Here is a 52,718-nt window from a genome sequence, read left to right on the forward strand (position 1 = left end):
ATTTTTGAAGAACATAAACATTATTTCTTTCTTTTTAAATTTTTTTAATTTCTGTTGTTGCTGATTTTTTATCTGAATTTGTGATTGATGATTATTGAATTATTGTTTAATCTGAAATTTTTGTTGATTTATTTTGTGGACGTTGTTGTTGATTTATTTTGGGACTGTTGTTGTTGCTGAAAGAAATGTGTTGGGAGTAATGAGTGGGTGATAATAATTTAGGGTGATGAACGTGTAATAGAGAGAAAGAAGGTGTTTTGGTTATGATGGCAATATTGATGGTTATGGTGGTAGTGGTGATGGTGGTGAGGAAAGGGAGAGAGAGGAGATGCGAATGGATGATGATGATGTGAAGTTAATGGTGAAAGTGTGGAGATTTTTTTATTATTTTTGTTTAAGGGTAACATTGTCCAAAAAATATTGTTTATGGACAAAAGGACGATTTTATAATGTTTTGTAACGTTGAGGATGATTTTAATAACAAAAAAAGGTTGGAGACGATTTTGATTTTGACCTCAGATCTTAGAGACGAAAAAAGTACTTAACCCTTTATCATTATTATCTATACATAATTTTAAAAAAGTAAATTAATATGTTAATGTACTAGTTAGCATAACGATGTTAATTACATTCAAAATAGACACAAAATCAATTTTGAAATTTCGATTGTAATTCAACCATACACTGTATATTTTGATTCTCCAACATATTATTTCTGTTAAAAAAGAAAAAAATCAAGCTGGCACAGAAAATGCCAACAGAAGGAAGGGTTGATTTCATGTATTCAACAACTAGATTCAACAAAGCCTGTGTTCCTACATTGCCTACATAAAACGACGCATAACAAAATCAATTTAATTCATAAAGATCAGGAAAAATTTCTTAATAAAAAATTATAAATCTATAAAAACAAAAGAAAATTTGTTATTATAATTGTTATAAATATCATTTGTCCTAACAATTATCTAATAGTCACAAGAAGTTTAAGAAAGTCCAAGCACAATTTAGAGAAAAAGAGAATTGCATCACAAGATCAACGCACTTCGATCTAGGGTATATGGTATATGAAGTTGTAGAACAGGTTTCTAACTCAACATTCAACAAATTTGTAGTTACATACGATATGATATCAACTGAAGTTGAATGACAGTGCTTATTATTCGAGTTAAAAGGGATATTAACATATTGTGCCGTCATTCTCTGAGCGCGTTAAGTTTTGAGTGAGTAAATAAAGTGTCACCAAGATATATATTAGGACGATGGAGCAAGAACGTAAAGAAGAGGCACACACATATCAAGAACAGCCACAACGAGCCTCTGTTGGAGCCAAGAAGCAAGAGATTTGACGATTTGATATTTTGGTCACAAAATATTTGTGAATTTGCATCAGAATCTGAGGAGTTGAGTGTGATTCTACACCGCATTTATGATAATGCTATAGTTGAGATGCAAGAATACAAAGCCAAAAACAAAGGAAAATATTTGTTGTCTCACAAAGATACTTTCTTGGAAGATATTAATGAGTTTCAAAGCCCTCCACACATAAGAACAAGAGGACATTCCAAAAATAGACTGTGATAAAAAAATTTAATCTTTGTTGACTGAACTAAATTAATATATGACAAATAAAACAAAAAAATTTTACACAAATTTTTAAAAAAGCTCTTATTTGAAAAAAAAAATTATCATGCTAGGTTTACATCAAATTCAGCCACTAAAATACGCTATTAGAGTAAAATATATATTGAAATACAAAATACATATTAAAAATGAGTTAAACTATACATGTATTTATATATATAATACATATTTGTATACAAATATATAGCGACTGATTTTAGTAGTGAATTTTGGTGCGTAAATAGCATTTATAAAAAATATCTTCATACGAAAACAAGAGAAAATGATAAATTGATCCCTGACTTTTTGGTCTGTAGAAATTTAAGTCCCTGAGAATTTGAAAATACATTTAAGTCCCTCACTTCTTTAAAATCTAGACACATCGATCCCAGGATCTAATTGTCCCATTTTAAAAACTCTTCCACGTGGACATTCATATTGGCCAGGTCAGTATAATGAGAGTCAGGTTTGATTTTTTTGTTAGGTCTGAGAAACTCAAATAAATAGTAGGGATCAATGTGTCCAGATTTTGAGAAGGTTAAAGATTTAAATGTATTTTCAAATCCTCTGAGACTTAAATGTCTGCAGACTAAAAAGTCAAGGATCTCTTTGTCCTTTTCTCCAAAAATAATTACCGAAAATTTCAAAGACGTTCTCGTCACCTTCATTGCCTCTTCGTCTTCCTCAAGTTAGCATCATTGTGGCTCGTCTACTGTCCCCTCATTTGATTAACGAATCTCTTTGTCTCTGTCAATATCATCTGACTCAAACATTTGCTATGGTGAACAATAAAGGTTTAGATTTTTTTTGGCACTGTGATAGTGTTAGTTGGGTGATTATCCTGGTAAATTGTGATTCTGATACTTGCATTTAACTTTTCTGAATATTTTCTGTCATTCATTTTTTTTCGTGGTTGTGTTCTAGGATTTAGGATTTCTTTTATTACCATTGTACTAATTTCTTGTGGTGTTATTCTAGTTTGCAAAGTTAGATGCATGTGTTAGTGTAGTTAACTGTTAGTTAGTATGGCTGTAAATATGCATTTTTTTAAATAAGTGATTGTTTAACATTTTTGAAAATTGGAAATTACTGTAATGGTGAACTTTGGCATATTTTGTTGCATTTTTTCAGATAAGTGATCGACTGAGGCTCATTTTTCACCATGGAGGGAGGTTCGAGACCCAAGCTTCTAATAGCAGAGTTGTGTACACATCAAGCCGCACCGATGAATGGATGTTTTTGCCATAACTGGTTATTACAAAGAGTAGGGCTATGATAAAGCTGATGCTTGTTGGTACTTGGACCATAAAAAATTTTAGAGTATGGTTTGAGAAGGTTGAAGTTGGATTAGGATCTAAGGGACATGGTTAGTCTTTGCCACTAAAATGGTAATATCATCTATATCTATTTTGAACATGGTCCCTCTGTCCTTGAGTTTATAATATATGAAATTGTCTGATGATGATGACTATGTTGGTGGAGAAGGTGACAAGGATGGCAATGTCTCAGGTTTAGAGTAACACAATTGTGTTAAGAAAACTAACATAATTCTAAGCCAATTGTGTGATCCTATTGAGCAAGAGACTCCAACACCACCTAGTGAGCCAATTGTGCAACCGAATACCAACTTATATGGACCCACACCACAACCCACATTAAAGCTCACACTAAAGCCCACATTAAAACCCATTATCAGCATGCCCTTATCACAGCCAAATCCCATTGCTCCCAAAAAAAATCCCATCACCCCCAAGCCATTATCTTAACCAAATCCGATTACACCTACTCTCCCATCTCAGAAAAAAACCAACACAAAAATAACACAAAATGTTAAGAGAAATTACACAACGAAAACAAAAAAAAAATTGGTGACTTCAAGTTTAAAACTTCTGAAGGTTTTCTATGGCCTAGAGAATGTGGTAGGTTGAATCTATGGCTACTTTTAAATTTGAGCTCTTTCATTTCAAACTTGATTTTTTTTAATGTTGTTGTTGAGTCTGCAATGTTGATTATACAAGAGATAATTTTGTTTTGTCTCTTAACAATTAAATAAGAATAGAGCAAACACATTACTTGTGAGTATACTGAGATGTTGTGACTTCTGCTGGATTGATTATGCAGGAGGCAATTTCATTTTGTCTCTCATCGAATAAAACAAAAAACAAAAAAGAGAAGAGAAAATGACACAGCCATATAATCTGGTTCAACCACCTTGTGCAATGTAGCCTACATCTAGTTTTCACCATAAACGTGGTAAAATTTTCACTATCTTTCACAAGGATTACAAACACCAATTTTTCTTGGATTCTATCCAATCCTATCTGGGACAAACCAAACTTCTACCCAATCTTGATTTGGCTAAGTTCACTTCCTAAACTTTCAACCACTAAGTGCTCACCCATATGAATACAAAACAGAAATACAAACAAAAGAGTTTGAAATAATTTAGTGGCTTTTATTAAGATTGCTCTCTTTGCCTTTTCTCTCAATGGCTTTTACTGATACCTCATTGATAAATCGACATTTTATGGTATTTATCTGCTTTAAATGAGTGAAACTCTTCGACCTTTTTCATGTTTATTCATTGAAACAGTATAGTTTTGTGAATTTCACCTAATTATGCTTAATGATTAAAAACATGTTTTTTATGTTCTTAAATGGCTAATTTTAATTCACTTTAATTCCATTCGATGCCTTGATGTGTTTGTTGAGTGATTTCAGGCTTAGGAGGCAAGGATGACTTGAAGAAGTAAAGAAAAAACATGCAAAAGTGGAGAATTCATGAAGAAATGAAGTTTGAAGTTCCTTATGGTCATGCGTACACATGAATCCCAAGTTGCACGTACGCATCTTTTGCATGAATCTCAAGTTGTGCATACGCATGGTAGATATATACGCATGACTGTCACCACGTGATTTTCTTAAGTAAACATGTGGATTGCAATTTCAGGATTTTTTTGGGCCTAAACCAACTCATTTTTGAAGCATTTGATGCTGAATTCAAGGAAGATCAAAAGCGGGGTTCATTAGTATAGTTTAGAGCATGTTTTAGGTTAGATTTCTAGAGAGAGAAACTCTCTTTTCTCTCTAGAATTTAGGATTTTAAGTTTAATTTTCCCCTTAGTTTAGGTTTTAATTCTTGTTTTAGGATAGATTTACTTACATTTTCTTAATTTTCCTAGTTTTGCTTGTTAGTTTCTCTAATTTTGGTTAATTTTGATTTATGAACTCTCTTGTTAATTTGATTTTCTTTAATACAATTTGATCTTTTATGTTTTATTGATGCTTGTTTGAGTTATTGTTATTATTTTCTTACATTTGGTAGTTTTAGATTTTATTATTCTTGCAATTTATTATGCTTTTCTTTCATGCACACCAAGTATTTGATAAAATAATTAGTATAGTTTTAGAGTAGAATATTAGCACCCTTGGCTTGGAATTAGAAAATTAGGCGACCTTGAGTCATTAATGTCAAATTTGGATTGATAATCTAGAGTTGTTAGTTAATCTTATCTCCATTGATTCTAATCGCTTGCTAATTTAATTAGTAAATTGATTAGGACTTATGGATTAGGGTTAACTATGCCTATTTGACTTTCTCCCAATGTTGGAGATCACAAATTAGGATTACTCTTGATAATTGTTATGTTATGATTAACGACAAGGATAGAAAATCTTGATTCTCAATCCTAGCCAAGATGTCTTTTTAGCATTTATATTTCTTTGATTGCTTTTATACTTTCTTGTCATTTAATTTCTTGTCATTGTTTTCAAACCCCTTTTTCTCATAACCGATAATACGCACACCTAACTCAATTCCTTTTGAAAGACGACTCGAGATTTAATACTCTCGGTTTTTATTGGTTTATATTCGTGACAAATAAATTAAACTTTAATAGGGTTATTTGTCGGTTTGGAACTACGCTTGCAACGAGATTCGAGTTTTGTAAATTGTGAATTTCTAAACCAGTATCTAGCCTTCCATCAAGTTTTTGGCACCATTGTCGGGAAAATGCAATGTATGCTTGTTATTGGTTATTGTTCATATGTGAATATTGTGAATAGTTTGCTTTCTTGTGGTTGTTTGCTTGTTTCTTTTTAGGAGTTCTTTTTCTTTGTTTTCTTATTAGCTTTTGTTTTCATTTTTTTTCACTATGAATTCTCATTCTTTTGGTTTCAAATTTGGTTGTAATTATGTTGCAAGAGATGCAAACTTCCATGATGGTTCACACTATAGGATTGGAAATCAATCTAGGGAAGAGCCGCATTCTTGTGGACGATCTTCATGGTATCCATATCAACTTCCTCCGTCGTACAATAATGGCAATCTACACCATAATGCACACTAATCCAATGGTTATGATGAGCCCTCTTAAGATTTTCAACCTCAACCACCATACATCCATGAACCACATCCTAAACATTGTTCTTAAACACCTTACTCACAAGCCCCATCATACCACCAAATATCTCCATATGATCCAAATTCCTATCCACCGCCATATCACCAACCATATGCACCTCAAGAACAACCATATGAGCCATATAACCCATACTTAGAATCAACACCATTCCAACACCAATACTCCCAAGAACTACGACTCCATATACACCACCTCAATATTCTCACCAATATGAACTACCTTCCAATTATGAAACCTTTCTTCCAAACAATGAATCCTCTTTTCCACCACAATCCTCAATGGACAAAGCTCTCCAACCCTTAATTCAAGAGCAACAAGAGCTTCGATCTTTTCTCCTAAAGCAAGAGGGATGTTTTAAGAGGCCAAAAGACTATATGGCAATCATCGTCGAAGCCGTGAACTTCTTAGTTTCATTGCATTCATGCAATCAAAGTACTCCCGTTGACGAATATGGAGAATCAATCGAAGAGCGTAGTGTAGAAGCGAACATGGAGCCTCAAGGGAAAGAAGAAGAATTAAAGCATGAATTGCAATGAAAGGAGGAAGTCGAGATAAATGAACTGGAAGAAGTGGTTGAAGAGTCAAAAGAAGTTGAGCAAGAGATATGTCCCATTGTTGACAATGATTTCACACCAAATAATGATCTCTTTGAGTTTGATGAACTTTCTTCCATTGAATCTGAAGTTTATGTTAAGGTAGATTTTACGCTACCTCTGATATATGACTTAAGTGATGGAAAAGAGTTAGAAAAAGTTGGTGAGGAAGAAATTGAATTTGAAGAATATTGTCGAGATGTGGAAATTAAAGACGCTCGTCAAGAGGTGGAGGTACTTAAAGAGGAGCACAAGAGAGTGGAAATTGCAAGGCCGTTGGAAGTATCTCTTCCTAATAAGTCACCATCCAACACAACATTTGAGTGGGTAAAACTATTATCCTTAAGCTTTATTGTCCCACTTGAATATGGTTTACTTGAGACGGTTGACCAACTTAGAGCTCTTTGTGGATTAAAGAGCAAGAGAGGGAGGTGTAGTAGTTGGAAACATAATTCAAGGATCATTAAGGTTAAATCTTTAAAGTTTGAATTCCATGGTTGGCGAAATGCTAAATTGAATGGATTTTGGGGGGTGTTTTGGTGTTCAAATGAGAATTCTGAGGTGAGATCACCTGAATAGAATCAAAAGGATTAACAAGAAGACATGTTCATAAACAAGGTTTGGGATCCCGATATACATCATGCAGATTAATTTTGGGAGCTCTCAACTTGTTTGAAACTTCATCAGAGTTTAGTGCACTTGGTTGGAAATTATGGCGATCACTTGAAGTACAAGCATTGATGAAAGTTTCAAGATGAGTTTAAGCATAAACCACCATGACAAAGAGCTCACTAAAATGTTCAACTTAAGGACTTTAACTAAAAATGGTAGGTGGAAGACACTCCACCATAGTAATATCTTTTCATTTTATCTTTTGTATATATTGGTAAATAATTTAGATCTCCTTTGTAGATAGTTTTGTTAGGATTGTTTGATAGATTAGGTTGCTTAATAATGTTTGGTGTTGTTTTGGTAGCTTGTTGGGTGTTTAAAAGGCTCAATTTTGGTGGAAACATTTTGAAAAATAGAGTATCATTGTGCGTACGCATGACATCTTCAAAAAACCTGATTTGTGCGAGTACCATGCGCACGCACACACAAAAGAAATTTTCAAACTTACGTACGAGACAAACATCTGCGTATGAGACATCATCTCACAGTGGCAGTAGCCCGCGTCGCGTATATCTTCTCGCGTACGCACATGCTTAAAAAAAATAATCATCATGCGTACGCAAGATACATGCATACGCACACCCCCATTTTGCCCTAGTCATGCGTAAGCTTAAGGGATGCGTACGCATGAATTCAAAATGCCACCCCTTTTGTGAGAGCTCTAACTCACATATGCAACCTCTCCCTTATTTTCTTATCTATTTCCTCATTCTCCTCTTCCTTTCTTTCAGCCCCCATAACCTCCATAACCACCAAACTCCATCCCCAAGCACCATCGTAGCCACCGTCTCCCCTGTTAACAACCACCACCATCAACCACTACCCTTCTCCTCCTTCCATTTCTCTTTCTTTCTCCGCCCTTGTTTGTGTTACCACTAGCCCAAGTTCTTCTCCCATTCCGGCGACCTCGTTGCTGTCGGTGCCAACCTAAGCCATTGCCGCAGTGTCCAATTTCCTTTCCTTTCTCTCCGTTTAGTTCCATGTTCCAAGATTTTACCATTTTTTTATTTTCTATTAGTCTAATTTTGTTAATTAGTTTGATTTTTTGGATTAGAATTAGTTAGACTAATTAGTTAGTGGATTTTAAGTTGTTAGGTAAGGTGAACGTAGTATGTAGTGGATTTTTAGGTCTGGTTAATTTTTGCTGTGAATGTTTTTTACTTTTATGAACTTAATTAAATGTTGGTGGTTTTACTGTTTCTGTGTGTACTGCTAAATATTGCCGTTTTACTCAGTTGCACTTATTTGTTTGATTTCTTGTTAATTGAGAATTGAATTGATTTTGAACTCATGAGAAAATTTGTTGATTGAGTAAACTGTTTCACTATATAACTGAGTAGCTGCTAAAATTTTTGTGCTGGGCTCAATTGATTTACTATTTGTTGTTGTGCGTTGAGATTTCATACTGTTCTGTTTCATTGAATTGCATGTTGTGAATTGGTAATGCAAGGTCTCATTGATGAAATTCTGTGTCAATATAACCTTGCATACCATATGTTGTAACAATGCCTCAAAAGTTTTTTTTGAACAAATATTTGGTCAACTTCTTTTTATCTCAATGTGTGTTTTCATTCTAGTTTACTTAATTGCATTGAGATCCATGTTTAAACCTCTAAGTGACCAGAAATTGTTGAATTTTGCATATTTGAGGCCGTCCATCTATAATTGGAAGTTTGATCCATTTACCATATGTAACCTCCTGTGATTCACCTTTGTCCTTAAATGGTTTGAGTTACTTTAGGCTTGAAATTTCAATTCTTTTGATATCAATCTTGCAATTTTAGTGTCTGAATGTGTTGATGTACGAGTATGCTTCATTTTATAGTTATTTTTATTTGATTCATCATCAATTGCTCATGCTTATGCCTAATGATGTGTGAACCTTATTTGTTGAATATGTGCTATACACATACATAGAATCACTCATCTTTGGCATAACACATATTTTATGAAGTTGAATGTGAGCTTGTCTATTTTACGCTTTTTGAAAACTCTTCGAAGTTAAAGATCACCCTTGTTATGTACATAATAACTAACTTTTCTTTTTATAACTAACTCTTTTCTTTTTTCTAAGTGTATAGCAACTATATTTTCTTACTTCTTTTTGGTTGAATAGGCAAGGTAACTAACCTTGATTGATCAAAAAGTGATTTCTGATTGATTTTGCTTTGTAATTTCACTTATACTTCCAATCAATTCTATTTTCACCTTCAGCTTCCCAAATACTTAATTTTTTACCTTAGTTTCTTACTTTTGCCTGCTTGCTTATATCATTTTGCTTTGTATACCTTTAGAATGTATTTCATATACCCGTTTCCTTTGTTCCTTTTTAGGACGACTAATAGAAAAGGAAAGGGTAAGGCCACAGGGTCAGAAAAAAGAAAGAGAATCCAATAGGCCGTTGAATCAGTAAATGAGCTGCAAACTGAAAGAGCCATCAGTAGAAGAGATAAGGAGAATAAGAGTTTGCCTCCTACTGATGAGTTTAAGTTCTCTAATATTTACTTAGATTTAAAGTTCCTAGACTTTCGAAAACACAATCTACATATTGAGTGGAAGCTCCAAATCCCCGATGAGCTGAACCAATATACTAAGGTTCGGATTACTTAGTGGGGATGGGTATTATTAGACTGGGAACTGGTGACTGTGAATGCATCATGGGTCTATGAGTTGTATGCCAATTACTATACAGGCCCTTGATGTAATTCACCTACGGAGGAAGAAGATCTCGATTACTGAGGAGGCAACAGAGAGAATCCTCCACTTTCTGCCTAAGACTATTGACAAGGATGCTTATGAAGAGGCAGAAAGTGAGAGGATGTTATTGACATTTAATTGGGATAAGGTAATGGAGGTCATCGCCATGCCTGGGACTACATAGATTTATGGAGCAAGCAAGACAACTCCCAGGATAACTCAGTTCACGTCCTGACTATAGAGGCTCAGATATGGCAGCAAATTATGTCCTATTACATGATGCCCAGCACACACAAGATTGACATTACTGCTGACATGGCGGTCTTGATCTGGTGTGTCTTCGAGGGTTAAAAACTATACCTTCCAAAGCTCATCAGAAAGCATATGGGGTGGGCTCACTACATTGGTAACTTGGCCCTCCCCTGTTTGATCATGCAGTTAGCTACGGAGGCCGAAGTTTGCCTCGCCACTTATGAGAGACCGACAGTCACTGAGAACAAGACTGTCATATCAGTTGACCACCAGACGCAGAGGCTGCAGTCAGCCAGTAGCCACATCAGAGGCCGGTACCTCAGCAGCAGCATCAGAGCTACCAGTAGCACCACCATCATCATCACAGCCAATCTATCATCTGTTCCATCGGCTCTTTGAGGAGATAGCTCGCGTGGAGCGCCACTTCAAGCGTCGTTATGAGAATATTAAGAGATATAATCGGGACTAGGACAAGATGATTGAGGAATTGGACACCCTATCTGAGGACAACGAGGAGGAGGAGCAGGATCTACCAGCTGGAGGAGGAGATAATGAGGATTCCTTCTATTCCATGTGAGCATAGAGGACGATGCTTAATTTTAAGTGTGGAGAGATCGTCTGACCAAATCGGCAAATTTTTTTTGGTGAAAATGCTTCTATTCTGAACACTTCTATTTCAATTTTTAGTATGCTTTTTGGATATTTGTATATATTTTACTATCTTAAACGCTTTTCTAGCTTCTACACTTTATTACTTTGATTTGTATATATTTTTACTACATTCTAGTTTACTTTAGTTTATTGTATCTTCTTGATTATGGTGTGTATGTATATAATTTTAATTGTAGTTGATTAGCTATGATTGGATAATGTGGATAATTGAACCCAGTTTATCGTCCTATATGTATGTAATGATTTGAATCCTTTTGAGAATAGAAAATGAACTTAAGAATTTTGATTTTCATCCAATCACATTACCTATACATATATATACATATAATAAGCTTAGTCAATTAATGAAATTTTCAAGACAATTACCTTTTATACAGGGCATCCAAATTGATTTGAGTTGACCAATTTCCAAGACATTACATGCAATTTCGGGTAACCTTTTTTTTCTATTGAGGTTCAGATGAAAAATAAATCTTGAAAATACAGTGGGATTTATGGGAGTCCTCAATTTCATCATAGAATTTTTCTTTTGGACGGCCTTCTCTCCTAGGCTTTGACTTTTCAGGGGCCTTGGCTCCTCCTAGGTGATTTTAATGAAGTCCTTTACTCTTATGAGGTTAAGGGTTGCCATTTATCTAGTTAGAGAGCATATACTTTTGCTTTAACTCTTGTTGACTCTGAGTTATTTGATCTTTAGATGGTTAGTAGGAGATTTTTCTAGTATCGACATGTTCAAAATTCTTTTGAAGTTGCTAAAAAATTGGATTGAGTTGTCATCAATAGTGCTTGACTGTCTTTATTTCCAGAGGCATATACTTAAATCCTTAATAAATTATAGTAAGATCACTAACCAAGTCCTTGTCAGGTGCAAAGGTCATTCACAACATAAAGGTAATATGCTGTTTAGGTTCCAAGCCACTTGGTCAACATAACCTGCATATAAGAATGTGGTAAATCATTCTTGGGAGATAGTAAGTAATGGGATCCATAATAAGTAAGTTGAGGAGCAGAAGGATTCTCTAGAATTTAATTCCAAGGTGTTTGGAAACATTGTTGTGAAGAAGAGTAAGTTAGAGCGGCAAATTAGCGATGTCCAAAAGCATTTAGAAGGAGTAGATACTTTAGCCCTAATAATTAAAAAGAGGGAGCTGATCGAGGACTACAATAACATTCTAGTGCTTTGTGATTCCGAAATTCTAGGGAACAATGGGTAAGGTTTAGAAACAGGAACACAAGGTTCTTTCATCTTCAAATGTTAGTTGCAAAAAACATAACAAGATTTGTGGGATTTTTATGGATGATGGGATTTTGGAAACTGGTTTGGAAGCTTTAATCAAAGAGGCTGATAATTACCATAAACTCTTGTTCTACTCAACTGAGGATATAGAGCTAGACAACTTTGGTAATGTTCTTACCCCCTCTCTTAATGATGATGCTTATAACAACTTAACTGCCCCTGTGATTTTGGAGAAAGTTAAAGTGACTGTCTTTAGTATGATTTCTTTTAAGATTCTAGGATTTCATGGTTTTGAAGCCTATTTCTTAAAAGAATATTAGGAGATTATTGGAATTAATATTTGGAATGTGGTTTGACATGTTTTATTGGGTAGTCCTATTAGCCCTAATATTACAAAGACTTGAATTATTTTTATTCCTAAGGCGGATGTGCCATCTTCAACGAAGGACTTCAAGCCTTTCAGTCTTTGCGATATAGTCTATAAAATTATTATGAAGGTTCTTGTCAACAGACTTCACCCTTTTTCTTACTGATATTGTTAGGCCTCTTCAGGGTGGATTTATTCTGGGAAGAAGAACTCCAAATAATATCATCATTGTACAAAAGGTACTCTACTTCATGAAGCACACGAAGTCAAGAAAATATACTTTAACTTTTAAAATAGATATTAAAAAAACTTATGACAGAGTTGAGTGGAGATTTTTTGAACATACTCTCCTTTGTTTTGGGTTTCGTAAAGCTACTATTAGGTATTTAGGTTGATTGTGAATTGCATGACAACTTCATTTTTATCTATCCTTTGGAATGGTAGCAAATTGGATAGTTTTTCTCTAAGGCGTGGGCTTAAATAAGGTGATCCAATGTCATCATACCTTTTCATTTTATGTATGAAACACCTAGCTTTCTATATCAATTATCTAGTAAATGAGGGTAATTAGGATCCGGTTGTTGTGTCCAGAGTGGATCCTAAAATATCGCACTTAGTGTTTGCTGATGATTTATTGCTTTTTTTTTTGTAAAGTGGGGAACAAGTGTAGCTGGTTATGGAGGTTATGAACAATTTTTGCAAGGTTTAAGGAGAATCCAAGGCTCTTTGCTCTAAAAATATTTCAGCCAGAAAAAAGAAATATTTTTACAGATGTTTCTTCCATCTGTCTTGTTCAAGACTTAGGCAAATATCTCGGGATGAATATGAGCATTCTTAAGTAATTAGAACATCTTTTCATGACATCCTTGATAAAATTCGGGGAAGATTAGCCTGTTGGAAGGGTAGGATGCTTAACAAGTTAAGTAGACTCTATTTAATTAATTCAGCAGTGGCATCAATACCTACATACCACATGTAAGCCTCTATTTTTCCGAAGGTGACAACTGACAAATATGTTCTATGATGTGAAATATTTTTTGAAAAGGACAAGCAGAAAACAAGGAACTAAATCTTATTAGTCGGAAGAGTCTGGTTACTCCAAAAAAAAATGGCGGCCTTCGTATCAAAGAATTAGCATGTGTCAATATCTCCTTGATGGAAAAACTAGTGTGACAATTTATCAAGCATCCAAATAAAATTTAGGTCAAAATTTTGGCAGCGAAATATCTTCCTTATCAAAGTAATAGATATTGTTTTACTCGTGGTAATCCCTCTCATATTTAGAAAAGCTTGTGTAAGACTTTTGATTATTTGGGAAAAGGTTTTAAGTGGTGCATTAGTCCTCTTGATTAAAATTTTTGGTTCGATAATTGGAGGAAAGAAGGAGCTTTAGCAGAAGAGTTGGATTACAGCCACATCTCTAACTCAGATATTTGCATTTTCGACTTGTGGCTCAACGGGTAATGGCATCTCAACGGCCAATATTCTTTCTTATAATCCGGAGGCTCAATTCAAATCTAGGTAGGATGGTTTTGGTTCGAGACAGCTTTTAAGCCAAAGCTAATTATGTGTGCAACCCTGTTAACGTGTTGGCTTAGCATGTTGCATCATGCATGAGCTAATTGAATCGAGCTGAAATCTTGTACAATCTTTATTAATTGGTGATCTCTGACTTTAAAGCTTGTTTATGAAAATAAATTTGATAGTTTTTATAATTATGAGTGAATCCTACTTTATATAATTAGTTTTAATTTAAAATTTAGTTAAATTATTTGAATCTTTTCTTGTACATGTAGCAATTTATTAGTATGTTAGATTAGGAGAAACTGTAAAAAACTAAAAGAAAAATTAGTTAAACTTATTTAATTTTTTTATAAAAGAATTTAGTTAACATATTTTAAAAGATATTTTAAATTTATCTAAAAATAATATTTTACTGGATATTTCTGTCTTTAATAATTTTTATTATCAAATTAATTCTTATATTAGATTATTTATTTTTATATTTTTATTAAAATATTAATTGAGATTAATTTTTAACAAAATCATTTATTAAAAATTGATCAAATAACTAAAATTTATTAAAATTAAAATATCTGAGTAAAAATAATGATTTGAAGTATGGTTGTAAAATCACTTATTTTGAGGGATTAAGCGTTTGTTTGGGCACCATTAAATCAATAAAAAAAAATTTTTAATAAAAAATATCTTTTTTATTTTTTAATGTGTTTGGCAAATTTTATTAGTAAAAATAAAAATACTAGAAAAATAAAAAAAAATATTTTTTTTGAGAAGCTACAATTTACGGAATTGTTTGGGCACCATTTTTGAAAAAGATTTTTTTAAATGATATTTTTTTAAAAGATTTTTTTTATCTATCAATTATGTTTGGGTAAAATAAGATAAAAGTATTTTTTTGTTCATTTATTATATGAAAAATATCTTTTTTAAGAAAAAATATGTAAATTATAATTTCTCAAAAAAAGATATTTTTTATTTTTCTAATACTTTTAATTTTATTATTAGAAATTTGCCAAATACATTAAAAGATAAAAAAGATCTTTTTTCAAATAAATAAAAATTCGATTTAGTGGCACCCCAACAAGTACTATATTTTTTTTAAAAAATTTTTTTCTTAAAAAATTTTTTTACATAATAAATAAACAAAAAAATATTTTTATCATATTTTATCTAAATATAATTAATAAATAAAATTTTTTTTACATAAAATTACTTTTATTTTTGTAAAAAAAATTTAAAATAAAACCATTAAAATTTTTTTTAAAATTACGTCCAGAAAAACTCTAATTTGATAAAAAGAACTAACTTTTTATTGAAAACTAATTTTGTTAAAATTAAAAAATACTCATTCATCATTGTATTCGAAGTCATTTTTTATTTTAATTTTTTAAATAAATACATTTAATTTAAGAGAAAGCACAGGGAGTCAATGACCTAAGCGTACAATGTGTACAATGTAAGTTTAAGAAGTATTAGAGATATGACCACTAGTGTTAGATTGTCCTATCACGCTTTTGGAATGAGTGTTTATTTCCCTAGTACTACCCTTAATTTAATTATTAAAATTAATTAAACACTCAGTATTTAGTTAATTATTACCGCCCCTAACCTCCTTTTCTTCTCTCACTCAGCTATGGTGGCTTCGGCAGCATCTTATTCGGCACGCCCAAAATTCACTGCCGACGCTCCACCGAAATTTTCAACAACTCCATTCCTTCAGAAGTGTCCACATCCTCATGCTCAATAGTGGGATCCACTTCCATAGCATAGAAATTGGTGATACTATTGACCAAAGTTGGAGTCTTGGATCGGTGTTGAAAAACATCGCTGGGATTGTGAATTGGATCGATGGAGATTATGAGAACACGAACAGTGGCAAGAAGGATCGAGAGTATTGTACTACATGTGATTTTGCCAATGCCATCTTTGTCACCAAAAAAGACCCATTTGAGAATTTTTTGTTATAAGATGTTCTGCACCGTTTTTTCTTGCAAATTCTGCTGATCCGCCATAGCCACATGTTTCTCTCTTTTGGAATATTCCGTCAAAGCCTAAAATGAGATTGGCATTTTTGAACCATAAATTATATGTTTTGAACCATAAATTATCATTCACACAAATGTAATTATATCTTTTCATAAATGAATTATTGAGCAATTTAATGAGATTAATTTTGAGTATTATTTTTAATTTTTATAGTAACTAAAATCATTTAAAATTAAAATTTGTATTAGATACTATCTTTAAAATAATACTGATATCGTATTAAAATATACGTAAACATAAATATCAAAATATTGTAAGCACATCTGAATATTTTAAAATTAGTCTCTTATTTTGTATTAATTTATGTACAAAGATATGTTTTATATATACAAATATCACTCCTATTTTTTCTTTTTGTCTTTGTTTTATTAGATTTTGTAAAAAAAAAAAATTAGAAAATATTAAAAAAAATTTAATAGATAAGTAATTAATAAAATTATTTTTCATATCATTTAATTATAGTTAATAAAATTAATGTAATAAAATTACTAATTTTTAATATATATAATTAATTAAATTACTCTAAATATTACTAATTTATAGTCTAAGTTATAAGGTTTATAGGTTTATGAGGTTTTTATTCATATAATATGAGACTTTTTTTATGTTATTTTCTTGTATTTTTTATGTATTCTTTGTACTCTTTTTATCTGTACTCATTTTTATAGTATCTTACTATAATTAATAATTAAAAGGGCAATTTACATATTTAAATAAAATCAAAAAAACATTTATCCAAATACACAAATAAAAAAGTTGTTACGTACTTATGCAAAATGCATTATTATGTAAATCGTGAGAACCAAGTTTTTGATTTGTACATAAATCGTGGCTGGCAGAGAGGTTTTATGGAAGGAAAAGTTTGGCTGTAAACCGTGGCCACCAACCACGGATTAGGAAGGAAAAGTATTAGGCATAAACCGTGGGTGGCTACCACGGTTTATGAGGAATTTTGCGTTAAACGTAAAACCTCCTAGACTCCCACGGTTTACGTTTATATATATATATATATACATAATCCGGTGATGCTCAACACGGATCATTTGGAAGTAATAAAAATTTTTGAAACCTTCATAGTTAAGAGAGTCTGAGAGAGAGGGTGGGAGGATTTGCTCAGGTTTGAGTGGTGGAGTCCTGGAGGATTTTACATATATTTTTAAAATATAATATAGATGATTTTTAATTATATTAATAAGATGATTAATTTACGTCTGAATTCACAATATAAGAGTAACTTTTGTGAAACACGTTGAAGAAGATAAAAGTGTATTTCAGTACTTTGAACGATGTTCTTTGATGTTTGACAAACTTTTTTTTTGAACTCCAACTTGATTCTGCATCCCAAAAGCTCGTTCATTATAAGCATAAAATTATAGTTTCTGCATTTACTCAACCTACGTTTAGGTTGTTGCTTGTAATTATTGGTTTTTCCATAATTTTTTCTAAATAAATGCTAAGAATATTAAAATAATTAAAATAATTATAGTTTCTGCATTTACTCAACCCACGTTTAGGTTGTTGCTTGTTATTATTGATTTTTCCATAATTTTTTCTAAATAAATACTAAGAATATTAAAATAATTAAAATAATTATAGCTTCTGCATTTACTCAATCCACGTTTAGCTTCTGTATTTACTCAACCCACGTTTGCATTAAAAATATTTCCAAAATGCATTAAAATTTGTTTCTGACTTACTCCGAATCAATTTATTTTCATCAAAAATATTTTTCTATCAACAGTAACTTTTAAGTGTGTGTTTGGATTCACGTTGGGAAAACTGGAGTTTAAATGGAAGTAATTTTGTAAAATTGATTTTGGGTAGAAGTGAGTTTGTGCCAACATGATTTATGTTTGGCAAATTTTACTAAAATTGATTTTGATAAAATAAATATTATTTGGATAATATTAGTTTTTTTTTTGGTGTCTAAACAAGGAAAGAAACAAAGCAAAAACTATCCTAAATCCGAGCGGATGATTCGTTGGAGATCAACACAAGGCTCAGACCAAATAACATGATTAGAGTTATTCTTGGCACCATATTTAGCCATCCAATCCGCAGCTCTATTTGCTTCTCGGGACACCCATTCAACGTGAACAAGCCAAGGACGAGATAAAAGCTCCTGAATCTTGTGAACCAAATCTGTTACTTCAGATGAATACCCACTTCAGACGAGATAAATATTATTTGGATAATATTAGTTAAAATCACTTCTAGATAAATAATTAATTAATTACTAAAAAAATATAATATTAAATTATAATATTATTTTTTTAAATATATTTAATTTTTTTATATTTTTTAATATCTTTTATATAGTATTTTTTTATAGTACTCTATTTTAGTATATTATAATTTTTTATTCTTATAATAAAAATTAATATTTTTATTTTAGGTTCTAATTTTTTATAAGTTAGATTTTTATTATTATTTATAATTAATTTTTTATTTAATTTATTATTTCTAATAGGAGCAATAATACATATTATAAAAAATTAAAATAGTAAACAGTGCATAAAAATTAGAATAATTATTTTAATATTCTTAGCATTTATTTAGAAAAAATTATGGAAAACCAACAATAACAAGCAACAACCTAAACGTGGGTTGAGTAATGCAGAAGCTATAATTTTTTGCTTCTAATGAACAAGCTTTTGGGATGCAGAATCAAGTTGGCATTCAAAAAAAAATTGTTAAACATCAAAGAATATTGTTCAAAGTACTGAAACACACTTTTATCCTCTTCAACGTGTTTCACAAAAGTTACTCTTATATTGTGAATTCAGACGTAAATTAATCGTCTTATTAATATAATTAAAAATGTATCTATATTATATTTTAAAAATATATGTAAAAATGTATCTCTCATGCAGATTGAATCTCACCCACATATATAGATATTCCCTCCTCATAAACCGTTGTAGGTTACAAGGGTTTATGCCAATTACCATTCCTTCATAAACCGTTGCTGGCAGCAAGGTTTTTTATGAAGATTTTCTTGCATTCATAAATCGTGGTAGCCTACCATGGTTTATGGTCATTTTATTTTAACACGTAATCCGTTCCTGCCAGCCACGGTTTATGTATAAATCAGAAACCGTAGTTGGTTCCCACGGTTTACGTAATAATGCATTTTGCACAAGCACGTAACAACTTTTTGATTTTTGTATTTAGGCAAAGGTTTCTCTAATTTTATTTAAATATGTAAATTGCCCTTAATAAAATTGCTTTAAAAATTTACTAATTTTTCGGATCATATTACTTTAATTAATAAAATTACTAAAAAAATAATCAATTTCTTAAATTATATTATTATAATCCATGAAATTACTCTAAAAAATACTAATTTCACATGACATCTTAATATAATTAATAAAATTATTCTCGATATCATTTAACTATAATTAATAAAATTAACGTAATAAAATCACTAATTTTTGATACTTATTACTATAATTAATTAAGTTACTCAAAATATTATTAATTTTTTAGAACATTTTACTTTGAAAAAAATATATATATTTTATANNNTCTCTTGTTATAATTAATAAAATTATTTTACATATCATTTAACTATAGTTAATAAAATTAATGTAATAAAATTATTAATTTCTAATATATATAATTAATTAAATTACTCTAAATATTACTAATTTATAGTCTAGGTTGTAAGGTTTATAGGTTTATGAGGTCTTTATTAATGTAATATGAGATTTTTTATGTTATTTTCTTATATTTTTTTATGTACTTTTTGTACTCTTTATCTATACTCATTTTCATAGTATCTTACTGTAATTAATCATTTTTCATAACATATTACTATAATTGATAAAATTAATTTAACATAATTATTAATTTTTTATACATATTAATATGATTAATAAAATTACTTTAAAAATTTACTAATTTTTCAGATCATATTACTATAATTTATAAAATTACTAAAGAAAAACTAATTTTTTAAATTATATTACTATAATCCATAAATTTACTTTAAAAAACTACTAATTTCACATGACATTTTACTATAAATAATAAAATTATTTTTGATATTATTTAACTATAATTAATAAAATTAACTTATCAAAATCACTAATTTTCAATATATATTACTATAATTAATTAAGTTATTTTAAATATTACTAATTTTTAGAATATCTTACTTTAGAAGAAGATTGAACCGAATTATTTAACTCATAATAATTGATTTAGAATATAGAATTAATTTTTTTAGTGACTCGAATGTAGAATTAATTTAAAATATAAAATTTATTTATTATTTATTTTTTCTTTTCATAAAATATTTCATCCTTCTCAAAACTCCAATAAATAATGACCGTGTTAGTAAGGAGGGTCGTGCGCGTTGGCAGCAAAGATATTGGCTAAGAAGCTATCCTGCCCACACGCTGTGCTATCACCGGAGGTGAAGTCCCATCCTCTTTCACTTTGGCTTGATGCCCCACTCTCGCAATGATGTGCAAAATAATACAAAAAAATATCTTATTCAATAAAAATTTCATTAATTTTGAATTAATTTAAATATCTAATTTTTAATTTTTTGATATAATACCACAAAATATTTTAAATTTAACAACAGTAACTATCATAAAACTAATATTTATAAAGTTATTCCACTAATACAAAAACTATATAAAATATTAACTAGCCAATCATGTGAAATTAAATTCAGAAAGATCTTTATCGTTAGATTAAAAAATATACAATAATTTAATGATTTCTCATTAAAAATGCTCATCGATCAGTCAAATTACTTCTTAGCACTTCGATGCACAAACACCTTTGGCATACCGAATCCGTCCCCAAGTAAAACCTACAAGAACAGTTCCATTAGCGCGGAATCTACTAAATCTTTGTCGTCTTCTTCAGGATTAGTTTCGGCTCCCATTCTATTAATTCAAAATTCTAAATCCTGAAATTTTCCACGAGCAGAACTTCGTCTATTATTGATTATACCGATTTCGCTGTCCATCGCATCGTAATGTTAAAGGTACAAGGGACCGACAATGGAGCGTTTCTGAAACCCTAGAAATAAAGAATTCCAATCTTGCCAGCTGAAGAGAGTTCTCAAAGTGTTTTGGGGACCTACTTACTTGCGTCCATGGCAATCATTGGCGACGCTCTCCGACAGGCGTTCATGCCGAAGCACGAGTACGAGAGCCTCAGGGAAGAAGAAAAAGCATGGGGCAAGATTCAGAGACCTCTAGTGATTTCTGTTGTGGCCGTTATTATTATCGCAATCTTCGTTTGCACGGTTATTAGCTTGAGAATCCTGTTTCCCGGTAGCAGCGGCAAAAGACCGTTCTGCGTGGATCGTAAGCTTCAGACGTGGCAGATAGGTACAACAAAGAGTGATTCCGATTCGGATCTTCTTCCCAGCGCTTTCTATCTCACAGACCAGGAGATCGCTGATTATTACTGGATGGTTGTGTTCATTCCTTCTTTCATCGTTTTCGCGGTTTCGTCTTTGTATCTTGTTGCTGGTAAGAGATTCGTTCATGTTATGCATTTATGGGTAGGGTTTTTGTGCCTGATTATCATTTTTACGGAAAGAGACTGGGATTTAATCACATGTACAGTCGGTGAGTGTGATACTTCGATGGTGTGTTTTCTTGTTTCTTCTATATCCAGTAATGAAAGCCTTTTATAGTTGTAAATTGAGGGAATTTAAGGCGCACCAGCTAAATTGAGATGAAAATGCTTTTAGTTGAAGAAATTCAGGAGTTATGTGCTGGAATTCTTGTCCAAGCAAATGCTGAGAAGAACTGCACTTAGATTTTTTATTTTTCCTTTTAGAGAAATTTATATAATCCATAATTGCCACTGATTCTGAAGTCCATTTGGTGTTGATGAAGGAATAAACTACTTACAATAGTCACTGGGCATATATAGCATGGCAAATGAGCTATGTAGAAGTGCCCTTCGTCCTTTCCTTTAGAATATATTGCGTGCGTTGCTTTAGGGGGAATGAAGTATTTCATATTTAGGGTTGTTGAATGATCCTGCAAAGCATCCTGTTTTATATTGGGTCTGGGAAGGGCCACACACAAAGGGTATTTATGTAGACAACTCAACCGGTCAACCGTTTCTCCAAGGCTTCTCTTTTGGACGAAAGTAACTTTGAATTATAAGCATAAAAGTGCAAGCTAAGTTTGAATGCTGTGCAAGTCCAAGTTGTATATGTCAGTAGTTCATATGTCTGATATAAGTGATAACTGCAACCGGATCATCCTCTCTCGTTATAGTTGCATGTTTTCAAAATCACATGTTTGCAAACATTGATGTCATCAATAATGTGAATATCTCTATGGATATTCTTGATGTTTTGTTTAATATGATAATTATCTTGCAGGCATTGCCGTGGCATTTTCTGCTCCAACAAGGCATGGATGCTTGAAAGTGGTTGAAAATAATTATTGTGCTTCAAAACGGGGTTTGTTTTCTTCCATGTCCATAATTATTCCTCGTCCTTTTCGAATGCTCTGAAATTATTATAACATCACTATTCTTCATATCTTCTTACATGAGAGCATTTTATGCATTCAACTGTCATTTACGTTACGTTTGATCTGTTTGCAATGGATAACTTACAGGTGGTGTGCGATGCCTATCCATTTTGAATATTATTTTTGCTATCCTTTTCGGTCTTCTTGCCTTGTTTCTTGGTTCAAGTCTGTTGACATTAGTGAGCAATTGCTCTTCACCTCTGTTTTGGTGTTTTGAAATTTCATCATGGGGGCTGGTTATTCTATACAGCGGCACTGCCTTTTTCTTGAGGAGACGGGCAGCTGTAATTCTTGATGAGGGAAACTTTAGTAGTAGAAATCTCGGGCTGGAAATGCTTGAAGCTAATCCTCTGGAAATTATATCAGACGTGGAAAGACGCGTCAACGAAGGATTCAAAGCATGGATGGGTTCATCCCTTCTTTCCTCTGACGATGAAGATGAACCTGATAATTATGAAGAGGCACCTCATTTAACAGGCACTAACTCAAACAGGCAAAGACTCGGCAGCTGTTGATATCATCCTTTCTAACCTTGGGAAGTGTTGGATGGAAATAGAATTCAATTTCGGAGGAAAACAAAAGATGTTTGGACATGTACCATATCTGGAAAATGTTTGATTAAAGGGGTATGAATTTGGTGCTCCTTTGAACCATGATTTCATCTAGTTAGTTAGGGAATTTGTGTAGTTTAGTGTGTGAATGATTAAGCTTTTACTTGTATGTTGGCAAAGCTGTCTAGGCCCCATTTTTTTCCGCGGTTAGAATTATTTGCTCCATTATTGATTAATTATGTTGTTGTTGACCCAAAGATTTGCAAAGGTAGGATAGGATAATGCTTTTTTTTTAAATTTTTTTTTAGAAAAATACTATTCTTTTTTTTAATTTTTTTAGAAAAATATTATTTTAACAACCAAAATATAATCGACAATTAACAACTCATTGGTCCTTAAATGAATTTCAGTATCGGAGTGGATTAGTCCTTGGCTTGCCGAGTTGGAAAATATTGTGGAAAACCAAAAAATATTGTGGCGATTTAGTCAAATAATTGATCCGTGTATACTAAAACAAGGTTATTAAACTCGCCCGTCTAAGTAAATTTATGGATCTTACCTAGACTTCTACAGGTAAACTTGTACAAGTTTATTGTTACAAATTATTTTAAAATAAAAAAATAGAGTAAACTATCATTTCTACCCATAAAAGTTAAAAATAGTGACAAATTTACCCATAGAAAAAGGAAAATACCAAAGTACCCATCAGTAATGACTTCCGTGTGTCAAAACTACCTCATTGTTACTTTCGTGTGGTCATTTTTGGTTAATGTGTGCATTTCGTAATAGGTTGGAAATCTTTGTCTTGTATCTCATCACTTGTTTGGGCCTCCAGCTCAGTCCCACCATCATCCTCATAATGAGTATTACTTAATGTTGTCTCACTCATCTTTAACCGTTTCTTTGCTCTATTTTTCTTCTTTGGAGTTGGGGTCCTCCTAACACAGGATTTGGGTCTGTGCTTAATTTGAGTCCTACTAATATTTAAAATCTCAACTTCTGGTTTAGGAGCTTGATTTCCTTCAACCAAATCAGAAAAGTTTACGGAATGCTTAGTGAACAACTCAACTCTCCTTCCATTAACAATGGCTGCTTCATACATGGTCACAACATCCATGTCAAATCTCAGCAACTTTAACCCACCATCCAACTCCTTTTCTAAGTTGCAGTGAGTAAAATTCACTTACATTAGTGTACCCTGTATCGTTTAGTAAGTCAATTATGAAGAACCTATTTAGAGGATACACATTCATCTCTCAATCTCTGTTTTTTCACCACCAACACATGCCAACTTCTCATCATCATCCTTTTCAAACTTTTCTCTGTGACTAATTACCAACATTATGTGGAGGTAGCCATCTTTACAAAGACATACACAGACAACACATCATTCATGATACAACCACACTACTTATGAAATGCAATCAAAACATTGGATGTCTAGCCAAAGTAGAAGAACAAAACCAGATCAGTCCTAAATAACAAGTAATCACATACCATCTTCATACTAGGTTAACCCAAAAAAAATTGAACCAATACAAACAAACCCTAATTAAAATTCCAAATCGATAACCATGCATCCACAACTGAGAAATTGACATCAAAGGGATGACAGATTACTGAGAAACTTTACTTACCTATGAATGGCACCATGCACTTCTAAGAGGTAAGACGTTCCACACCATCAAGCACTCTCTCTTCTATACGATGGTTATCGTCTGCAGCTAACCTACGCAAAAATGGTAGAAAACAACTAAGGGATATAATGTTTGAGTGAAGAAGAAGAAGAACAGTTTGGCTCTACTAGGGCTCTGACCTCTGCTTTATGAAACGCTTGAATATGAGTAGTCTTTCTAACTCCTAATTTCTAATTACCATTTTTTAATAAATTTCTAACTACCATTTATATTTAGTACAAAATAAATTACAATTTCCACGTATGAAGACCCCCCTAGGCTACGTAATGTCGTAATGTGCCACGTAAGAAGGGTTACTAACGGAGTTAACGCTAGAGTAACGATGGAATAGTTTCGACACACGAAAGTCATCATTGATGGATATATTTGGTATTTTTCTTTTTTTATGGGTAGATTTATCATCGTGTTCAACTTTCAAGTATAAAAATAGTAATTTACTCAAAAAATATATTATACAGAAGATAAAAAGTCATTCAAATTCAAGCATTTAAATTTAACAAAACTTAAATCAACACATAATCTAATGAGAAACATTATGAATTGAAGATCTGTCCCTCAACCAACATTCTCAGAGTTCTTAAAAAATGTCTAACCAATTCAAAATCATTCAAATAGCCATATATAATTAAAATTTAAAATCATTAACTAACTAATAACATACATAAACTAACAAATAAGAACTATGGACCATAATATTGGAAAAAAACTAAGATTCAATTGTTCAGATAAGAATCTGTCTAACAGCGGAGGCACCAAAGTAATTTTTTCACAACCTGTGCTATTAAATAGACAACACCAAATATACTCCAAATAGCAAATTCAATGATAGATATTAATTAATCAAACACCAAAATTTTTATCATGAAAAAACACCCCAAAGAGGGACAAAAAATATACGGAATCTAGTCCAGTAAAATCTTCCATTATCAAAATAATGGGTACACTATCAGTCTTCCTAATAGCACTAGGGCATCTCAACAATCAATAACATATATCATCAAAATTGATAGAATCAACATAAATCCTCCACAAAGTGGATATCTCAGATCAGACAAAAGAAAAGATAATACAACTAGCAAGTTATATTCTAATGTTTATCTTTATCTCTACACCAAGAACAACATACTAAAATTTCATAAGAAATTGAGCAAATTTACTAGTTCAATGAGATCAAAATAACATTGCTCTTTTTTCCTTTTTTCTTCTCCTCTTCGACGCTGATCTCCTCCCTCCCTCTTTGTATTTCTTTTGTTCTCTTTTTTTATGTTGAAGAAGACTCTGTCTCTCTCTCCCTCCCTCTCATATGGCTACAACCACTTCTTTTTTTTCTTTTTTATTTAAACTGGGGCCACTTGAGTTGGAAACCCACCAACAAATTACTCTCTTACCAATTCAAGTGGGGATAGATTGCTCCACCAAACTCACCTTTTCTTTGCAATAATCAAACTTTATTGCAGGTAAATTCTTAATCATCATATCTAAACCATTATCATCAGTATGGATGTGCTCAAGTGAATATGACTTAATCTCAAGCGTTTAACATATCCAATGATACCTTACCTCTATTTTGCTTCGATCTGGAATGAAACGCTGAATTCTTACTGAGATGGATAGTACTTTGGTTGTCACAAAATAACACAAACTTCTCTTGATTGATTCCTAACTCTTGTAAAAATTTCTTCATCCATAAGAGTTCCTTAAAAGCTTCAACAACAGTAATGTATTCTGCCTCTATAATAGACAAAGGAACATGTTTCTGAAGTTGAAATTGCCACGACACAGCTTCCATTGCAAAATTCATCATATAACCAGAAGTAGACTTTCTTGAATCAAGATTCCTATCCATATCTGCATCTATGTAACCATCCAACACAGGTTAGCCACTCCTAAAGCATAAACAAACTCTAAAAGTACCACTAAGGTATCTGAGAATTCACTTTACTCTTTGCTAGGGTTTCTTGCCAGGATTATAGAGAAATTGACTAACAACTCCAATAGCATGAGCAATATCTGACCTGGTGCAAACCATAGCATACATCAAACTATCAACTACACATACATATGGAATCTTCATTTCTTCTTTTTCTTTCTCAATTGTAGGACATTGCCGCGAACTTAGCTTGAAATGACTAGCAAGTGGAGTACTAACGAATTTGGAATTACTCATGCTAAACCTCTCTAAAACCTTCTTAATGTATTTTTACTGCAACAACCATAATTTTCCATTCTTCCTATCACGAGTGATACTTATGTCAAGGATTTTTTTTACAGGACCCAAATTCTTCATAGCAAAATATTTGTTCAAGTCTTTTTTAAGAATTTTAATATTCTTATTGTCATGACCAACAATCAACATGTCATCAACATAAAGTAAGAGAATTATAAAGTCACCATCAGAAAATTTCTTGACATACACACAATGATCAGAAGTTTTACTATACCCATGACCTTCTATGAAGGAATCAAACTTTGTGTATCACTGCCTTGGCGCTTGCTTCAACCCATATAAGCTCTTCTTCAACTTACATACACGATGCTACTTTTTTTAACCTCAAAACCCTCTGGTTGCTCCATATAAATCTATTTATCTATGTCACATCAAGCTACTTAACCTCTAAATTCAAGCTAGCCACTAATCCAAATACAACTTGAATAGAGGACATCTTCACAACTGGAGAGAAAATCTCTTTAAAATCAATACATTTCTTTTGTTCAAAGCCTTTCACAACCAACCATGCTTTGTACCTTGGCCGTGAAGCATTTTCATCTACTTTCAATTTGAACATCCATTTATTTTTGAATGCTTTCTTACCATTTGGCAATTTCACCAATTCAAACATATGATTCTGGTGGTTCAAGTGGAACTCCAACATTTGGTGAAACTTTTGCAACTGGCATCTCAAGTTCAGGTGTAGGTTCATCATGCAAATCATCACCATCATTATCAACTTGTGAATCTTCACCATTAACAGGAGGTCTAGTAGAAGGACTAGGTTCATCATCAGCAGAATGTCTAACCGTTGTTGTTGGCTTATCTATCTTCTCAAGGTCTTCAATAGTTTAGTCTTAAAAAAAAAGTCACATATTGGCTTCTAATTATTTTCTTGTTATCCCATAATCTGTAACCAAAGTCTTCATGACCATAACCCATGAAGTTACGCTACTTTGACTTTCCATCAAGTTTGGACCTTCCATCTCTTGGAATGTGAACAAAAGCTAGCTGAACACTCGCAAGTGAAACTGAAGGAGAAATATTGATCAAATCTATTGCAGTCTTCATCGCTTTACCCTAAAATGATTTAGGCAACTTTGTGTGAGAAAATATATACCTGACTCTATCATTGATAATGCAATTTATTCTCTCTACAACTCCGTTATATTGAGGAGTCTTAGGAACTGTCTTCTCAAACTTGATCCCATATCCTTTGTAATACTCTTCAAACGGACCCCTATATTCACCATCATTATCTACTCAAACACATTTTAATTTTCTTCTTGTTTCTCTTTTAACAATTGCATGAAAGTACTTGAAGATATCAAGCACCTGGTCTTCAGATTTTTAAATAAAAGTCCACACTTTCAAAAAATAATCATCAATAAAAGTAACAAAATATGATGCACTGCCTAGTGCCTTAGCATCCATAACTCAAACATCAATGTGAACTAAATCTAGAACATGTGATCTCCTATTAGGTCTAGAATTATGAAATGATACTCTAACATGCTTTCCAACAAAGCAATGAGTACAAGTATTTAAAATTGTATCTTACAATGGAAGTGAGTGCTTCTTGGCTAAGACACTAAGTCCTTTCTCACTCAAGTGACCAAGATGCATATGCCAAAAATCAGAAGAGGAATCATTAGGTATGTTCACCTTTTCTTTGCAAAACTTTGCTTGTAAACTGGTAGAGTAGTGAGACTGATGGTAATCAGTGGCTAAGAGAAGGAGGGTTGAATCTTGGTCTTCCTTTTCTACTTTGGATGTATCTTTACTTTCTGATGTGGAATACAGGAGAAATTTTGATTTTGTCTTCTGATACGAGAGGAGCTAGAACACTATGGTTTTTAGAACAAATATAGTGATACGTTGTTGAGTTAATAAACCAGGAGACACTTTTATTTTTGTGTTATAAGTTGCAGAACCAGAAATAGAGAGGAGATTAGAAGGTGACACACAGATGTATCCTGATTTGGCTACTCAGTGCAATGTAGCCTACATCCAGTCTCCATCACAACAATGATGGAATTTTCACTATCTTTTCAACAGTTTACATTCACCAATTCTCCTTAGGATTTACCCCAATCTTATCTGGGACAAGTCCAGATTCTAACCCAACCTGAATTTGACTAGGACTCATCCTAACTTTCAACAGCAAAGTGCTAACCCAACTTGCAAGGGAATCCACTCAGGATCATGACACAAAACAGAATACTAACAAAGGATTTTTGAAATAATTTAGCATTTTTCTCCAAGTTTAACTTTCTGCTTTTTACCACTCATTGGTTTTTTTGTACAAACCTCACCATGTTTGCCTTTTTTCCCAATGATACTCAGACAAACTAAACTGAAAAAAAGAATTATTAAATAAAAACCATGAAGGAGAAGAACATGAATAAATCAGGGAGCTATGAGAACTAAAACAAGTGCTCTTTCTCTCTTACTCAATCCTTGGCCATTCACCCTTGTTATAGAGGAGTGAAGCTTCCAAGGTTTGAACCAAGTTCAACACTTAGGTTGTCTTCTTCTCTAACATCAGAACCAGCAACGGTGTAGTCAGAGGAGAGAGAGAAGGCTGAGATATTGACATGCATCTAAACCATTCTCTTTCATCTTTTTTCTTCAAGCTCCTTGAATCTGGACCATGTATCTTTCCGTTGGCCCCAAGTTTGATTTTTTATCGTTGATGAGCCACTGAGCACTTTTGACTTCACTCTCTTCATAGTTGCTTGAATGGTGCTTGTAACTCAAAGAATTTCTTCACAGTGTCTCGTTGAAAGCACAAATGAAAAAAAATCACCTTTTTGTGATCTTCAGTTGCGTTGAGATCTTCCCTTTGTTGTAGTCCTTTTACTTTCCTTTCTTGCTTGAAAATGGAAGCTATCTTTTTGTTCTTCTTTTTGTCCTAGTTTTGGATCTTTCCTCTTTCTTCTTTCTTGGTTTAGAGATTAATGTGATAAGGAAGAAAAAGGGAAGAGAAAGAAGAAAAAGTTTGTGTTCGGTGGAAGTAAAGAAAGATTCAAATGCACTTTAATTTGTTTATTCGATTGGTGACTAGGTTGAAGAGAGATGGGTTTGTATGTGTTCACCGAAATGGACTTGGATCTTTATTTGGGCCAACTTTCTTTCTTTTCTTTCACATGGTTTCAACAACTTATTGAATCAAATATTGTTTATGCTGAACTTGATGTTGGGCCAGTGTGCGTATGGGCTTGGGTACAAGCTTAATGGGCTTGTTTCAATTCAATTTCTGCACACTAAACAAAATACATCACAAAACTAATTTGATAATAATCCAAATAATGTTTGGTCATCACTTTTATCATGTTCTAGTTTTCCAAACTCAACAGAGACTATTGTCTTCTTTAGCAACAATGAGAGTTCCTTTGGTAATGATGCATTTTTCACTACAAAAAGAAGTGCAATACCCCTCTTGATCCAATACATTCACTGAAATCAGATTAAATTGCATATCTAGCACATGTCTAACATTCTTCAACTGTAACTTGCATTCCATGTTAGTTTCAAGTCACACATCACCCATGCCAATGATGTCACACACCCCCTTTATCTCCCAATTTGATCTTGCAAAATTTTTAACAGTATAAGAAGTGAAAAATTCACGCCTCAGAGTGACATGATATGAGCATCAGAGTCCATAATTCAAGTAGAATCATCATAGACAAGATTAACATAGTTTTCATCATACGTGATAAGAGCATCTTCATAAATAATAGCAGCAGTTTTTTTATCACTATCTTTACCTCTGTCTTTATTTTTTTCCTTGATTATTCTCTTTTCAAGAATCTACAATACCTCTTGATATGTCCTGCGTTGCCATAATGGTGACAAATGAACTCCCTTCTTGACTTGTACTTTCCTCTTGACTGGCTTCGACTCTCTGACCTGTCAGAACTATGAGGTTTTTTACTTTGACTTTTCCTTTGTGACTCTGAAACAAGTGCTTCTGACTAAGAGGAGACATTAATCAAATCTTGTTCTCTTCTTCTGGCTTCTTCATTCAACATGGTCTCTTTAACCATTACTAATGTCGACTTTTCTTTTGGAGCTGAATTAGTCAGTATCACGATCAAAACTTCCCAACTATCAAACAAAGAAGTCAGCAATAACAAGATTTGCAACTTATCATTTAAAGTGATATCATTATTTTTCAGTTAGTTTATAGTCTCCTAAAATATGCTCAAGTGTTCAGGCATGAATTTACCTTCAATATATTTCATATTGACTAGCTTCCAAATCAAGAATGCTTCTTGCACATTATTTCTCTCATATAACTCCTTCAATTTCTGTCACATCTTATTGACATTAGTTTTGGTGTCAACATATGGATACACACAAAGATCAATCCATTGTCTAATCAAAGCAATTGCCTTTCGATTCAACTTCTTCCATTCAATGTTGAATTTATTACTTTTGGATTTATCTCCATCCACAGGATCATACAAGTCCTTGCTGTACAACATATCTTCTATGAGGGTCTTCCAAATTAAGTAATTTTTGGAATTCAATTTGATCATATTTGGCTCCTGAATATTTTCCTCCATTTAATCAGCACAGAGATCAACAACTAAAGTTTTGGATACCACTTTGTTGGAAAAAATCAAGGTTCAGATAAGAACCTATGTAGGGATGGCAAAAACCCCCTGCGGGGCAGGTATCCACGAGGATTTACCCGATGGGGAGCAGGTTTGGGGGACATTTTTTCCCTGTGGAGAGCGGGTACGGGTATCCGTATAATAAACGAGGCGGGAATATGGTAAGATATCCCTGCCTCGTGAGTATCCATTTATTACCCCTGATTGTAAAATTACAAAAATAACCTCATATATATAAGTTTGTTGAAACCCGACTCCCTCAAACCACAATCTCTTCGCCTCTCTCTCACTCACTTCACGCTCTCACATGAGCCTCTCTTTCACAGTCATCTCACTCGATCTCTCCAAAACCTCGCCACCTTCTCCTTCTTCCTTTTGACTACATCGCCGGTGTCCTCAGTCTCAGTCTCTCACCTTCCTCTGTCGCTGCCGCCGCTCACTCTTCCTCTGACTACTTTGCTCACTGCTTGCTGCTAGCTTCACTGCCGCCTCCACCTCTGCTTCGCAACGAAGCCTTAGATCTGTGATGTTGATGATAACCTTCCTCCAGTAACGCCTCTGCTCTATAATGCTGATGACGTCTCTCTCACCACGACTTTGCGTTGCCTCTGTTCAGCAAAGACGATAACGATTGTGCTCCTTCTTCGTGGCCGGCCACCTTGCAATAAGTTAGATGTTTCTGTTAATTGATTAAATTGGTTTTAACATATGTTTTTATTTTTAATTGATGAAATTGCTATGAAATTGAGACATTGGAGTTAGGGTTTAAATTATGTTAATGTGAACTGGATTTAAATTTGGGGTTTTGATTCTGTTAATGTAAAATTGGGATTATGTTTAGGATTTAGATTTTGTTGATTGATAAATTTGGATTAAAATTAAATTCTATTGCTATAAAATTGGAATTAAGATTTAGATTCTTAGTTTTTCACTATAAAATTGGATCATAATACTGAGACTTTTGTGAAATTGTTGTTGTTTACTGGATTTTTTTCTTTTAATTTTTTTTCTTATTTGTTTCCTCAATTCCTCCCTATGCAATTAAATAGGCAACACCAAAGATACTCTAACCAGCAAATCCAATGGTGGAAATTAAATAATAAAGTACCAGAATTTTTATCATAGAAAACTTCCAAAAAGGGACAAAAAATCTACGAGACTTAGTCCAATAAAATCTTCCACTATCAAAATGATGAGTACACAATTAGTCTTCCTAGTAGTACTAGGGCATCTCAATAATCAATAAAATACATCATCAAAACTGATGGAATCAACATAAACTCTCTATAAAGTGGGCATCTCAAATTAGATAAAAGAAAATACAATATAGCTAACAAGTTATATCCTAATGTTCTTCTTTACACTAGAAATAATATACTAAAATTTCATAAGAAATAGAGCAAGTTTATCAATTCAATTCAAAATGGCATTGCTCTTTTCTCCCTTTTTCTTCTCCTCTTCGACGCTGCTCTTACTCTCTCCTTATCTGTATTTCTTTTTTTTCTCTTTTGTTATGTTGAAGAACTCTCTCTCTCATGTGACTACTGCCACTTTTTTTCTTTTTTTTTATTTAAACTGTGGGTCCCACTTGAGTTGGGGACCTAACAACATATAATTTATACAAATTACAAATAATAATTTATAACACTATAAACCTGTAAATCGAAATAGGCATAGGCTAATAGAAATAATTTGTTTTAAAAAAAATTACATGAAGCACGAGCGTGGCTGCATGACAACGACCAATAGCATAGGTTTGGATTTTTCACACTAAAAATAGGATTGGTGTTGCAAGTATAGTACAAACCCAATAATTGATCATCAATCAAATGTCAATCCAAATATGTCACTATTCAAAACCAATTCAATTCTGGGAGTGTTTAGTTTCCGGGTCGTCTCCCAAGGACACTTGAGATCAATGAGTGTACAATTCCGGTTGTGAAGCTCAAGGGGTTTTCAATAAAGAGATGAACATATAAAGAAACAAAAAAATATTCAAAATTGTAATAAATGAACTAATAAAGGAATTAAAGAACTAACTATGCAATATAGACAAGTAAGGTATAAAAAGGATTAATATGAAAGTGTGTGAAAGATTTAAAGCATAAATGGGATCTTGGCTTGGAATGAGCTAAGGGTCCTTTCTTGTTGGAACCACAACTATGCCAATTAGAATGGATTAATCTCACTTGGTTAACCCTTATATCGGAGAGTAACTTAAATGAGCATAAGTGTTCTTAACCCATATTAGCGTTAGGGGGAACAAGGACAATTAACAATCCAAAAATTGACACTAAATATTGGATATTTCAACTCTAGGAACCCAATTACTCATTTTTCTCAAACCAAGAGGTAGAAAATTAGCCCATAATCATAATTGATATTTTGTCAAACACTTGGTGGGCAAAAACACTAAACATGGAAAAAATGAGAAAATACTTGAAACTAAAAGTAATAAATGATCTCAATCAACAATAATAACTCAAGCAAGTCTGTAACGATCATCAATCATCAAATTCATCAACAAGAAATTGAAATTACAAAGAGTAAACAAAATTGAACTATGACTTGAATTATAAGAAAGAGTAGTAACAAAGAGGTACTTACAATGGAAGCTAGCAAAATCCAAGATCAAAAATAAAAATGGCACTTGAATATAAAACCCTAGTATAAACCCTAATAGAGATGATGAAAAATTTAGAGAAAAATTACTTTAAAGCCTCCTACTACTACTCTAAAACTACCCTAATGTTATGCTATGCTATGGTCTTCATTTTCCCCTTCAATATGAGCTATTTGCTTCAGAAATGGGCCTCCAACCCACCAAAATCGTGAATCACGTGCAGTTTTAATGAAGACATGTGCGGGCACCTATGCGTACGCACAGACATGTGCGCACGCACACTCTGCCAAAAACTCTATCTGTGTATACGCACGAGTGGCTGTGCGCACGCACACTAAGTGATGCTTTGAATGTTCGCACAGCGCGTACAATGCAGCTCACGCGCACGCGTCGCTCTGCTCTGATGCCTGTGCGTACGCATGCAGGTCTGTGCGTACGCACACATCGCTGTACTCTTCTCCTTTGATTCTTCATGCTTCCTCCTCTTTGCATGCTCCTCTTCCATTCTCTCCAAGTCATTCCTACCTTATACATTTGAAATCACTCACAAACAACATCAAGACATCGAATGGAAGGCAAATAGAATAAAATAGGCTAAATTAGGCACAAAAGAGCATGTTTTCATAATCAAGCACAAATTAGAAGGAAAGTTCAAAAGCATGCTATTTAAGAGAATAAGTGCAAGTTTATATGATGAAATCCATTCAATTTCAACCAAAAATCATCATCAAATATAGATTCATCACTGCACTACTGATGTAGAAGCAAAAACAGCAAAAAAGGGTGAATACAAGAAAGTCGACTTTCACTAAGAAGCAGGAGGCGTGGTAGCAAACAGTTGTACACAATGAGTGTGGACAAAGAAGACGAGTACGAAAAAATAGAGTGAAGTTGGGAATAGTAGCACAGTGATAAATAGTTGTAGAAGCGTGCTATGGATAAAGAAGAGTGACAAGTGAGAATGAGAGAGTGGATGTGGGAATAACGAGACGGTGACGAATAGTTGTAAAAACATACGGCTGCGACGGCCAGAGAAAAGTGACAAAGGATGGAAGAAAGAATAGAACTGACTTAATGTAACCTTAAGTAATGATTTGTTTCTTTTTTTTTTTAAAGGAACAAAATAATATCGTTTTGAAACAATTTAGGGCAAAATTCAAACTTGTGAACTCGTGGTTAGATTTGCGAAGTTGTCCAGGTCTACCTAAAAATGAATTTGAGTCTAAATCAACTCAATTCTATCACCTAAAAATATAAATTCGTACAAATTTACAAGTTATCTCGCGAATTTGACAACAATAACTACAAATTTAAAATTAAACTAGTTATTGGTATACACAAAATATATATTAAAATAGATTTTTTTTACTTAAATAAATTAAAGAAGATAGAGTCAAATTTACATGAATTTCTCTAGATAAATTTTCAACACACAATTCCCGCTTCTTATATTTATAATGTTAATTCATTAATCATGGTAGTCATGGAATTTCTTTTAAAAAATAAACATAATTATTATAGGATAATGAGTTTCTATTTATACACATTGTCTTGAAATAATTTATATAAACATAAAAAAAATTCATGCTTTAAAAATTTATTTAAGGAATTCATGTAAATTTGACTCATTTTAAATTTATTTAAATAAAAAACCTTTTTTTATTTACTCAAATTGTCCTTTTATAATAATTTATTTGATTTTGCTGAAGAAAAAATTTAAATAAATATTAAAATTTTGAATCTTAAATTTTAAATTTTAAAATTTGAATTATTAATATAAAATATAATAGATAAAATTTTTGTTTAATTAACAAGTAATGCACTTTACTTTTTATAAAACGATAAAGGATTTCTATTTGAAAATGGATAAAGTTAAAGTAAAAACAAATAAAACTTATTGGATGAAGTGTCCTCTTTGGATTGGATTTTGGTTTATAGGTAAAATGAGTGTTGGCAATCTTAAATTTTCTTTTTTAAAAATTTTGATTTTGACTTGAAAAAAATTGCAAAATAAAAATTATATTAAATATTAAAATTACATTAAATTATACTAAACGTTAAAATATTTAAAAAAAATTTGAATAAAAAAAGCATATTTTACTTTATAATATTTCATATTTAAGGTTAGTTTGATAAAACAATAACATTTGTGATATATAAAATGTTTTCTTAAGTTTAATTTATTTTTTTAAAATTGAATAAAAGTTTATAATTTATCAAAATTTACACTAAATAAAATGTAAATAGAGTGTATTTCAATGTAACTCTTTTATTATTTTATTTTATCTTATCTTATAGGAGAAAATAAAGTGAGAAAAAGAAGAAAGCCCAAACTCACTATAGTACATAGGTGTGGTAAGCCCTATATCAAAGCCCAACGCGTAGTTGTCTTCCTTTGGTTACTCAGTCTCTCACCACACTACCAACTTAAACCCTAATATCCCTCCCTTTCTCCACTCCTCCATCGACCCACCACCATGGCAGCCATCGACTACGAAGACGCACGCGGCGGCTCCTACGACGACCGCCGCCAAACACCACCACAGCAGGACCTCGGCTACGACCCAAACTTCGTCCCCGACTCCGTCAAATCCTTCGTGGTCCACCTCTACCGTCACATCCGCGAGAAGAATGTCTACGAGATACACCAGATGTATGAGACCTCCTTCCACACTCTCTCCGACCGTCTCTTCAAGGACTCGCCCTGGCCCTCCGTCGATGCCGTCGCTCACTACGTCGACAACGACCACGTCTTCTGCCTCCTCTACCGTGAGATGTGGTTCCGCCACCTGTACGCTCGCTTAACCCCTACGCTCCGCCAGAGGATCGATTCGTGGGACAATTACTGCAGCTTGTTCCAGGTGGTGCTTCATGGTGTTGTCAACATGCAGCTTCCGAATCAGTGGCTATGGGATATGGTTGATGAGTTCGTTTACCAGTTCCAGAGCTTCTGCCAGTACCGCGCCAAGATGAAGAACAAGACAGAGCAGGAGATCGCTCTCTTGCGCCAGTTCGATCAGGTGAATACTTAAATTACTTTTGTTTTGGATATTAATTTCGTCCATTAGTGGTTGACATAGGCTTCAATTAGAACTATGGAGTATAGATCAATTTGTTTGTTGATTTAGGGTTCTTTTATTCTTTCAACTATTAGAATGTTGTAAAGATAATCTTTATAATACTTGTTTGCTGTGTTTTGTAAGGACTGAGTTTAATTTTGTTGTACTATTGTTGAAAAATGGATTTCACCAGGTTGGCAACTTTGCCGAGGGTATCGATACCATATTGGTTTCCTCCTTTCCCTGTTGCCTATAGTAGACCAAGCTGAATGATAGTTAATGGTTGTGCCGATTTTTTAGTCAGTGCACTTGTCTATTGATGCTAACATTGTGCAATATTAAAATCAAATCATATGTTTTTGTTTTAAAACTCTTAATATAGTAGGTGGTTGAGTCCAACACTTTTTCCCACGTGGCAATATATAATCGAATGTCTACGTGAAGCTTTTTTTTATATTGACGATGTAATAAAGTTAAATCCTGGTTTCTATTTACTACTAAGTGGGTTAATGCTGAATGTTTGTGGACTTATTGACTTGTAGGCTTGGAATGTTTATGGGGTTCTTAACTTCTTGCAAGCGCTTGTGGAGAAGTCCATGATTATTCAGATACTTGAGCAGGAGAAGGAGGGGCTGGAGCAGTTCACTGCTACTGATGGTTATGACTACAATGGAGGAAGTAACGTGTTGAAGGTGTTGGGGTATTTCAGCATGGTTGGGTTGCTGCGTGTGCATTGTCTTCTCGGTGATTATCATACGGGGCTCAAGTGCTTGCAACCTATTGACATTAGTCAACAGGGTGTTTACACAAGCGTGATTGGAAGCCACATCACAACCATATATCACTATGGTTTTGCTAATCTCATGCTCCGCAGGTGTGATGATTGGTTGATTTTGTTTCAATATTGAACAAGTGTTTGATTTTATTGATACATTTGTTGTTTATTGTTGGTGATAGGCTTGTAGCTGAGTTCACTTTCTAATTGCCTTTTATATTAAGAATAATATCTATAAAAAATTTTAATAGAGAACACAAAAGATTGTTAGTTCATTGAATCCATTGGAAGATACAAAACTTTGTACTTCTATTTTTTGTTTATATTATTAATTATTAATACCATATGACCTAGCTTGCTGCCTTCTCTACAGATACGTGGAAGCAATTCGTGAATTTAACAAGATTCTCTTGTATATCTTTAAGACAAAGCAATACCATCAGAAATCACCACAGTATGAGCAGATATTGAAGAAAAATGAACAGATGTATGCCTTGCTGGCTATTTGCCTTTCACTCTGCCCACAAAACAGGCTTGTTGATGAAACTGTGAACTCTCAATTGCGAGAGAAGTATGGTGAAAAGATGATTAGAATGCAAAGATATGATGATGAGGCATTTGCTATATATGACGAGCTCTTCTCCTATGCATGTCCCAAATTCATCACTCCTTCAGCACCTAGTTTTGAGGAGCCTCTTGTAAATTATAACCAGGTATTCCTTGGATCCTATCTGAATCATCAAAATAACATTTTGATTAGCCCAACAGATGAACAGAACTTCAAATTCTAGTTGGGCCCAACTATGTTCACATTTGAACATCATTTTTCATCCTGTCTGCAATCTTGAAGGCTTGAATTTAATCTGGTTAAATACCTTAAACTTGTATAATCCAGTGATCTTCTAAAATAATGAGAATAATCTATTGAAAGATAGTCAGTGGGGCATCCTGTGAACCTTGTTAAAGTGAAACTTTGGGTTTTTGTTCTCATAATATTTTATCAACTGATTGCAATAGTAATGTTTGTTTTTGCTTTTTTGTTGCCAAGTGTTTATTCACTTGTTTAAGCATTCCTTGGTACATGTTCATTTATTTCTTTGAGCCCTCCGTGCCTCTGACTTGTGTTGGTAGTCTCTTGGCTTCCCTCCCTTCACCCTTTCTTATATCATTAATTATTAAATGTCTTTTTGTTCTGTCAGGATGCCTATAGGCTACAATTGAAACTGTTCCTTTATGAAGCCAAGCAACAACAGTTGCTATCAGGTGTCCGTACCTTCTTGAAGGTGTACTCAACGATCTCACTTGCAAAACTTGCAAGTTACATGGAAGTTGATGAACCCACCTTAAGGTTGCAAGATATCCAACTATTTGTGTTCCATTGAATTAAATTTTGCATATAAAATATAACTTTTGGAAAGTTTATTCATGTACTTCCTTTTTTATGGTCTGGTAGGACTATCTTGATGACATACAAGCACAAGACACATTCAGTGGATAGTGATGGAAAAGTCATATCGAATGCTGATGTGGATTTCTACATAGATGATGTAAGCATCCTCACTATGCAGCAGCTTCTTCATAATATGAATATAAGCATTTTCTTGGGCAAAAAATCCTTATTAGAAACTGTTACTGAACCATCGAAGAACTGGTCAATAATGGGCTGTTGTTGGTCTTTTAGCTTGTTTCTTCCTTTCTTGATTTGTTTTGCTTTATCATATTTTAAGAATAACAGAACTCAGTGATGGTGAATGGAATCCATGTTAATGCAATAGACATTGGACGGCAGTTTAGATTAAATTTCCGTGTGTTTAACAGAGACTTCGGTTTTCATCTTTTTAAAATTGAAATGTATGACAATTTCTATGTTAAATGGTTTGCTGCAGCTTTTGAATTACTATGTTGCTTGTTGCAGGACATGATTCGTGTTATGGAGTCTAAGCCTGCCAAGCGATATGGGGATTACTTTTTGCGGCAGATTGCCAAGGTATGTTTATGTTCTGCATTGGTGATGCAAATTTTCTAGTGTGCTGAGCTTAAGATGATATTTCATCATTTCATGACATTGTTGGATTGTGTGTTTCTTTGCAGCTTGAAGGGGTAATCAATGAGATGGACAGTGTAAAACTGGAGTGAGTTGTTGCTATCAGTCGCTCTGCTGAATGGACTTGTTCATGACATGTTGCGTATTGTCGAGCACAATTTTTCGGTAGGAGTAATTGTGTTGTTTTTTGAGGTATTAGATGTAGTTAGTTTTCAACATGCAATACTCATTGTTCCCCTTCTCAACTTGATTTTATTTAAAGAAAGAATTTACCCACTTACCCCGTCTCAAGAAGGGCATAAAGTTCATAATTTTTTCGATTTGTTTGGTTATTGTTGTATTTATTTGTCATTGATCCTTTTGTCATGTGTTCCTCCCCGCAAAGTTATTTGTATGGAATACTGCACAAATGGCGAGAGCAACTTGATCTCTAGTCTGTCTCTTCCCCCTTAATCCGTTTTTTATCAAATGCTGCTCTGTTAAAGCCAAATCCAATTCCGTTGTGCCTTATAAAAGGACAATCTAACTATCATTTCAGAAATGATTCACGACGAATTACCCTATTGGATACTGTTGTTCTGCCCCTTCTTCCGCATCTCGCGAGATTTAAAAGTTCGATTTCCCTTTCCGCGAAGGCACTTGCTTAGAGCTAGAAGTTAATGACACGGCTGTGTTTCCCTTCCAAATCCGTGAAAGTTAATCACAATATTAATGCTATGGCGTAACGCAATTCTCGTATTTGTGATGGATGGGTTTATATTTGATGGTGATTCAGTGTTCATCCGTGTTACATTTAGGACTTGGTTAACTCTTAATTTGTAATATGATAAATGGAAAATTTTTTTTTCCAAAGTCGGATTATTTTATTCAATGAAATAGATTTAGTAAAAAATAAGGGACAATAAAACAAAAATAAGGAATTGAAAAAGTATAGGAACTCTTAATTTGTAAGCTGATAAATGGAATTTTTTTTCCAAAGTCAGATTATTTTATTCAATGAAATCGATATAGTAAAAAATAAGGGATAATAAAACAAAAATAAAGAATTGAAAAAGTATAGGAAAATAATTAATATAGTAAAAAACGTTAACAACAGATTAAAAAAGGAAGGTAAAATTAATTTTAAAATTTAAATTATCACTACAGGAGGTTCCGTTACGGTGTCGGCACCAGAGGTCTAAAAGCTTAATGTACATTTTAAGTTTGTTGTTGATCATTATTGATTTTTTCTATAATTTTTTTTTCACTTCTAATATTTTCTTTTATATTTTGATTTTTTTATTAAATTTTTTATTGTAATTTTATTATAATATGAATTATTAATTTTATTAAAAATGATAAAATAAATAAAAGATTGATCATACATAATAATAAAGTCATGAGTAATAAAATTTTATCATCTAAAATAATACTAAATAAAAGAATACCAAAAATATTAAAATAATTATTCTAATTTTTTATAATTTGTATTATTATTCTTATTAGAAATGATAAATTAAATAAAAAATTAATTATAAATAATAATAAAAATATAACTAGTAAAAAGTTAGAACTTAAAATAATAATAAAAATAAAATTATTAAGAGTACTTAAAAAAAGTACTAAAATATTATTATTATTATTATTAATTGAGTAATTGTTTAATTAATTTTAATAAAAATTGTTAAAACATAAATTATATTAACATAAATTCACTTCCATTCAAAATCAATTCTACAAAATCAACTTTTCATCGATATGAATCCAAACCCACACTAGGAAGTGGTATGCATGGAAATTTGATAGCATTTAAGCAAGTTGAAAACCCGCAAATCAAGAAAACGATCAGGAAGGGACAATGACTCACCGACGCAAATCATCATCCATTAGCATTACACGTCCCTACGCAAACGGCGTCCATCATTTAAGTCACAAACCAACCATACCAAAAATATTTTCCTCTTTCGTATAAATATGAAAACTGAAAGCCATGAAGTCATGAACATATTAATAGAGCAACAATTTCTAGTGATACATAATAAGACAGCGTTTTTCATAGAGCATCGGTTGTTGAAAATAAAATACGCTTAGTACTACCAACCACCTTTCTACGTTGGAATCGTAAACCTCTATCGGGACCCAAACCCAAACCCAAGGTTTATATAAAAGGAAACAAACAACATGCGCCCACCGGTTATTTTCCAAACTATCCCTTTTTTTTCTTCTTCTTCTAGTGATCGCAGGCTTAACACACTCGCAAAGCACTTTCTACAAACCGAATCTGAGAACAATCAAAACATGTCAGCTTCACCAACTTCTTCTCATGGCGATTCCGTCTTTGCTCATCTCGTTCGCGCTCCCGAAGATCCTATTCTCGGTGTAAGCTTAACACTTACAACGACCTTTTTTTATTTTTTAAGTTTAATTTCTCATTTCTCTCTTCTCGTGTCGCAAATAACTGAATCGGTCATCGTGCTAGATGAGTTGAGAACTTTGAGATTACATAAGATCGCACATCTATTTTATTTCATTTACTCGTTTCTCGATTCGGATCATCACTTTCACGCTTTTGTTTCTCCGTTGATCCATCACGATCAGACATGCGATTTGATTTTTTTTGTTTCGCCAGTTTGGAGTATGGGTTTATTATGAGTATAGAGTACGGAATATGATTTCCAAAGCTTCACATAACCTTGTTTGAATTGTTAAGTTATCTCTTATCTGAAGCCGTTTATTTTATCTTATTATATTCTATTTTTCTTTGTTTGTGAGTGGTCTACTATTATTTGAACCTCACTGTTTTCTCCCGTATCTGTGAAAAATAGGTGACTCTCGCTTACAATAAGGATCCAAGCCCTGTTAAGCTCAACTTAGGTGTTGGTGCTTACAGAACTGAGGTGACAATGCTATTTTCAGTATTTTGTTACGTTGATTATAGGCGGTTGCTTATTCTTGTTATTCTTATAATTGTTATTAGTATTGGGATTACAAGAACTGAATTAAGATTTCTACATTAAATGTTAATTTTGCTGTTGAAAATGCTAGTAGGTGAATTTGAGTGACTCACTGGCCTGTAACTACTAATTAGTTGGTTAATTCATTGAATTGGACTTGCAACTTATGATTTCAATTTTACGTAGTCTATGTGAGCCGTTACTCCTTATGTTGCCTTGTACACCAGGAAGGGAAACCTCTCGTGTTGAATGTGGTGAGGCGTGTGGAACAGCAACTCGTCAGTAACCCGTGAGTACTACCTCACTACCTATCCTTTCCCTTCTCATTTCTTGTGATATTACATTGGATTGTGATGTAGCGCTCTCATTCTGCATTATTTGCAGGGCACGCAACAAGGAGTATCTTCCTATTACTGGAGTAGCTGATTTTAATAAACTCAGTGCTCAGCTCATTTTTGGTGCTGACAGGTTAATATAGAAATATAATTTTAAAATGTTAAACATTGTTTCTCCATGAGGAAGGTTTTGTTGAATCAGCGCTTAGCTCATTGTTTTATTGTTTATTTGCTTAAATTTTTGGATATAGCCCTGCAATTCAAGAGAGCAGAGTAACCACCGTTCAATGCTTGTCTGGTACTGGTTCATTGAGAGTTGGGGGTGAATTTTTGGCTAAACACTATCACCAAGTATAACGCTTTGTTCTTAACTTCTGTACTATCTCGTTGTTTTTTTAATCCTGTCTTACCATTTTTTATTATTCCTGACTTTTCAGCGAAATATATATTTGCCTCAACCAACATGGGGAAACCACCCAAAGGTTTTTACCCTGGCAGGGCTAACTGTCCAAAAGTATCGCTACTATGCTCCAGCAACTCGTGGGCTTGATTTCCAAGGTTAGTTTGTCTTACAAGCCATGTTTCTTCTTTATTTTCTATATTGTACCCAAGTTAATGTGAATCATGACCATCATTTCGGTTATGAGGTTTCATGTAATGTTACCTTTTTCTCTATCCATGCAGGACTAATGGAAGATCTTGGTGCTGTCCCATCTGGATCAGTTATTCTGCTACATGCATGTGCACATAATCCTACTGGTGTTGATCCAACCCCTGAACAATGGGAGGAGATTAGGAAGCTGATCAGATCAAAGGCCTTGTTACCTTTCTTTGACAGTGCTTATCAGGCAAGTTTTTTTACATGCAAATAACTTTTGTCACATGCTTTTTAACATTGGAAAATTTTGACATAATCTGTTGCTGTTTAGTTGTAAAATTATCAATTAACCCCTTGAATCACTTGGATCGTGAAATCTTGCTTGCCCATAAACCTTCAAATTTATTTAAGTGTTCTGCTTGCATTTTTTTGCACTGTCCATTGTGGATCATGAGCACACTAGAATTTATCTCCACTATGTAATGATGGCTATTATTTGGATGAAAGTTCTTTTTTAAACATAATATATTTTTGTTGATAGGGTTTTGCTAGTGGAAGTCTGGATAAAGATGCACAGCCTGTTCGTTCTTTTGTTGCTGATGGGGGTGAATTGTTGGTAGCCCAGAGTTATGCAAAGAACATGGGTCTTTATGGTGAACGTGTTGGCGCCTTAAGCATTGTAAGAACATCGTATCATTATATGGAGACAGATTGAACTTCTTTATTATTCATTAGAATTAATGATCTGAGAATCATGCATGTTTCATGCATTTAACTTGAAAATTAACCTAGGTGTGCAAGTCAGCTGATGTTGCAAGCAAAGTTGAGAGCCAGCTGAAACTTGTGATTAGGCCCATGTACTCAAATCCTCCCATTCATGGTGCAACCATTGTGGCTGCAGTTCTCAAGGACAGGTAATGACTCTTCTATGTTACTACATAGTACCAGACGAATAATCAAGGACTTATTATTCACTGTTGTACTCTCGATTTCTGTGCCATATTTCTTCTTTGGTGATGGATGCTATAGTCTTTAACTAGCATGGCCAAGCAGTGAATTTTTATGGTTGTTAATGCTTTGGTATTGTTAGAGGTCATACATAAAATATATTTTAGTATCCAAGAAGGTAGATTCTAGTAATGATCTTGTTTATTGGGATGATTTTGCACTTTATCATAATAATATCTTGGTTATGCCTTCGGTTCATTTGTATTACTGCAGGATGAAGAATTTTAAATATTTTCACTCTACTAAGTGATTTTCCTTCATTTTTAAAATTTTCCATCTCTTTCAGTGATTTGTTCAATGAGTGGACTATTGAGTTGAAGGAAATGGCAGACCGAATAATCAGTATGCGCCAACAACTTTTTGATGCTTTACACGCCAGAGGTTGGTTCTAAAGATTTCCTCTTACTCCTTCTGATTGTCTTTTGTGTGTCATCACTATTTGCTCATTCTTTCTATGCATTGTCCTTTCATCTTATCTTTTCTATGTTTTTATTTCTTTGATTTGTCAGGTACTCCAGGTGATTGGAGTCACATTATCAAGCAGATTGGAATGTTCACCTTCACAGGATTGAATTCTGAACAAGTTTCCTTTATGACTAGAGAGTACCACATATACATGACATCTGATGGGTAAAACACTCAATTTCTCTCTTACTTTGAATGAGTTGAAATGAATATGATAGCTCCCTTTTCTTCATTTTCCAGTCAAATGTAAATTTGGTAGGCATTCCCTCCTTCTCTATCTTGCTTAGCATGCGGTTGCCAAATCTCTTTTTTGTCGCACCTTAAATAATCAAGTTGGGAACTAAACTCTAAAATTTGTTTTTACCGTGTGTGGCTAACTCTTATATTGTCATTCAGTTTCTGTCTCGCATTGCTTGTATCCATGCCTATGATTTAACATGGAGTGTTGATTGTGCAGGAGGATTAGTATGGCTGGTCTTAGTTCCAAAACAGTCCCTCATCTGGCGGATGCAATTCATGCAGCTGTCACCAAAGCTGTGTAGTACATGTTACTCACTGCACTTCCTAGATGCTACCCTGTTGGAGGGGACCTTTTAATATCGTTTTTTCTGTAATAATTTTGTCACATCAACAATGAGACTTCCTTTCTGATTGATGTGAGAATTTAGTAAACGTTTTATGCCACCTTTTTTTGATTAGTTTTTTCCTGTGGGGGAGTTACAGTCTTGTGTATTGCCCGTCCCTTTCTTGACGAAGGGACGAATAAGTCGTAGAGGTATTTATTATTTTCTGTAGAACTTATTCAAAAGAAAGAAGTTTCATTTCTCGTCCTGTGTTTAAAAAGTTAAAAAGCCTAGACCAAGATCCGCACATCACAGAAATATAGTAATATATTATGACAGGCAACACAACCTTGAAAGGTATGTAACATGAAAAGGATCTACTGCACTCGCTGCAAAAATCCTTAAAAAAATACGAATACACGAAGACACGTACAACGGATTTAATGAAAGATACGTAAATCCTTTGAAGAAATACAGGAATACGTAACATGTAACATGAAAAGGTTCTATTGGAATCAGTGCAAAATCTTTACAAATACGAATACATAAGGATGGATACAACCGACTATGGAAAAGGTAAATAGAGGCAACCAAGAAAGGTATGCAAGATAGTGTGCACTGTGCACAAAGACACTTCATATTAACACCTAAATTTTCACACGCCAGGCTTCATCTCTCAAAATACTCTGAAAATATTTGTGAACCACAGAGAAACTTTTAATCATTTTTAAAAAATGAAAATTCATGTACAATTAGGTAAAAGTTGGTGTAGAAATAGAGGAAAAAATTGAGACCGAGAGATAAAGATTAAGACAAAGATTAAAATAAATTTCAGTATTCTGTTTAGGAGACAAAAATTGAAACAAAAATGAAACTTTAATTTAATTTGCACAAAAGATAAAATTGGAATTAATTAATTGAAATGAGAATTTTTAGGTATAAAATATTATTAAAGTTTCAATTTTCATTTCTAAAAATTTTAGTCCCTTGTGTCCCTACTTTTTGGAGATACTGAATACAGAAATTTTGGAGACAGAGACAGACATTTTAGTACTAGTCTCTGAACCAACAAAAATGATACTGAGTCTCAGTCTCTGTCAAATCATTTATGATTTAGCGATTTGACATGAAGTTAACTGTATTTGAGTTTCTATTTTTTTAAAAATAAAAAATTATTCTAAAAGACCGTTACAAAGATTTAATTATTAAAAATCATCTTTAATACTAAAATTATTAAGGACTAATATTTATAATATTTAAAAATAACCAAAATTTTTATAAAAAGGTAAATATATCTTTAATTATTCTCATTTATTGTTCGTAATTTTTATAATAATAATTGTTTTTTCTAAAATTTTGGCCTTCGTCAACATTTATTTTATTTATTTATTTATTATGCATATTTGGAGGAACAAAAGGAAGCATTCAACACAACTACGCAAGGTTGAGTTCTTCTGCTTATATAATATATATCCTTTAATTGTTGTTATTATTATATATTTTTTCTAATTAAATTAAGAGAATACACTTTAAAATTGTGTTATGATTTTAGATTATTTATTCATATATGAAAATTTATTCCCGTCTTATTTTTAGATTGTTAATTATTATAATTTCACCAAATTTTTAATTAAATTTTATATTTTTTAATTAGGTCTTTAATTTTGTAATTAAATTTTTTTTAATGTAAAAAATATTAGAATTAACTGAATACTCTTTCACAAATTGAAGATATCTATAACTAAGAACATATTAAATCTTTCATCACATATTTTTTGAAAAAAAAATATTTTGTTAATTTTACTATTTTGGACATAAAAAAGACCCAATTGTAAAATTAAGAACAGAGACCCAATTTCAACTTCTTTTCGCACCGAAGTGCTGCCGTCCGAATTCTTCGTGAGGAGGTGGGGGTGGTACCTGCAAGGGACTCCATGCTTAAGTTAGCAAGGGTTTAAGCAGGTTTTTTTAGTAGATTAGGTCTGAAATATACTTGAGAGTGTCAGTGTACTTATAATAGAATGTTAAACCACCTTTTAAAGGTGGATAACTATTTCTTTTTTCTAGAGAAGATGATGATATCTTTCTTCTAAAAAGGTAGGAGATATCTTCAGAGTTAGTTAATCATTTAGATAATTAGGGTTGAGCTACTGTTGTTGTATCCGACCTCTATGAGGTCGGGTAGGTAGATGAGGCCACCCTTTTGGGTGGAACTTTATTCTATGGGTCTGGCTTTATGTTTTTGGACCATGGTATGAACAGTGCCCATGTTTGACTTTGGACATTTATGAGGTCGGCTCAAGCATTAGTGGATTTGTTCCTTTACGTCGGATAAACCGCCTTTCTGGGATAAGTCAGGCACTCGACGTGTTTTTGAAACGTCACGTCTTTTCATAACATCACGCACGTTCTTTCTTCGGTTATGTTGGAAACTGTGCATGCCATTAATGAGGGGTGCGAAATGACACTTTTTGCCCCTTAGTGTTTTATAAATACTTCGTTTTTCTTCTTTCTTTCTTTTTTCGCTTTCTTTGTATTGCTTCTTCTTCGTCTCCTTCCATTATTTTTGCAATCTTTATTCTTCTTTCAAGATTTCTTTATCTTGAATTTTGGGTGTTCTCATTTGTTCACTGAAGACTTTGGACTGTATATGCTTTTGCTATTGAAGTGCTCTTTTTCCATTTTGCACTCTTTTTTTCAGGCTAGTTTTTTACCCCTTCTTCTTGCTATGTTTTTTGCGTTCTGCTTTACCACTTTTGTGTTTGTTGATTGAAAATTTACTTAATCGTTCTTGAGTTTTTTAACTAGCATAGTTGTTTTAGCGGTGTTGGTAAATGTTTTTGAAAATGGGATTTTAGCTTTGGAAATTTTGTGTTGATCTTGATCTTTATTTGTTACTGGTGAGTGGAATTTTCATGCTTGTGTTACCCCCAAATCCTGTCACTTTATATGTTAAAAGATGATACATGTTTCTGTATCTGACAATATGATGATAGTTTGTGTGTATGAGAAAATGTAAGACCAGTAATCTTTTGATGATGACCCGACTTTCTGACTTCTTGTTGTGGTATTTTTCTTGTTTATTGTATTGTAGGTATAGCTTGTATGTCTCAGTCAGTTATTTACAACATATCGTCTAAAGTTCTATCCGATCTGACCTAGGTAGATATATTTGTTCTTACTCCTGTCCTTGTTATTGATAGAGAGTATGCCGAGACCTTTTGTAGGCACCATAGGTTATGTGAGAATCGAAAGGATGAGCATAGGTATGAGATCTAAGTGACCAATCCTGAGGAGGGGTTTGTTTTTCCTGACTTGATAGGTCGGAACATCATTTCATGTATGTGTATGATTGCTTTTTTACAAAATTAGGGAATATTCTTTCCTTCTCTTATTTTAAGTCCAATGTCCTTAAATTCTTCAATGTTCTTCCTACCCAATTGCATCCCAATTTTTGAGGTTTCTTGAAAATATACTAATTTCTTTGTCGGAAACTTGATATTCGACATTCTCTTAAGGTCTTCTTTTATCTTTTTGTCCTCACCAAATTTTATAGCTCCAAAAAACAAGGTTGATTTTTTTCCAAGCTATTCAAGGTAGAAAAGGTTTTTCCATTTTTTATGATTCTTTTCATGATTTCAAGAATTACTTTTTTAAAGTTCGTGTTATAAAGGGTGTCTGACCTTTCTTTCTCAGTGAGGGGGATGATCCTGTTTTCCATTTTATATTGAGAGGAAAAACCTATCACAGTTAAGTACAACCTAGATGATTTAGATGAGATTGAGAAGAATGTAGTCGGGTTGTTCCAAGAGTTTTAGAGCCGAGCTCCTTATCTGAATACTAAAAGATATTTAGGAAATTTGAGCCAGCTTCAATCCGAGCTAGGTAGTTGATAAACCCCGATTTTGTGGTTTATCTTGTTCTTAATTTGGGAGATTTTATCACCTTTTCTCACATTTATTCAATGAAATAGCATGGTTTTACAATTCTCCCTTGATTTGTGCTTAAATGTGAAAACATGCTTTTTAGGCCTTAAAATAGCTAAATTTAATCCACTTTAATTCCATTCGATGCCTTGATATGTTTGTTGAGTGATTTCAGGTTCAGTAGTCTTCTTTTCCATTTTATAGTCATTTTATCAAAATGATTTTAGTGACTATCATAACCTGACTTTTGTATCTGCAGAAAAGATGGCTCCTAAGTCAGCTGCTATGAAAATATTTTGGACTGCAAAGAAGAATGTTGTTTCTCGAAGCATACAACAAAAAAGAACTGGTGAAATTGTAGACTTTTTCTCGCCCTCTAAGTCAGACTTGGGCACCTCAGCCTCTTTGAAGATTACTCCCGATCCGGCTCCTCAGCCGACCCCTCCTCCTTCTAGCTCGGCCAAATCAACAGCCCCTCCTTCTGTTACAGAACTGAACCCTAAGAAATGCAAGTCTTCTGATTCGGGGAGTATATATGAGCAGAGCTTTGATGCCCTTGCTTGGAGTGAAAAGAACATCCTCCCCCATAGCTTTATCAACATGGACGATGTTTCCATAAAGAGCCACCTTCAGCTTCTTGCCCGAGGTGGAATCCAGGCAATCGGTATATACGTAACCTTGGCTAGAGAATTGGAGAAGACTCTCCTTGGTGCTACCCAAAGCATGTTGATTGTCTTGCAGGCTGAAGTGGCATCCTTAAGGGAGTCTAAGAAGGAGTGGGAAAAAGAGAGAAAGAGTCTCTGCTATCTGACCTTGGCAAAGCTCGGGCCAAAGTAAAGCAGGCGGAGGCCGCTTTAGCCATGTCAGAGGAAAATGGAAAAAAGCAATCATACACATGATACATGGGGCTTGAGGAGACCGTAGCTGAAGGTATGGACGAAATGGTGACGAATCTGAAGGCTCAATTCTGAGTTATTGCTCCCGAGGTGGACTTTTCCCTCATCAGTCCCGACAACATTATAGTGGACGGTAAGATTGTAAAAAAGCAATCATACACATCATTTCCTGAGACAGATACATGGGGCTTAAGGAGACCGTAGCCGAAGGTATGGAAAAAATGGTGGCAAACCTGAAGGCTCAATTCCGAGTTATTGCTCCCGAGGTGGACTTTTCCCTTATCATTCCTGACAACATTATAGTGGAAGACAAGATTGTTCTTGCCCCAGATGATGAGGAGGACACTCATGTGCCTGATCCAAAGACCTCGGGGGCACAGATCGGACAGGCTTCTCAGGTTTCCATCCTTAATCGGGTGGTGAGCCCCTTCCATCCACAACTCATTCGATTCCTACAGTGTCAGTTTCTAAATATGAATATGCGCCGACCTCTTCTGCTCAACCTAAAGATGATGTTACTAGTGAACAACTCCATCCTTTGTAATTCTTTGCTTTTAATTGGCCTGGTTTGTGGGTCTTTATGAACAATTCTATTTTTATAATGGTTGTAGTTTGAACAACTTCTATTTTTCTATTTCAAGAACCTTTTCCCACTACTTGGGTAGTGGTTGTTGCATGAATGGTTAAATGACTTGAATATTTTAGTTGGTACAGATATTAGTTGAATACGAATTTATTATTTTGACAACTTTTATTGCTATTTTACTAAGTTAGAAAAGACGTCGACAAAGTAGGTCAGTCCTTTTTGGACCTTTCATATATGAGTATTATCTTCCCTTAGTTTATACTCTGACTTTATGTAGTCGGGCTTTATCAAGTTACTTTGACATTTCATTTTAGGTCCGACTTGTTTTAAGGTCGGACCACGAATTGCTTATATAACTTCTTACACTAATTTGTATCTCGTTGCTTCATCTTGCCGACCAAGTAGGTCAGATGATGAGTAGATAATTTATACGTTTTTTGGCATTGTTTTTAGTATGCTTTTAGTATGTTTTAGTTAGTTTTTATTATATTTTTATTAGTTTTTATTTAAAATTTACTTTTTTGGACTTTACTATGAGTTTGTGTGTTTTTCTGTGATTTCAGGTATTTTCTGGCTGAAATTGAGGGACCTGAGCAAAAATCTGATTCAGAGGCTGAAAAGGGCTGCAGATGCTGTTGGATTCTGACCTCCCTACACTCGAAGTGGATTTTCTAGAGCTACAGAAGCCTAATTGGCGCGCTCTCAATTGCGTTGGAAAGTAGACATCCAGGGCTTTCCAGCAATATATAATAGTTTATACTTTGTCCGAGATTTGATGGCCCAAACAGGCGTTCCAAGTCAGCTTTAGAATTCCCGGCGTTAAAACGCTGGAACTGGCACAAAAGCTGGAGTTAAACGCCCAAACTGGCACAAAAGCTGTTGTTTAACTCCAAGAAAAGTCTCTACACATGAAAGCTTCAATGCTCAGCCCAAGCACACACCAAGTGGGCCCGGAAGTGGATTTTTATGTCATTTACTCATTTTTGTAAACCCTAAGCTACTAGTTCTCTATAAATAAGACTTTTGCTATTGTATTTTCATCTTTGGACGTCTAGTTCTTAGATCATGGAGGCTGGCCTCTTGGCCATGCCTAGACCTTGTTCTTATGTATTTTCAACGGTAGAATTTCTACACACCATAGATTAAGGTGTGGAGCTCTGCTGTACCTCGAGTATTAATGCAATTACTATTGTTCTTCTA

General features: G+C 33.4%; 3 protein-coding genes across 3 annotated transcripts; all 3 read left to right on the forward strand.

Moving 5' to 3' along the window:
• The first annotated feature begins 20,883 nt into the window (after window positions 1-20,883).
• LOC107470785 (uncharacterized) lies at window positions 20,884-23,433 on the forward strand. The gene is made up of 3 exons (XM_016090206.3): window positions 20,884-21,602; window positions 22,472-22,552; window positions 22,713-23,433. Exons 1-3 carry the CDS (start codon window positions 21,221-21,223, stop codon window positions 23,138-23,140), a joined length of 891 nt encoding a protein of 296 aa, XP_015945692.1. The 5' UTR covers window positions 20,884-21,220; the 3' UTR covers window positions 23,141-23,433.
• Window positions 23,434-36,717: 13,284 nt separating this feature from the next.
• Window positions 36,718-40,698, forward strand: LOC107470769 (uncharacterized). Its single transcript, XM_016090190.3, has 7 exons — window positions 36,718-37,350; window positions 37,932-38,263; window positions 38,538-38,877; window positions 39,364-39,512; window positions 39,618-39,711; window positions 40,080-40,151; window positions 40,256-40,698. Exons 1-7 carry the CDS (start codon window positions 36,808-36,810, stop codon window positions 40,298-40,300), a joined length of 1,575 nt encoding a protein of 524 aa, XP_015945676.1. The 5' UTR covers window positions 36,718-36,807; the 3' UTR covers window positions 40,301-40,698.
• Window positions 40,699-42,190: 1,492 nt separating this feature from the next.
• On the forward strand, window positions 42,191-46,373 carry LOC107470766 (aspartate aminotransferase, cytoplasmic). Its single transcript, XM_016090184.3, has 12 exons — window positions 42,191-42,566; window positions 43,013-43,084; window positions 43,369-43,430; window positions 43,526-43,609; window positions 43,728-43,827; window positions 43,914-44,034; window positions 44,161-44,324; window positions 44,616-44,753; window positions 44,867-44,988; window positions 45,369-45,463; window positions 45,592-45,712; window positions 46,005-46,373. The coding sequence occupies exons 1-12, from the start codon at window positions 42,369-42,371 to the stop codon at window positions 46,087-46,089; spliced, it is 1,362 nt and encodes a 453-aa protein (XP_015945670.1). The 5' UTR covers window positions 42,191-42,368; the 3' UTR covers window positions 46,090-46,373.
• The last annotated feature ends 6,345 nt before the right edge of the window (window positions 46,374-52,718 follow it).

Source organism: Arachis duranensis, chromosome 10, assembly GCF_000817695.3.
Source record: "Arachis duranensis cultivar V14167 chromosome 10, aradu.V14167.gnm2.J7QH, whole genome shotgun sequence".
NCBI lineage: Eukaryota > Viridiplantae > Streptophyta > Magnoliopsida > Fabales > Fabaceae > Arachis > Arachis duranensis.

Coding starts and splice junctions, on each gene's coding strand:
- LOC107470785 (XM_016090206.3), top strand. CDS start 21,221: ATGGCAATCATTGGCGACGCTCTCCGACAGGCGTTCATGCCGAAGCAC. Junction 21,603..22,471: donor GTCTTTGTATCTTGTTGCTG/GTAAGAGATTCG, acceptor ATTATCTTGCAG/GCATTGCCGTGGCATTTTCT. Junction 22,553..22,712: donor TTATTGTGCTTCAAAACGGG/GTTTGTTTTCTT, acceptor GATAACTTACAG/GTGGTGTGCGATGCCTATCC.
- LOC107470769 (XM_016090190.3), top strand. CDS start 36,808: ATGGCAGCCATCGACTACGAAGACGCACGCGGCGGCTCCTACGACGAC. Junction 38,264..38,537: donor GCTAATCTCATGCTCCGCAG/GTGTGATGATTG, acceptor CCTTCTCTACAG/ATACGTGGAAGCAATTCGTG. Junction 39,712..40,079: donor TGGATTTCTACATAGATGAT/GTAAGCATCCTC, acceptor TGCTTGTTGCAG/GACATGATTCGTGTTATGGA.
- LOC107470766 (XM_016090184.3), top strand. CDS start 42,369: ATGCGCCCACCGGTTATTTTCCAAACTATCCCTTTTTTTTCTTCTTCT. Junction 44,754..44,866: donor GTGTTGGCGCCTTAAGCATT/GTAAGAACATCG, acceptor AAATTAACCTAG/GTGTGCAAGTCAGCTGATGT. Junction 45,713..46,004: donor ATATACATGACATCTGATGG/GTAAAACACTCA, acceptor TTGATTGTGCAG/GAGGATTAGTATGGCTGGTC.